This window comes from Phocoena phocoena, chromosome 19 (assembly GCF_963924675.1).
Source record: "Phocoena phocoena chromosome 19, mPhoPho1.1, whole genome shotgun sequence".
Lineage (NCBI taxonomy): Eukaryota > Metazoa > Chordata > Mammalia > Artiodactyla > Phocoenidae > Phocoena > Phocoena phocoena.
The window spans coordinates 53157051-53223834 of NC_089237.1; the positions used below are offsets into that span (position 1 = coordinate 53157051).

A 66784-nucleotide genomic window follows, 5' to 3' on the forward strand; every position below is an offset into this window, starting at 1 on the left:
ACAACGGGGGGGGGGGGGGAAGGGCTCATTCTTCCATCTTCTGGGGGAGAAAAAGAATTGTACACAGGAAATGTGTCAAACCAAAGGTGAGGCTGGGCACTGTCTTCAAGTGGGGGCAGCTGGAGATGCTGGAGCCTCAGGAAAATATTCAGGCCTGGCTTTATCTCCGTTTGCGCGTTGCAAAAACAAACCAGTCGAGCTCCCGGAGTTGGGGTGACTTCCCCCCAAAGCAGGGGCTTCTTGGGCAGCGCCTCTTGCAACAGGGAGGGGCGGGGATGATGGGGTGGTCTGGCCCTGGTCCCGCACTGCTCCTGTGAGCCTGGAACCACAGGGTCCAGGCTAAAGCAGTGACTTTTGTGGCTGCACGACCAGCAGCGGGGAAGGTGCACTGACAGGCTCCCTCCAAACTCTGCTGGGTGCTGCCTGGTCCTGGGTCCTAGGACGGCTGGGGAGGAAGTCTGCTCTCACCTGGGCCCCCACGTCGCGGCTCTTGGCCCGCAGCTTGTTGACCTGGGACTCGGCGATGTCCGCCCGTTCCTCGGCCTCCTCCAGCCCGCGCTGGACCCTCCGGCACCTGGACAGCTGCGTGTTAACCTGCTCCTCCTGAATGGAAGGTGGAGGCGGCAGGAGGCTGAGGAAGCCCCTCGCTCTGGCGCTGAGGCCCCCAGTCCCTGATGGCCTCTGGGGAACTGCGGAACCAGGAGAGCTTGGGCCCCCAATTCCCTGGCGGCAGAGGAGGGAAAGCTGAGCTCTGCAGCGGTGAAGACGATGCCCCTGGCTCCTGTGTGCACTGCCTGGTTACCTTGCGGGTCTGCTGCCCCCAGGATGCCTGCATGTTCCCCTGTACCCCGCCTCTCTGCCATCCCCCCAACCCCGGAGCTCTTGGGAGGAAATCCAAGTGTCCCAAGGCATGTGGAGCTGTCAGAGACCAAAGGTCCAGCCCCCGCCCCCGCCAACCCCGCCCGGGCCTGCTCCCCGTACTGTCTGCCTGTAGCCCGGGCATTGTATGGGTGTGAGAGCCATCCAAGCGTTTCTGATGAAGGTGGCCTCCCGGGGCCCCTCCAGCCTGGCCAGTCCTGCTGCGACTGTACTGATCCTCCCCCAACTTAACCAGTTCCGATCTGCTTCCCAGAGGTCAGGACAGAAGCACCAGGCCCTTGGGCGGGGAGTAAAAAGGACAGGGGAGAAGCCACACCCTCAGTCATTTATCTAGGCCAGACTCCCCCAGGTTTTGTTCCTCAGGACACTAGTCCTGTGGGAGGCTCTGCCTCCAATACAAAGATGCCAAGGTCCATTAAAGGGTGGGAAATGCTACAGTCTAGAACGCCTTTTCCACTATGGAGTCCATCCCGTATTACCTGCAAAATCTGAGAAATCCTTGAAGTAAAGCCACCCGTCGTCCAACTTTGTGTAACCCAGAGTTTCCCGAACGATTTCTTTTCTGTAAAATACCTCCCCCTCCCCCCCACCTGCTGCCCCAACTTCCTGCTATTAACATCCTCCAGACCTAGTGGCCCCAGAAGATATTTGGGAAATGTTGGTTTCAGCCCAAACTATTTCCTCACTGTTGGTTTCACCTGTTTGCTCAAGGGCAGATCAAAAAGGATGAACTGGAGGGTGGGAGCTAGGGAGGCCAGGGAGGGATGGAGGTGGTAGAAGCCAGGGCCAGGGCTGAGATGGGATGATGTGAATTAAGGCCAGGTGTTCAAGGTTAGCTCACAGGGCAGGGAATTCTGAGTAAGTTGGGGGTGGGTGGAGTCAGCCAGTGTGGGTGGGATTAAAGCCAGGTGGGCTGAGGCAGAGGGAAGGGATGCAGGGGCGGGGCCAGGACTAGTGAGGCAGGAGGCCCCGGGGAGGGGGAGGTGGGGCAGGCTTGCATAATGCAGACCCGAGAGGGAAAGGGCAGGCGTCCTGAGCTTGTGTCTATAGCCTGCATATGAAAACTCAGGCCTCAGCTGCCGCGGGCGCTGTGAAACAGGGACGGACTCCTGCCAGGGCGCCTCCCCCACCAACTCCCCGGGACCCCCTACTCATGGCCTCCTCCGCCTGCTTCCTGGAGGCCTTCACTTTGGCCTGCAGCTTGTCCACCAGGTCCTGGAGCCTGAGTATGTTCTTGCGGTCCTCCTCGGCCTGCCAACACAGCGTCGGTGCCAGGGCCCCAGACCCCCTCCCCCGCTGCTTCTGCCGGGTCTGATCCAGGGGATGCAGGAGAGCCGTTGCCTACCTGGTAAGTCATTTCCTTGACCTTCCGTTCGTATCTGCGCGCCCTTCAGCGCCTGGGCTTCCCTCTTCTGCTCAGCCTCTAGCCCGCTATGTGACTCCTGCTCCCAGAAGAGAGCACAGAGGTCAGGTCACGCCTCCCAGGCTTTTCTCACCCACTCACGTGCCGGTTGTTTTAGGGTAAACTCAAGATGCTCTAGTTATATTTTGCGCAGATGACTCCTCCTAGGGCTCAGGAACACATGTGGTTCCCAAGGCCGCCACTAGTCCGTGCCGTGGCTTTGTGCAAGTGACCACGAGACGCCGTCTTTGGGGCAGGAGCACCCCGGGTGCACGCGCCTCGCCTAGTGGACCAGGCTTTGCAAAAAAGTGACGCCTCCCCTGGGGCCATGCAGCTCGGTGAGGGCTTCCTGATCAAGGAAGGTGGCAGGGGTCATGGAGAGAACCTGGGCCAGGTAGAGTCCAAGGTGTGTTTCAGCCCCCCGTCCAGCTGATCCATCCAAAGTAAGCCCGTTGTCATCACTGAGTATGAGTTTCCGTGTATTTAGAATGGTGATGATAATTCCGGCCCAAACTGCCTTGAATGTGGGGATCAGATGAGACAAAGTCTGTGGAAGTATTTGTTGAGAATAAAGCACTACACAGGTGTTGTTGATTTCATAGCTGTGTCTGCCTTTCCTGAAGTCGTGAGGGGGGCAGCCCGATTCCTCAATCCAGGGAGAGCCCAGTGGTGGAGGTGGCAGCCAGTCCCTGGGCATCCCAGTAGCCACTGGATCAACCTTGAAATCTACCAGTGGAACAGGCAGCTCTGGGCACTGTTCCAGAGAAGACCCCACCCACCGGCCCCGGGAAGCTGTCTTCCATCAGCTTCCCTGGGAATTCTCTCTAGGCCTCTGTAAGGTTCATGAAACTAAGATAACTGGGCAGCTGGGGACTGGAGGACAGTCAAGGTGCCTCACCACGACAGAGGGGAGGTTGGCGGAGGGTTCCCTGCCAACCCAGGAATCAGAGTATCAAAGAGGGTGGCATGGGATCTAATTCCTCCGTCCAGGGAGGGGTCCGTGTGAAGGACAAGCCCAAGTTTGTTTCAATAGAAGAGGACTGGGAATCATTAAAAATAAGCATTTAAAGAATTCTGGGGGGAGCTCTGACTTCCCTGGTGTTTACTTTTGTTACTCATGTGTCTACAGCCTTGTAGTTTTTAGCCAGAAAATTGTTTCACATTTAAAGTGTATGAGTGCTGGTGACCACATCCTTGGGAGGCTGGCATGAAGAATGTGTTTGGGTCTTTCCTGCTGGGAGAAGTTGTTTCCCTCTCTTCTCCTCCCCTTCATCCTCTTTCCCTCTTTCGTGCCCGTTCTCTGGGGGGCAGCAGAGACAGTGTAACATCCTCTTCCTCCGAGCCCTTCTCCAAACTGCAAATGGGTAATGCAGCCTGTTTAGAAAAACAAATAAAACAAGCCATCCAGGGTCTAACGGGAAAAGCAAGGGGTATAGGAAACAAAGGGAACCACCAGCAAAGAAACTAAAAACTACAAAATACACTCCCAGTTAAAGAAAAATCAGGACTGTCCTGCATGTGGATCGCACTTTGCTGGCGAGTTAGCCTGGGGGAAACGCCAGTCACCCTGCATTTAGGATGGAGCTGAGGAAGGCAGCAGAACTGCAAGTTGTGTTTCGACGTTAGGAAATCTGGGAAGGGAATGAGCTCCCGGAATGGGAGGGCGAGGGAGACTGCATATCTTATGTAGGATGGGCCATTGTTTATCAAAGTGGAGCCTGGTCCAAAATGTAAATTGCACCAAAATGTGTAAACTTATGATTGTAAGGTATGTTTCCCCTTCCATTCATGTAGATCTGAATCTGTATAAAAACAGAATGTGAACATTTGAAATGTCATTACATTGTAGGTATCGAGGGATACGCATTCGAAAGTGGGTTTGTGTGTGTCTTGGGGCGTAGGGACCGGAGAGGGAGAAGTAGTGGGGACATTTGGCTCACAGGGAGTTTCACAAGTGGTCCTCAAACTGAACCTACAGTCGACTCAGTGCCCACTTCCCCGCCACCTAAGTTTCTGGACTGTGGTTCTGCCAGAGGCGGCTGAACTGGTGTCACTCCGGGAGTGAGAGTCCTCTCCGGCCACCCTACCCGCGCCTCCAGCTTCTGGATCTGCTTCTTCCCGCCCTTCAGGGCCAGCTGCTCAGCCTCGTCCAGGCGGTGCTGCAGGTCCTTCACCGTCTGCTCCAGGTTCTTCTTCATGCGCTCCAGGTGGGCGCTGGTGTCCTGCCCCTTCTTCAGCTCCTCGGCCATCATGGCCGCCTGGTTAAGTTCACAGGAGGCATCAGTGGGCCACCCACCCCTCCTATGCGGGCACACGGAGGATGCTGTGAGGCTGGTGCTAGGCATGCTGATGCTTTCCTCCTTCCCGCAGCCACCGCTGATTCTGCATGGCTCCCCTCCCACTTGGCCTCTACTGAGACTCCATCTCCTTCCGTCTCTCCAGGAAGCCACCACTGACTGAATGCAGGGGTGAGGAGAGGAAACCTACTTGCAGGTCCTGGCTTAGAAGCCCCTTTCTCATCTCCAGACAGCATCTCTGATAAGAAAGAATGGAGCTCACATCCGTGATGGCCTTCCTGGCCTTCTCCTCTGCCTGTTTGGACTCCTGGATAGAGTTCTCCACCTCTGCCTGGCATCGGGCTATGTCAGCTTCCAGTTTTTTCTTGCTATTTATAAGGCACGTGTTCTACAAGAAAAATCAGATAAGAGGTTCGGGCTACATTTGGACACTTACAACGATTGGAAGGGAGAGAGTTGGGTGGGGAAAGAAGTCAATCTGGAGAACGTTCCATTTCTTATTTTTCACACAGGTGAAAAAAATTAAAAAGACGCTTTCATTTTTGATAGGACAGATATCCCAAAACAGGCCCGAGAATTGTACAGAAAAGAGCTGAGTGAATGATAAATGTGGACATTCAAATATTTGAGGAAGGATAGATTATTTAGTTAAAGGTGCTGGAACAAGGAAATGGTTGACATAACTGTGAAATGAAAAATAATTCTCATGATCGAAACATTGCACGTAGAGTCGTTAGGGTGATGACAAACGAGAAAACATTTGCAGTGTGCATGACTGAAAAAATATTGCCTTCCTTAATATGTAAAAAAGACAAATCATTAAGAAAAAAGGGCAAAAGTACAAATAGCTAAGACACACCAGAAGAAATACAGATAGCCAACAAATAGGACAGAATGTTCCGCCTCATTAGTAATCGAAGAAACAAGAACTTTTAAAATGAGGCATTTCAAAATAGGTGAAGATGAAAAAAAATCATAGCCAAGCACTCTCACATATTTTCCCCATGGGAATAAAAATCGGGACAACTTTGTTTAAAGACCAGTTTACAACATATCATAAATGTCTTTGCTGTTTCGACCATGAATATATACTTCCAGGAACATTAAGGAAATAGTAATCATGGATATATGTGAAAATTTAGTTATGAAGAAGTTTGTCATACAATCTTCTAATCATAAAAATTTTTATTGGGAACAGTCTAAAAATATACAACCATAGAAGACTGATTAAATAAAAGTGCCGTAATACACAACTAAAATGGACTGCTTTTCTGCCGTTAAAAAACTGTATCGTAGAAAACTATTTTAAAATATAGAAATATGGGCTTCCCTGGTGGCGCGGTGGTTGAGAGTCTGCCTGCCGATGCAGGGGACGCGGGTTCGTGTCCCGGTCCGGGAAGATCCCACATGCTGTGGAGCGGCTGGGCCCGTGAGCCATGGCCGCTGAGCCTGCGCGTCCGGAGCCTGTGCTCCGCAACGGGAGAGGCCACAGCAGTGAGAGGCCCGCGTACTGCAAAACAAAAAACAAAAACAAACCCAAAAAACCCCCTAAAATATAGAAATATGTTCACAACACGTCGTTAAATGAAAAAAAGTTGCAAAAGGATTGATCACGTTTACAAAAAATATCATATTTATGTATAGAAACAAGAGCCTAGAATAAGAGATCCCAAAATGCTAACAATATGGTTGGTATTTTTCTGTTTTTTTGGCTAATTCAAAAAACAGTTATTAAAGCAAGGAATTTTGGGGGCATTCCCTGGCGGTCCAGTGATTAGGGCTTTGTGTTTCCACCGCGCAGGGCGCGGGTTTGATCCCTGGTTGGGAAACTAAGATCCCGTATGCCATGTGGCATGGTCCAAAAAAGTAAAAAATGAAACAAGGAATTCTTTAACTTTCCTAAAAGTAATTATTTCAAAAGACAATCCTAATTTTCTAAGCTTGCAGCTTATGTTACTGCCCCCGTGAAGCCTTTGCCAGCCCTTTTATGCAATAATTCGTCATTCCTTGCTCCGATTTCCCCATGATCTTTTTTCTTCAGATAAAAGAAAGCTTAGCAATCTGTCCATCTAGAGACAAAGTTATTCCAAGAACTAGGCCTAATGAAAGTTTGTCTTGACCACTAGCCTGGAAGGAGTGGTGGGAACTCCTTTCCATCAAGCCTGGGTCCTGCCTGCCTCCAGGGTGGACCCTGGGTGGAGTAAGGATGGACACACCTGGGAGTGAAGGAGCTGCACGCGGTCGCTGGCATCCAGCAGCCCCTGCTCCGACAGCTTACGGGTCCGCTCCATCTGCTCCAGGGCCACCTTGCTCTCCTCCGGCTCCTCCAGCAAGAGGCCATTCCTGCGCTCCACGATGGCCGGCTGCCCCTTGAGGTCCTCATTGCTCCTCAGGGCATCATGCAGATGCAGTTGGGTGTCCTTCATGAGAAACCAGGGGTGAGACCGGAGCCCAGGGCAGGCTGAGGTCCCGCCAGGTCCTCCGGGGGCCGTGCACTCACCTTGAGCTGGCTCCGGACTGAGCACAGGTGTTTCTGGGTCTCTGCCACCTGGCGGTTGGAGTGGCGCAGCTGAATCTCCATCTCACTGAGGTCCCCCTCCATCTTCTTCAGCCTCAGAGCATCATTCCGGCTCCGGATCTCAGCATCCAGCGCGCTCTGCATGGCCTCTGCTGCCTGCTGGCTGTTTCTTTTCAGCTGCTCGATTTCTCCGTCCTTCTCAGTGACCTCAAGCTCGGCTTTCACCTGGTTCAACTCTAGCTGGACACGCAAAATCTTGCTCTCTTCATGCTCCAAGGAACCCTGATAAAAGTCAAGGAGTGCTTGGGATTGCCGGGGGCAGCCACCTTCTTGAATGAGGTTTTGCATCCCCATTATGATAAAATGGGTATTATTAGACTCATGTTACAAATAAATAGAACAGTACTCAAAAAGGTCAAACAGTTTGCTCCCAAGCTGTTACTAGTAATGAAACTAGAACTGAAGCTTTGTTGTTAACAATCTTATGTCTTGAGGAGGACAGAGCATCGTTTTCAATTAGTAAACATTTTGATTACTGTGTCTTTTTAAATAGTGACCATAAGTCAGGAGCCAACCTCTTCTCAAAAAAGACAGAGGAAGGCAGAGGAATTGCTCTCCTGTTATCCTGCATAGTGCAGATTTCCCTAGAACGTCTTAAGATCTCAAAGTAAGTACTTTGATCTCAAAGTAAGTTGAATTAACTTTAACGAAAAATAAAATTCATTTTGGAGGGACTGTCACAAAAGTAAAGAGACAGCGCAAAGCCCCAAACCCCTCACTGGCCACAACTGATGATTGCATCAGGATACTGCACTCTTTGGACCACACAGAATTCCCAACAGCCAAAGATGACTGTGTATAACTCTCTGTTTAAACTAAGGCATTCTGAGCTGGCTCTCAGGATGTTTGGTGATTGAGTTCTTGCTTTCTGAGAGGAAGACGTTGAGGACATAATGAACAAGTTTATTTATTCAGTAGGAGAAATACGATGGACTAGAGGACACCCAGGAGACAAAGCAGCAGAGAGCAGCTGGTCCCCCCACCCCAGGGCAGGGGTGGGGCTGGATTCTTCCCATTGGAGCCCCAGTGCCTCCCACAGGAAGGGCCCCTGGGGGTGGTCTAGTCCCCTTCCTCAGTGCCCCGCCCTCCTTCACATCCCAGACACTTGCCTCCACCTCTTCTAGGGCAGCCTGGAGGTCTGACTTTTCTTTCCACTTGCTTCTTGGTCTTCTCCACTTCCTGATGATTCGTGCTCATTTCCGCAATCTGCATGGTTAAGTCATCTCTTCTGCAAAGGACAGGCTTGATTTAGGTTGTTTTCACAGGCTCTGTCTGATAGCACAGGCATTTGCCAGGGAATTTGGGGATTGGTGATTCATTCATGACATTCATATAGGAGAGAACAAGTACAGTGAAACCTTTCGGGGAAGGTGTGGACAAGACACAGGTGTGTGGCCTCACCTGAAGATGCATGGGGAGAAGCAACAGAACACCTGTATGACCCTGAACCTTCATACAGTACACAGAATGGGCACAGAGAGGACCGGGGGAGAAAACTGTGGAGAAAACACATAGAATCATGGTCTCGGAAGTAGAAGGGGCTTTAGGGGGCACTGGATCTGGTCTGGTTTTATAGGTCAGCAGTCTGAGATCCTAAGGGATCTAGTGACAGGATCAAGGACACAAAGCCATGTAGAGACAGAATCCATGGGAGATATGTTCTGTAGAAGAGCAGGGAGCTTAGCAGCCCAGTGAGCCCTCTGTTCTCAAGAACAAGGCTTGGCTGTGACGATGCCTTACATTGGGGGAGTTTGGGTCTCAGGGTAAACTGAGTAGATGTGAGGGTTTTGTGGGGCAGCAGGAAGGAGGATGCTGTGGCCAAATGGGGGAGGGGTGGCCAGAAGAGAAGGGGGACTCTCACACACCTGTTGGGGGGAGAGAGCTGGGGGCTGTCACCTGTTGGGGGGAGAGAGCTGGGGGCTGTCACACACCTGTTGGGGGGAGAGAGCTGGGGACTGTCACACCCCTGTCATGGGGAGAGAGCTGGGGACTGTCACACACCTGTGATGGGGAGAGAGCTGGGGACTCACACACTTGTGATGGGGAGAGAGCTGGGGGCTGTCACACACCTGTTGGGGGGAGAGAGCTGGGGGCTGTCACACCCCTGTGATGGGGAGAGAGCTGGGGACTGTCACACACCTGTTGGGGGGAGAGAGCTGGGGGCTGTCACCTGTGATGGGGAGAGAGCTGGGGACTGTCACACCCCTGTGATGGGGAGAGCTCACCTTGCAGAATTTTGTTCTCCGGTCTCAGTGTCTCTAACTGACCCACCACCTGCTTGTAGGCATTGCGCATCTTGAAGATTTCAGTACTAAGTGACCTGGACTCTTTCTGAGCAGCTTCCAACTCAGCTTGACTCTCATCCAATTTTTGTTTCCACTCTGCGAGGACGTAGGAGGTGACAGAGGGACACGTGAGAAGCCGAAAGGGCCAGGGACTTGGATGAGTCATGTCTACTGTCAACAAGGGCCATCAGCAATGACAAGGTGGACCCTTCTATCCTTAGGGACCAAAGAAACAGGGTGAGCCCCAAACTCAGGGGTTCCAAACTCTGATACCACTACAAAGATCTGCTGTATTCTTGAAAGATATGTTGATCTCAAAGTAAGTTGAATTAACTTTAACGAAAAATAAAATTCATTTTGGAGGGACTGTCACAAAAGTAAAGAGACAGCGCAAAGCCCCAAACCCTCCACACTGGGAGTTGATGCTCGAGGGCCTCCCCGAAGGTGTGCATCTCACACATCTCTTGCATTGTGGCTGCCGTCAAGCGGTGAGGAAGGACCTCATCGAAGTTCCTCCGCTTCTTGTCCAGGCAGGCGCAGGCGGTGTTGGCCTGCTCCAAATCCAGCATCATGTCGTCCACGTCTCCCTGGAGCCTCTGCTTGGTTTTCTCCAAGGAAGCACACTTGGAGCTCACAGCCTCTGTGTTTTCCTCTGCTTCCTGGAGCCTCTGGGCCAGTTTTTTCCTAAGAGAACCAGGTTTGTTGTTGTTGACAAAGGTGGACCATTTCAGAAGTTATTATCAGATCGGAAGGGAATTGAGCCATCTATAAAGGACTGGAATTTGAGAAGACCTAGAGTTTGATGATTGGACAGTACGTATCACCTGAAGAGTCCCCAAATGGGCAAAGCAGTCACCTAGGAGGCGCCGAGGGGACCAGGCGGAATGGACAGTACCCTGGGAGAGGGGCAGGGAGACCAGGTCTGCGTGTTTAAGAAAACTCAAAGGCCTGGGGAGGAAGAGAAGGTCTGTCCTCTGTCCCTTCCCTTGTGTCTTAGGGTCGACTCTCCTACCGTAACCTGGGAGCCCCTACTTGGCCTCCTCCAGCTCCTCCGTGCGCTGGATGGCGTCCGTCTCGTATTTGGTCCTCCACTGGGCCACCTCGCTGTTGGCCTTGGACAGCGCCCTCTGCATCTCGGCCTTGGCTTCCTGCTCCTCCTCATACTGTTCCCGCAGCAGGTCACAGTCGTGGCGGGAGGACTACAGGGCGTGGGCCAGGGCGCTCTTGGCCTGCGGAATCACAGTGGTGACAAATTGCAAAAACGTGTGGCCATTTTCCAAGTTAAGGTATTTTTGTTTCAGCCAGTGTTTCCCAACTTGAATCACTCCCTTGCTGCCTTCACAAACTTTGCTGTAGCAGTATATCTCCTGTTTTATTTACTTCATTTTTTTAAAAGTTGACTCCTTTATTATATTTAAATATATTTATTTAAATGGAAAACCATTAACTCTTGCCATAAGCAGAAGATAACTATAATAAATGCAGTGGAGGTCAGGCGGTGTTACCACCTTCTAGTGAAGTACTTCGCTGCTGTGCCTCTGTGTCTGAGGCCTACTCTCTGCGTCTTAGTGAGGAAGATACACCAGTGTTAGAGAGATGGTATCCAAAGTGAGACCTTTTCCTTCTTTAATCAGAAGAATTGAAGTAGAGTTGGAAAGGGAATACGTTTTCTCACTACTTAATGCAGTGTTATGGAGTACTGTGCCCATGAAAACCCCAAAAGCATCTTTTGGTGTCACCAGTGGGCTGTGTCCCCACCCGGGAACTCTGACATGAGCTATGCCGTTTCCACAGCTCTGCCACCTCTTCCCAAGCAGGAGGGGGACATGCCCAGAGGCCTCCATCACTCACTCCTACCTGGTCGGGAAGACAATGTAGCTCTCATTATAATGGTCACAAAATACTTTCTGGTCAACCCAGTGCAATATCTCATACATTTTTATCCTTTTAAAGACACAAACAACAAAACTTAGACCAGGAAGGAAAGCTTAGCTGTATCCTGGCCAGAGGACAGCCTTGCTCCTGTAATGGACCTTCTCAGGTTCTGGTTCCCTCCACTCCCCCTGCCTCCACCCAGTCCACCAAATACCCCTACCCTATAACAGGAAGATGGGAGACAAATATAGCACTTCTTTTTTGGAAGGGGCAGATGGAACTCGGTGGAATTCCAAGAGACTGCCCTGTAAGTTTTAGCTGGCACGTGGTAACCTCAGAATTACACTCATGCAGGTTTGCGGACTTCTGGGTTCCTATTCTAGTGCTCGAACACCCATCGACAGCATTTACTAAGCACCTACTGTGTGCACTGTTCTGTGTGCTGTACTTACTGTTTACCGTTACGGCGGGGAAAAATAATTCTTGCCCTTTAGGAGTTTACAGATTAGTGGGGAGACATGAATTATAAACATAAATAGCTTGATATTGACGTCAAGAAGGTGATAATGGTGTTCATGTTTATGCAGGTGTCCCAAGGGTGCTCCAAATGTGGTCTCTTGGAGGAGGGGGGCTTAAATGTGGGTGTTGTAGCTGGTGATACACAAAGAGTGATGAAGGAGAAAGAGGAGGGCCTTTCAAGGGGCTGGGATGAATTGCAGGGCAGAGTGAAAGAATGCACAGAGGCAGAGATGCCCAGGCTAGTACAGTGACGGGGAGGGGATACCCCTGGATGGGGAGGGGCATTTATCAGCCCCTCCAGTGGGGCACAGAGGAGCTCTGAGGATGGAGCACCCTGGTAGAGTTTTCTATCTCTGAAGAAGAAGGTCCTGCCAAGGTCCTGTAACCTCCGAGAACGGGTTCCTTCTACTGCAAGGAAGAGGGGCATCACACTTCATGATACAGCAGTGCCCCCAACCGGCCTGGTGGCTTCTCAGGTTCCACCTGACTCTGCCTTCCTAAACAGAGGCAACCATCCTTACCTTGGTTTCTTCTTCTAGCTGCCTCTTAAGCTCCTCCAGCTGCTGGGTGAGGGCCTGCTTGCTTTCGGTTAGCTGTGAAATCAGAGCCTTCTTCTCTTCCACTTGGTGGCTCAGCTCCCCTGGCAAACAAATGTGGCCCCACGTCAGAGTTTGGACCACCCTCTCCCACGGCCCAGTGGTCCCACCACCGGGCCCTGCCCATCCTCACCATTTTGGGTCTGCAGCCTCGCCTTCTGCATGTTCAGATCATGGATTAACTGTGTCTGTTGGTCATTCTTGGCTTTGACGTCATGAAATTGGTCTTCCACAGTCCGGCACATTCTTTCCACGTTACTCTTTAAAAAGAAAAGAAAAGAAAAAGCCAACGTGAAGGGGAAACATGGGTCCCTGGTGCCCAGTATTGAACCGTTTGACAGTTTAGCTTCTCATTAGGTAAAATAAGAATAAAAATACAGAACACATAAAGGTCAGTTTAAAAAATTGGTCATTTCAGGTTTTCTTAATCACCAATATCTTAGACCATCAGCTTTTAATAGATAAGTATTTACTGGTTTGTAAACAAACCTTTGAGAAGATGACGCTCAAAGGAACCATGGGATCTTCTTACAGTATAGTAATTTTTTTTGCGGTACGCGAGCCTCTCACTGTTGTGGCCTCTCCCGTTGCGGGGCACAGGCTCCGGACGCGCAGGCTCAGCGGGCCATGGCTCACGGGCCCAGCCGCTCCGCGGCATGTGGGATCTTCCCGGACCGGGGCACGAACCCGCGTCCCCTGCATCGGCAGGCGGACCCTCAACCACTGCGCCACCAGGGAAGCCCTGGAACTCACTTTTCACAAAGTTAGAACAGGATTGGAGCTTTCGGGACCCAAAGACCTACATGCAAGTGGATGCTAGTGATGATAATCACACTAGCAGCTAACATTTTACCGAACACCCTCTACGTGCTGAGCTTTCCACGCATACCCTCCGAGGTAGAGCTTTCCATGCAAACCCTCCGAGGTAGAGCTAATTGTATCTCCATTTCACAAGGTGGGGACTGAGGCTTCATGAGTTCCGTGGCTCACTCGGCATTCCAGACTCATTTGGAATGGGCTGAGATCTGAACTCAGGGATTCTGGCCCTAGAGTCGGAACCCTCAACCCCTGCGTCCTGTGTAGACCCCATCCTGCCTGCGCTTCCACAAGTAATCAATGTTAGCGCGTAGTAATAAAATATCCTCACGTCGTCTGCTTGCTGCTCCAGCCTGACTTTTATTTTGGTGAGACCACTGGCTTTGTCATCTTCAACCTGAAGATCCTCCAATGTCTGCTGATGGGCTTCCTGCAGAGATTTCTTCTCTTTGGTCAGTTTGGAAATGTTTTCTTCAAGTGCTGTCATTTCTTCTGAAAGATTCTTTACATAAGAGAGTATCAACACCAATTGAAAGTTCATACAATTAAACCAGAAGCTTCTGGCAAAGGCTGTTAATTCTTTTCTTTCCTTTTCTTTGACTTTTTTGGTTTTTGGCTACTGCTTCTTTGCCTCCGCAGCAGGTGCTCACAGTGTTGGCTGCATCATCCTGAAATTGGCAGCCTCTGGGTTTTTTCAGTCCTCACTGGCCTATCACAGAGCCTCAAACCCTCCCCTTAAAGCTGATTCCTTTAAAGAGGGTGTTATATGGTACAAGGAAGGACACTGATAAATGCAAATATGCCGCCTCTGGAAGGAACACAACAGTCTATATTCATCGCAATACATCCATGGGGATTTGTTTATCAGCTGATCCAGGGTTTAAAATGAGGCAGGAAGGGGAAGAAGGACAGGCATGAGGTGCTATGCAGGAAAATCCAGAACAGGAGTCCTGTGTGTCAGGAAGCAGGACAACGGAACCAACCGCAGAGATTTTAAGGCGTTAAATTGAACTTTTTTCCATGTATGATGCTCTGCCAGATCAGAGGTTGGTAATTCCTGACCTATGGGCCGAATCTGGCCACATAATCGTTTACAACTTTTGAATAAAAGTTGAAAAAACATGAGATTTCACATAAAATCTGGGATGTCTGGTTTCTCAAGGAAAATTGGAAGCTCTGGCAGTGCTGGACTCACAAGGCCACCGGGCACCAGCTGGCTGGTGCGGGGCCCTGGCTGCCACCTGGGGGCGGGGCAAGTGCTCTCCAGTTCGCCACAGTCCCCACCCCTCCCTATCACCTCCCTATCAACGCCCGGTTGTCTGTCCCACACTGACGCGGGTCATCTCACACCTGGCCAACCTCATCCTTGCCTCCGTCTCACTGGCAACCATTATGACGTGAATCATGGATTGTGTTTTTCATTTATTTTTGTAAAGTGTATGTGATTTTGTGTGCGTGTGATTTTAGTCTACATAAATGGTACCATGCTGTATATTTCTCTTTCTTCCTTTGTCCTCTTTTACATCCATCTTGTTGCCCTGATGGCTGTGTAGTATACCCGGCTGTGCATCTTCTGCCCCACACCTCTCCATCCCTCCAAGGTGGACCCCGATCTTGCCTCCAGCACCCCCCACCACAAGCCACACTGCCATGAACATCCTCATACATATCCCCTCATGGACCTGGCAGAAGAATTCCGTGGTCTGTATACCCAGGAGCAGAATCACTGGGTTGAAGGATTCTTTTCATTATTATTATTATTAAATTTATTTATTTATTTATTTATGGCTGCATCGGCTCTTCGTTGCTGTGCACGGGCTTTCTCTAGTTGCGGCGAGCAGGGGCTACTCTTTGTCGTGGTGCGCGGGCTTCTCATTGCGGTGGCTTCTCGTTGTTGCAGAGCACGGACTCTAGGCGCAGGGGCACAATACTTGTGGCACGCGGGCTTCAGTAGTTGTGGCTCGCGGGCTGTAGAGCGCAGGCTCAGTAGTTGTGGTGCACGGGCTTAGTTGCTGTGCGGCCTGTGGGATCTTCCCAGACCAGGGCTCGAACCCGTGTCCCCTTCATCGGCAGGTGGATTCGTAACCACTGTGCCACCAGGGAAGTCCGGATGTGTGCATTCTTCATTCGACTAAGAATTTCCAGATGGCGTTCCTGAAGGCTGCATCAGTCTACACTCTACCAGTAACGCACGAGGGTCCCTGTGCCTCTGACCTCGTGCATGCACGAGGGTCCCTGGGCCTCTGACCTCCCTGCCAGTCCCTGGTGTGGTCCAGCTTTCTGCCTTCTTCACCACCTGCTTCCTTCATCATCTGCCTGGCCCTGTAGGCACATTTGTCGGCTCCCCCTGTGCTACATGCTTCTCCTGAAGCATCTCTTGGCTTGTGGAGGAAGGGTTAGGGCTAGAAGTCTGTGGTGCAACCAGGCAGGCAGCCGGACGGGGGGAAGAGCCCATGGAGTCTAGAACAGGGCAGAGGCAGACTCGCTGGGATGTAACTGCCCGTCCACTGGCTCCCCTCTCACTTCTGGACAATGTAGGGTGAACGGGCTCCTTCCCCGCCTGTCTCCTCCTGGCGGGGGCTGGGCGTGCTCACCTTGTTCTCCAGGGCGTGCTTCTCCTTCTTCACCTCGGTCAGGGTCAGCTCCAGGTCGTCAGTGTCTGTTTTGAGGGAGGAGCATTTATCTTCCAGGTTCCTCTTCTTGGCAACCAGTTCAGAATTCATCCCCCACTCCTCTTCCAGCCTCTCGTTTACCTCCTTCACTTTGGCCTCCAGCTGAATCTTCCTTTTGATGAGCCCCTCGCACCGTTCCTCGGCATCCATCAGGCTTTCTGTCTCCTGAAAGAACCAGATCGTGATGTCTTTTAAAAAATTGAATTTATTGAAGTGTAGGTGATTTACAGTGTCACGTTAGTGTCTGCTCTACGGCAAAGTGATTCAGTTACACATGTATATTCTTTTTCATATTCTTTTCCATTATGGTTTATTACTGGATATTGAATATAGTTCCCTGTGCTCTACAGTAGGGTCTTGTTGTTTACAGATTGTTATTTTTTGATCAGCCTCTTGACCAACCCCAGAAGGGAAGGGCTTTGCCCTCCAAAAGGCCATTATCTGGACCCAAGTCGAGGAGTGAGTCATGGCCACACACACACTTGCACATATGTATCATCCAAGTCCTTTTTTTATTAACCACTAAGGATGTCATCTACTTAATAGAAAATCACCTAAGCTAATCTCAAGCGAAGGTGTTCATGGCATTCATAAAGCCTCTGCAAATTTGCCACGTTTGGACCCCCAGCCATTTTACTCTTCCTTCTACCAGGAGTTGAAAAACAACTCATCTCCTCTGTGCTTTCACAAGCTGACTAATAGTTCCCAACCATGACTACCTTTTCAGACTCTCAACAGAAAAGTGCACCCTGTGTCTCCTCAGCCCTGCCTCCTCAAGCCACGGAACTGAAAACTCCAAATAGACAAAAATAAGTGATTTTGTCATCACTTAATACATACATGTCCCAGAAGACTCTGTAATGAGTCTCTTGGAGTGGCCAGGATTAGCTAATTATGCTCTTAAACGTAATGGGACTGTGTCTTCTCCTACCAGAGTATTGTAAGAACTGGACACACATTTCGAGGTAAAGGATGAAAAGAGTCTAGCGGGAATAGCCTCTGTGTTTGTTGAACGTGTGCTGTGTGCTGGCATTGTACAAGCACGAACTCACCTGATCTTCCCAACAACCCGCGAGGTGGCTACTCTTGCTGTGCCCATTTTACAGAAAACTGAGGTACAAAAAGGATGTCACCTGCCGTAGTTCACACAGCTCCCAAGTGGGGGATCTGGGATGTAAACCAAGATCTGATCCCAAAACTTGTTCTGCCCGCTGTGCTTCGGAAAGGGTTCCTAACAGCTGCACGTACTGACTGGGAAAGTGAAAACGGGAGCAGTAAGATGTTGGGGGTTTATTAAAAAGGGCGAACGATAAATGTCTTAACTCTACGAAAAGAGACCCTTATGCTGCCAGAGTGTTACCTACTGGTTGTATGGTTTCATTTTCCCTATTTCTCTGATAAAAAATGCATATCTTTAAAGCATTTCTATTTTATTTTATATTTGTTGTAAAGGAAATGAACAGTAATTTATGAATTACGGATATATGAAGCATTTTTAGAGTATAATTATTTTCTTGAAAATCACATATAGAGAGTTACTCTTTCTACATTGAATTGAATGATTTAATTTTAAACATTTATTTATTTATTGCCGCGCTGTGCGGCTTGCAGGATCTCAGTTCCCCGACCAGCGATTGAACCCAGGCCACGGCAGTGAAAGCCCGGAATCCTAACCACTAGGCCACCAGGGAACTTCCAGGGATGTCTTTTTATTTACAGTTTTTAAAAAGACCTGGTGCATTCTTGACAGCTTTTTATTCTGATGACAGACACATCCCCCTCACGCCCACAGCAAAATACATCTTGCTCCGCTATGGAAGACAGGGAGAAATCAGAGTGAGCAGAAATTCACTTTGCAGATGTATTTTCCAGGGTGATCTGAGGGCTGGCCTCCTTCCCTGGCAGGGTAGTCATGCAATACTCTGTAGGCCCACTGAGTGGCACTACTGTCCCTTGAATAGACACTGGTGGGGCCTCCTGGTCTCAGACTGGACGTGCAGCTGGAGGTCATTATTTTCCTGCCGCAGGGACACCATTTTCTCCTCCAGTTCCTTCCGATGAGCCTCAGATGTGGCCAGTTCTTCGTTGGCTCTCTCAAATTCTTCCTTCATGGTGGCCATCTCCTTCTAGGCCTCTGCACTCTTCAGCAGGGGCTTGATCTTGAAGAACAGGTTCATCCAGGGCCAGTGCTTGATGTTCATAAAAGATCGGATGTTGTGCTGGATGCAGAAGATGGAGTCCCTGTGCATCGTTAGGACTGGGGTTAATGGGCCATAGCAAGGCCCAGTCTCCACTCACCTGCCCCCCAGGCCCCATGACCTTCACCTTTCCCGTCCAGGTGGGAAGGAGGTACAGCCAAGCTGTGCAGATCCTATGGACTCCAGAGTCCCTTCTGCAAATGAAAAGCAGAGGAAATAACACATGCAAATTTGGGAGGTGAGCGAGGGTCCAGGGCCACTGAGGGTCTCCCATCCACCTGGCTTCCACCCCCACTGCCCTACTGAAACTGCTCAGCCTGAGGTGGTCAGTGGCCTCTAATTACAATGTGATGAGCTTCTTTCATTCCCGTTTTATTGGGTCTTTCTCCCACATTTGAGTTGTTAACTCTCACCTTTTTTTTGGTATGAATTTTTATTGGAGTATAGTTGCTTTACAATGTTGTGTTAGTTTCTGCTGTACAGCAAAGTGAATCAGTCATGCATATACACATATCCACTCTTTTTTAGATTCTTTTCCCATATAGGTCATTACAGAGCACCGAGTAGAGCTCCCCATGCTATACAGTAGGTTCTTACTAGTTATCTATTTTAGAATATATAGTAGTGTGTATATGTCAATCCCAATCCTTTTGCCCTTGATTCCCTGATAAGACAGTTTTCCTGTTTCAGTGTGTTTTGCCATATGGGCTCCTGCTTCCTGTTGAAGTGTTGGTGTCCACCCAGGACCTGTCTCCAGCCCACTGGTCACCTCCCAGACTCTTGCCTTTCTAGGACTGATCTTTTCTCCGAACTTAGACTGTAGCCTACGTCCCAGTGACACCGACACTGTTTCCTAATCTTCATCCTCCACAGCTTTGTATCCAACTCACGTGAACCTGAAAACTTGGTTTTCTTTCCATTAAACTGGTCCCTTCTCTGAGATTTTTTTTCGTTTCCATGCTGGCTTCCTTTCCCTTCACCGGGACAGATGCCCGGGAGGTATTCTTGACTAATATGTAATGGTGGCGCGTTATGGCAATGACAACGGTAGAGCTGTATGGGATGTCGGGGAATCGGGAGAAGGTGCTTCCATCAAATTCCCCTCTCCCTGACATTCCCACACAGGACCAGCCATCAGAGCTGCTGTTCCTCCTGTTGAATTACTGAAGGCCTAAGGCCCTTTAAGCTTTCTTCAGTGCCTCCCCTCCTCTCCCCCATGATCTGTTTCCTAATTCAGGTCCTTGTCATCTTTTATTTGGACTTCTGTTACAGCCTGGTCTTGGCCCCTCTTGTGCTTTCAGGCCTGCTCTTCTTGTAGCTGCCAGAGCAACCTCTCAGTGTGTGTGTGTGTGTGTGTGTGTGTGTGTGTGCGCGTGTTTGGCCGTGCCATGCAGCACACGGGATCTTAGTTCCCCGACCAGGAATCGAACCCATGGTCCCTGCAGTGGAAGTGCGGAGTCTTAACCACTGGACCACCAGGGAAGTCCCCCAGAGTGACTGCTCTGAGCTATAAACCTGATCCTCTCACTCGTCTCCTCCATGGCTCCTCATCAACTAGAAGATTTAACCTGGGCTCTTTAATGTGGCATGTGGGGACCTCCACGCCTCGTCCCAGGCATGTGACCTGCTTGTCGGTCTCCTTCCCCCCAGGCCACCTTTTCTCAGGCCATGCAAAGCCTCCTTCAGAAAGTTCTTTCTTGCTGACCCCTTCACGCCAACCCCAACGAGTCCCCCCCGCCCCGAATATAACTGACATTGCGCTTGTCATAGGCGTTAAAACTAGCCACGCACGTGTCTGCTTTCTGCTCCTCTAGGGTTCCTGGAGGCCAGGGCTCATTTCTGCATCCCCAGTGCCTAGCAGAGGCCCCAGCACAGAACTGCAGCTCGGTAAATGTGGGTTAAAGGGGCGACCGAGTAAATTAATATCCCCAGACAAGAGCAGGAAGCCATAGTCAGCTCCAAGGAAGAGGGCGGGGAGGTGAGGGTCTGCGTCACCTCCTCTCCATAATCTTTTTTTTTTTTTTTGCGGTATGCGGGCCTCTCACTGTTGTGGACTCTGTGGAGCACAGGCTCCGGACGCGCAGGCTCAGCGGCCATGGCTCACGGGCCCAGCTGCTCCACGGCATGTGGGATCCTCCCGGGGCACGAACGCGCATCCCCTGCATCGGCAGGCGGACTCTTCCCTGCGTCACCAGGGAAGCCCCCACACTTGTATATTTTGGTCTACCTCATTAATCATGAACTGACAGAGTTTATTTAAATTCACCTACAACTGTTGTTGTAGTGCTATCTACCAGCATTTAAAAAACATTGAGGTGTAATTGGCATGTAACATTTTACTAGTTTCAGGTGTACAACGTATTGATTCGATATTTGTATATATTGTGAGATGATCACCAAAATAAGTCTGGTTAACCTCTGTCTGTCTACATACATAGTTACAATTTTTTTGTTCCTGTGATGGGACCTGTTTCAAATGCTTTACGTGTACTGGCTTATTTAATTCTCACAACAGCCCTCTAAGGCGGGTTAAATGAGTTAATATTTACAAAATGAGTCAACACTTTATAAGCGCTCACTCAATAAATAAATGAATGAATAACTAAGCGAATGCATAAAGAAAATGCCATTTTAATCCTCCTTTTATAGACCAGAAAGCTGAAGGACTCAGCTGCGGTCCCTTGGGCAGTAGTAGGTGGAGCTGGGGTCTTTTCCTTGATCATCTAATTCCTCTGCTCTCCTGTAACATTGCTGAAGCAGGACCTTGATGCCAGAAGCCCAGCCTTTGGGATTCAACAGCTTGGCTGGTGAGAGAGCTGCCTCGTAGCGATGGTTTGTTCTTTCCTTTGTGACAAATGGCCCTGTGACAAATGGTTTGTTCTTTCCTTTATGACAAATGGCCCTGAAACTCAGCCATATTTGTGCATCCAGGATTGTTGATGGTTAAAGGTCTGCTGTACCACATGGTGTTCTATGTCTATATATCTGGTCTCTGACTCTCAGTTTTCTCATTTATAAAATGGAGATGATTATGCTTATCTTGCAGTGAACTGCTGTAAACAGTAGAGATAACATAATAATGGGACTGCGTTAGGCTCAGAAAACAGTTGTTACTGATGCTGTTTTTATTATGGAACACCTAAGCTGATTATTTACCAAATATAGTGACTCTTCACGTTGGGGGGAAAGGTTTTTAAGAATCTTATGAAAGGTATGGATTTAATGTACCTATATATGTACATAACATTTTGGATATAATTTCATAGTAGGGCTGCCAGATAAAATATGCCCAGGATGCCCAGTTGAATTTGAATTTCAGAGAAACAGTAGATACTTTTTTTTTTTTTTAGTATAAGTATATCCCAAATATTGCATGGGTCATATTTATACTAAGGACATTTTTATTGTCTCATCTGAAATTCGTATTTAATGAGACGTCTCGTGGTTTTAATTTGCTAAATCTGGCAGCCCTATTTCATAGACAGAGAAGTGATAAAGGCTATCATGATCCTGTCCCCAGGGAAACACACATGCACACAGACACATGTACATACTCACGTGTGCACCCATACCCACACCCACAGAATTCTGCATACATTTCAGGGAGTCCTGCTCTGATGGATTCTCACTCACCAGGAGTCTTGGTCTCATTGGGAATCAGACATCGCACAAAGTGAGGATGGGTGCTTCTTAAATTGGCCATCAATTTGTTTAAAATTTCCTGGGACACAAACCAGAAGAAGCACATTTACCTTAGCAAACGCCGTTGCACTGGGCAGAAATACAACCGAATGTGGAAGTTGCCAAAAAACAAACCCTGAACACAGCGGACACGGTCTGGAAAGAGGAGCCCTTCTTCTTACCGCCCTTCTCGCTCACCCCAGCGTAGCCTGGAGACAGACACAGAGGGTGTGTCCGGTGAGTCCTGAGGACACAGTGGTGGCCTTTCCTACCCACCTGCCCCACCAGTTTTATTGAGATGTAACTGACATATAACACCGTATATGTTTAAGGTGTACAACGTAATGATTTGATATATGTATATATTGCAGAATGATCACAGCATTAAGTCCACTTAACATCTATCCCTTCACTTAGTTACAGTTTCTTTTTCTTATGAGAGCTTTTAAGCTCTACTCTCTTAGCAACTTTCAAATATACAACACAGTGTAATTAACTACAGTTGCCATGCTGTACTTTACAACCACAGAACTTATTTATGTCATAACTGGAAGCTTGTACCTTTTTTTTTTTAAAGAAGATGTTGGGGGTAGGAGTTTATTAATTAATTTATTTTTGCTGTGTTGGATCTTTGTTTCTGTGCAAGGGCTTTCTCTAGTCATGGCAAGCAGGGGCCACTCTTCATCACGGTGCGCGGGCCTCTCACTATCGCGGCCTCTCTTTTTGCAGAGCACAGGCTCCAGACGCGCAGGCTCAGTAGTTGTGGCTCACGGGCCTAGCTTCTCTGTGGCATGTGGGATCTTCCCGGACCAGGGCACGAACCCATGTCCCCTGTATTAGCAGACAGATTCTCAACCACTGTGCCACCAGGGAAGCCCGGAAGTTTGTACCTTTTAACCCCTTTCACCCAGTTCTCCCACCCCTCACCCACCACCTCTGGCAACCACAGATCTGATTTCTGTTTCTGTGAGTTTGGTTTTTTAAGATTCCACATATATGTGAGATTATACAGGATCTGTCTTTCTGTGTCTGATTTATTTCGCATAGCATAATGCCTTCAAGGTCCATTGTTGCCAATGGCAAGATTTCATTCTTTTCTATGGCTGAATAATATTCCATTATATATGACCTTTTCTTTATCCATTTATCCATCAGTGGACACTTAGATCATTTCCATGTCTTGGCTATTCTAAGTAATGCTACAATGCACATGGGGGTATCTCTTTGGGATAGTAATTTCATTTCCTTTGGGTATATACCCAGAAGTGGAGTTGCTGGATCATATGGTAGTTCTATTTTTAATTTTTAAGGGAATCTCCATACTGTTTTCTGTAGTGGCTTCACAAATTTACATCTCCACTAATAGTGCACAGTTTTGTCAGTGGTGGCCTTTCTAAACCACTTCCTCCAAACCCTGAAGTGAGAGTGTAGTTTTCTTTTGACATAGCAGAGCTGAGGGTTTTTTGGTTTGTCCATTTCTGTATTCTGATTCTTCAAATTCCTCCAAACTACTCAGATTTGGGAACACTGATTTTTATCACTGTGGGAACGGAGTGGGGTGGGATATGGGTGGCATTTAACTGGGAGTATAATTTAGACTCTCTGTATCCAAGGAGAATCTTTTCCTTTAGACATCAGACGTGAAATCCAACTGAATAGTTGGCAAGATTGAGATGTTCCTCTTGGCAAGTGTGGTTTCTTTCATGAGTGTCTCTTTTAAACATTCTCGAGTCCCTGTTTATCTCTTCAAAGTAATACAACTGAAGTTTCTCAGAATATTCTGCAAGTCCATTTTTTTCTTGTCTAGAAGGAACAGCCCAACTTAATGAGGCATCAGTGATATTGGGTCTGCTTTTTCTGAATGGCTCAATTTCAGATTTATCTTCTGATATGTAATCAAGATTCAGCCCTTGGGGAAATTTCATGTCTCATTTCCCCCACCCTCCTCTCACTCCACCCTTTTGTCCCCAGGGTCTAGCATGACCATATGTTTGGGTGGGGAGGAGAGGCAGGAAAGCCACTTCCCCAGGTTCATGCCTACACAGGAACTTACGTTTAGAGTCCTGGCATCACTGCTATGTGAGGTTATGCAGTACAGTTACAGAGATGCCCTAATTAGATTTGAAGACGATGGTGTTCCATCATTCAAGTTGAAAGTTATGCCCATTTTTATATTATACTGCCCAATACACTAGACATTAATTGTAAAAAATTATCTAATGAATGATTATATTGCATGAATTAAAAGCATTAAGTTGTTAAATTAATGCATTTAAAATAGTCCATAATTTTAAAACCTTATTCTGGAAATTACTTAAAAAATGTATAGGTGATCTTAACAAGCGATACTGGCTTGTGCAGCCATTTGGGAAAATGGTCTGGAAGTTCCTCCAAAAGTTAAGCATAGAGTTACCATATGATTCAGTAGTTCCATCCCTAGGTATGTACCCAAAAGCATTAACAATGTCCACATAGAAACTTCTATAAAATGTTCATAGCAGCATTATTCGCAGTACCCAAAAGTAGAGAAAACATAAAGGTCCATCAGCTGATGAGTGGATAGACAAAACTGTGTTAAGATCCACACAGTGGAATATTAATCACCTATAAAAAGAAATGAGTTGCTGACACTTGCCACAACGTGGACACCTGAAGACGTTAAGCTAAGTGAAAGAAGCCAGACACAGAAGACCATATAGTGTATGATTCCACTTACATGAAACATCCAGAATGGGCAAATTCATAGAGACAGAAAGTAGTTTGGCAACCGCCACAAGCTGGGAAGGAGGCAGGTGGAAAGTGACTGCTAAAGGGTTACTGGTGTGATGAAAATGTTCTGCAATTACGTACTGGTAATGGTTTCACAACCCATAAATATACCAAAAACCGCTGAATTTTTTTTTTGATAAATGTATTTATTTATTTTATTTTTGGCTGTGTTGGGTCTTTGTTGCTGTGCACGGGCTTTCACTAGCTGTGGTGAGCGGGGGCTCCTCTTCATGGTGGTGCGTGGGCTTCTCATTGCGGTGGCTTCTCTCCTTCGGAGCACGGGCTCTAGAGCGCAGGCTCAGTAGCTGTGGCGCAGGGGCTTAGTTGCTCCGCGGCATGTGGGATCTTCCCGGACCAGGGCTCAAACCCGTGTCCCCTGCATTGGCAGGCGGATTCTTAACCACTGCGCCACCAGGGAAGTCCCACCACTGAATTTTTTAAAGGGTGAATTTTATGCTATATGAATTATATCTCAGTAAAAAAAAAAAACTATTAAAGAATGTGGTATTGGCTATTGTGTCCACTGGGAGGCCCTGTTCACCTCCGTAGAACCTAATCTCTTTAAAAAAATTTTTTTTTCGACTTAAAAACATTAATTTATTTTTTATTGAATGAAAATTTCTTTAAATTCTACAGTGCTTTACAATTTTCACAAGTTTCACAACATGATTTCATATAATCGCATAATAACCCTTTTTCCCTCCCACCCTTGTATTGCCCCTCCCTCTTCCCTCTCCCCACTGGTAACCACTAGTTTGTTCTCTATATCTGTGAGTCTGCTTCTTATTTGTTTTATTCACCAGTTGGTTGTATTTTTTAGATTCCACATATAAGTGATATCATACAGTATTTATCTTTCTCTGTCTGACTTATCTCACTTGGCATAATGCCCTCCAAGTCCATCCATGTTGCTGCAAAATTTCATTCTTTTCTTTTCTATGGCTGAGTAATATTCCATTATATGTGTGTATATATATATATATATATATATATATATATATATATATCACATCTTCTTTATCCATTTATCTGGTGATGGACACTTAGTTTGCTTCCATACCTTGGCAATTGTAAATAATGCTGCTATGAACATTGGAGTGCATGTATCTTTTCCAATTAGTGTTTTTGGGTTTTTTTGGATATATACCCAGGAGTGGAATTGCTGGGTCATATGGTTAGAGCTTGATCTCTTAAGGAAGAGGAAGAATAGAAGTAGGAGAAAGAAAAACAGAGATTAGAGACAGACAAATAAATCAAGCTCAACGTGAAGCTCATGTCCAGCTACTGGTTCTTCATGAGTTATGAGTAATTACACAGAGTTTCCACAGGGGGAATTAAAAAAAAAAATTTCACCTGCTTCTGCACCAGCATAGTTGGAAAAAAGGAAGGACAGCAGCTTCAGCGAAGACTTCTGGTACAGGCCAAGCACGGTCTCGTTCAGGGGTTCTTTGTTCTGGTCCAGCCAGCCGGCAATGTTGTAGTCCACGGTGCCCGCGTAGTGGATCAGGGAGAAGTGGGCCTCAGCCTTGCCTTTGGCAGGCTTGGGCTTCTGGAAGTTGTTGGACTTGCCCAAGTGCTGGTCATACTTGGGCAAGGAGGTGTCTTGAAGGAGGTGTCTGTGGCCTTGGGGAACATGCACTCCTCTTCCAGGATGGAGAAGATGCCCATCGGCTGGAAGGAGGATAACAGACTATCCTCAGTATTTACTAGTACATCCCAATGACTCCATCATCTGTAGGAGTCAAGGTCAACTTCTTTGGTGCTGTCGCTCTGTTACTAGGAACACTGGGATGTAAGTACTGTGAGAACAAGGCTGTTGGTCTGTTTGGTGCGATGACAGAACAGTGCTCAACATATGGTAGGTGCTAATTTGGTATTTGTTGAACAAAAGAGCATGGAATGAAATTGCATGTATATAAATGTAGCTCATTGTGAGGTAATAGAAAAGATATATATTGGTCTCTGTCCCTGTTTCCAGGCACAGAGCTTCTAAAGCCTTTGTAATTTTCCTTAGTGATAAGGGTACTAGGAGCATCTGTTGTTCTGTTGAGGTGACTCTGGGTGTGCTCCTGGATGGGGGCTGGTCACCAGAAAGACCAAGCCACGATTAGAAGCTTGGGATTTTCAGTCCTCTCCCCGCATCCTCCAGAGAGGGGAGAGGGGCTGGAAATGGAGTTAATGATTGATCGTGCCTACGTGAGGAAGCCTCCATAAAATCCCAATTGTAGGTGGTTCTGAGAGCTTCCGGGTTGGAGAACACATCCACATACTGATAGGGTGACACACGCCAGCCCGATGGGAACGGAAGCTCCTGCACTTGGGACCCTCCCTTGCCCCCTGTATCTCTTCATCTGGCTGTTCATCTGTATCCTTTATCATATCCTTTAATAAACTGGTAAACATGAGTGTTTTCCTGAATTCTGTGAAGCCCCTTTAGCAAATTAATTAAACCTGAGGACGGGGTTGTGGGAACCTTCGATTTGTAGCCCAGTAGGTCAGAGGTTGTAGGGCACCAGGGGCCTACTGCTTGCACTTGGCATCTCTGGGTAGATAGTGTCCGAATTGACTTAAATTGTAGGACACCCAGCTGGTGTTGCAGAGAATTGCTTGTCGTTGTGAGGAAAAACCTCCACACGTTTGGTGACCAGAAGTATCAAAAACAAAGTGTTCTATGTGAGTGGTAAAGGAAATTCACAGGAAAGAAACACGCAGTAGGAAAGAACTGGGTTTTTCCCTACATAGGAAGGAAAAAAGCTGAGTTTTCCCCAACTTACTCACTTTTAGCAATAGATTTACCAAAAATGTAAAGTTGGATACATAGACATAAAATCACATGAGTAATAGTTTAAGCAACAAAATCTGGGTTTCTCAGTAGCCACCTTAGGAAGATAGGCTTCCAACATGACCAGTGCTCAAAATGTGATGGGAATTCCTTTTTCAAAATGTATGTCATCTGCTTTTTTTTTTTGGCTGCGTTGGGTCTTCATTGATGCACATGGGCTTTCTCTAGTCGCGGCGAGCGGGGGCTGTTCTTTGTGGCCGTGCGTGGGCTTCTCCTGTTGTGCAGCACGGGGTCTAGGCACGGGGCTTCAGTAGTTGCAGCATGCAGGCTCAGTAGTTGTGGCTTGCGGGCTCTAGAGCGCAGGCTCAGTAGTGGCGCACGGGCTTAGTTGCTCCGCGGCATGTGGGATCTTCCAGGACCAGGGCTCGAACCCGTGTCCCCTGCATTGGCAAGTGGATTCTTAACCACTGTGCCACCAGGGAAGCCCTTGCTTTTTTCATAGTAACATTCCTCCAGGAAGCCCACTGCTCCCTGGTCCCCCTCCTGGGGTCTTTGGACAAGTCAGGTATGTATGAAATGCCCAGTCACCCCTGGGCTCCATGCACATTCTCAGGGGTAACTGAGCCCTGGGATCTTAATCACCCACACACCTCTTTAAGTGTCTGAACAGATTCTGTGTGCTTTCCAAACATTTACCCTTTCTGCACAGGGAATTCAGCTATCTGAAGGCTCAGAGCCTGGGGGAGTGGGTTTAGGGGAGCCAATCCATTAGCAGAAAAGAGTTAGAGCAAAGAGGTGGTCGTCCAACCAAGGCGGAGCTGTCCCTGGAGAGCAGCGTTTCTTTACCTTCTCGAGGCGCTCCATGCAGGCGGCCAGGTCCATCCCGAAGTCGATGAACTCCCACTCGATGCCCTCCTTCTTGTACTCCTCCTGCTCCAGCACGAACATGTGGTGGTTGAAGAACTGCTGCAGCTTCTCGTTGGTGACGTTGATGCACAGCTGCTCCAGGCTGTTGAACTGGGTATTTCGAATACCAAAGAGTCTGAGTGAGTTTGGAAAATCCAGTGGAGACTCAGCAGACACAAAGCGGAAGGGTGCTTTGAGGCTTGTCATTGATGCAAACAACTCACGTCAAAGATGTCAAAGCCAGCGATGTCCAAGACCCCGATGAAGTACTGCCTGGGCTGCTTGGTGTCCAGCTGCTGGTTGATGCGGGTGACCATCCACAGGAACATCTTCTCGTAGACGGCTTTGGCCAGAGCGCCCACCGAATTGGTCACCTTGGAGAAAAGAACATCCACTCAACCCTCAAATTAATGTTTTTATGATTGTATTAAGTTGAAACATACAAAGTTCATGTCTTGAAAGTCAAAAGCAGCTGGAGATTGGCAATTTCATATATTTCAGTCTAATATTACATCTATCTTGAGACATCTGCTCCGTTCCATGAGGTCTATCCCATTTACAAAGATCGTTTTCTACCAACCTTGGTTATAACACGTGACTCTAGCCCCGGCCACACCTAATTGAACCAGAGGTGGACGTTTGGTCCAAGTTGGGCTAAACAGAGTGTCTCTCCTGAGAATTTGGAATTGGGATCAAAAGATGCTGGTCTCAGTCTCAGGGTGAGGCTGGAACCACGGAGATGTAAACTTGGGAGTTCTGGGGTGGCCACGGGCAGGAGAGGTGGAGAAAGCTTATCCACCTAGTGAGAACACAACAGGGCAGGAGAGAGAAGACAGCCTGGAGCTGTCTTGCCAGAGAGGCTGCCTGGCTCTGGAGGGCTCTTCATTTCCTGGCTCCAGACCCTCATGGCACCCAAGGCACTCCTTGAGTTACCCCTGCGGCCTAAGAATGAATTCTCCCTTCATGGTGAGGCCATTTTCATATGTGTTTCTGATTCCTGCGACCGAAAGAACCTTAGGATGGTGGTTAAAATAGCAAAATACGTGAGTCATTTGGATTCAGAGCATCTCCGTTACCTGCCGGACATTTTGCCCTTTAGTGACATATTCGTTCCCAACCTTCACCCTTGGACAGCACAGGCCTTTCAGCATTTCTGCGGAATTCAGACCCATCAGGTACCCAGCTTTGTCAGCCACTGAAGGAGGAGGAGAAATGGTGTCACACAGACAGCAGCTGCTAAAACAGCCAATTAGGCCCTGGGTCCTCCTAGAAGTATTTTCTATAATCCTTTTGGATGTTTTTATGTTTTCCTACACGCCCCAGGCCTGGACTTGACTAATGGAGTTTCAACCCCATAAGCCAGGGTCCTGGGTTTTCGAGAACTTTCGCTTTGCCTTCTAGATACAATCTTTAGAAATAGGTTGATCTTGACTTACTGATATTTAAATTTCATTAAAAAACATATTGTTACCTAGTATTGTTGGAGTCTGATAATACAGCAACATGGTATATGAGTAAAGGAAGTACCGTTTGGACAGTTAATATAAGTTCAGTACCTTCCTAATTTCTGCAAAGTGCCCTGCTAATAGCTGAGAGAGAAGTACGAAACCTTCACCCCACCCGCAAGTATTTGGAGATGGCCAAGCTCAGTTGAATGTGGGCAATTTCATATAGTTCACTAGGGGTTCAGTTGACTTTGGGATGGACCGGGCTGCCTGCCTTGAGGTCATAGAAAAGGTAAAGAAATGCTGCTTCCCAAGGACAGCTCCTCCTTGGTTGGGACCATCACCTCATTGCTGTTTCGGGAGCCAAGTTAATAAAAATCCAGGGCAGTGTTTGTTAAGGACTTAGTAAGAGACCAGTTGTGTGTTTTACTCTTTGCTCAAACCATCCCTTCTTCCTACTTTGCCCATTTACCATTATTCTTCTGGTTACTTAAACTTGAAAGCTTGGGGTGGCACATCCTTCTTTTTCACCCCTGACATGCAGTGTTGAGAGAGGCATCTAAGTCCTGCTCATTTCACCTTAAAAATAGCTTGCATCTCTATGGTTTCTAAGACTGTAGAATAGTAAAGTGGCAAAGAGCCTGGGTTCAAACTTAGGCTTTGCTCCTTTATGCCTCAGTCTTGCCATTTGTCAACTGGGGGACAGTGACAGTACTTATGTTACTGGGTGGCTGTGAAGCAGTCCTGGTATACAGTAAGCACTCAGGAAGCACTGACTTGGGTTGGTCACATCATCAGAGGAGCTCAGGCCCCGGTTACAGCCACCGTTTTCCCCTTTGCCAGGCTCTTTCTGCTTCTAAACGCTGAACACGTGGCTGCCAGGGCTGGAAGAGGGTGTGGGACCTTGCCGTGATACATATCCATATGGTCCGCCTGTGCCGAGGAGCCTGATGCATTTTTTCCCTACATTCCACACTCTGGGTGAGCATGACTACAGATGGATTAATTCCAGGCTGTCACACATACTCTGCTGCTGCTTGGAGCGTCAGCGGCTTCTGGTGTCTATCACATACATTCTAAACCATTTATCCTGGCACTCAAGGCCTTTCCAAACTGACGCCAAAATAATCGCTTTTTAATTCCCATCTCTTACAAATCCACTACACATATCGTCTTCTATAGCCAAAGTGGACCACTCTCTGCTTCTCTGTCCCCATCACATCCCTTCCTTAGCCCCCTTGCTCATCATTTCTTCTGCTTAGACTGCCTGCCCCCCCCACCTTTTAGGATCCTACCCATCTTTCAAAGTCCAAGTCAATGTCCCCACCTCCCCCAGGAAGCCTTCCCTGATTACCCCAATCAGAAGGGCTCCCTGCTCTGAACACGTTGAATTTTTCTCCTGTTACTTCCCGTGCACCATTGGGAGGACAATGCACCCGTGGGTGTACATTTCCTGTGTAATCCCCTTCACTTGAGTGTGGGTGGAACCTGTGAATGTAATGAGATATCACTCCCATGATGAGGTTATTAATCAGTTGACTTTGAGTTAATAACAAGGGAGACCATCCTGGACAAACCTAAGCTGATCAGGAGAGCCTTTATGGACAGTGATAAAGTCATGTATATTTTCCTGGCCTTTAATTCATGGCTGTTGTTCCTTTTTATCATCTGGGGTGCCAGACGCACTGCTTCATGCAGTGTGGGGATGTTATCAAAAGGTAGAATTATTAGGGATGAACCAGCCTTTGACTCTGGGAGCTTGTAAGATGAAGTACTAGAGGCATGAGGCATGCAGGGTATATGGCGATGGGTCTGGCCGTCGGTCAGCCCCTACACTGCCCTCTACTCTGCTTCCAGGCCTCTTTGGGATGAAGCAGAGGCAGGTGGTGAGATCATCCTGGTGAGAGTCATGGGAAGGAAGATTTGTTCACCAGTCCTTGGTTCAGGGTCAGTTCAGCCAGATGTAGGAGGCGGAAGAGAAAGTGATAGGAGGGAGAAATTTATCTGCCACCTAAATTGGCAGCTAATTAATTCATTAATTTAGGTTAATTAATTTATTAACCTGAATTAATAGCTGCCTAACCAAGGTTCTTATTTTAGGCTCAGTGAGTAGGACAATATTCTGGATATTAATAATGATATGTAAGCACAGAAAGAAAGTGAAATTCACTCAACTATCATAAATGTCCACCCTAAAGTAACAGGTAAACTGACGGTGAGAGATACTGGACAGAGATTATTCACTTATGAGTTGATGCTCTTGTTTTCTAAGGAATCTCCACTAAATGATTCCTTGACCAAGTGAATGGACTTCCCCAGCGCATGTTCAAAAAGCTTTGGACAACCCAAATTCAGTTTGTATGGTTTTCCAAGAGCAGCTCTTGAGATGAACACAAGGTTTATCTCCTGTGTCCCAGTCCACACGTGAACGCAGGGGGAGAGGCAAACCTCTGTCCCCTTCCCAGATGTGGTACCTTCGGCGCCGTCTGGCTCTGCCTGCGCTTCTCGCTGTTTCTGCCTGAATTTCATGTTCCCGTAGTGCATCACGGCGCCTGTGAGCTTGTAGATCCCAACTTCCTCCTCTGAGCTGAGGCCCAGGATGTCAGTGTCATTCTGGGAGTTAGAAAAAAAGGACAGCCGTCACAGCAGGCCTCAGGGACCCAAATGCTGCTTTTCCCCGGCATTTTGTATAGCACGTGAGACAGCATTTACCCCAGTAAGTGGATGACAGGTGGGGTATGACAAGTTAGGGCTTAAAAACCGTGTCTTAATTGAACATGTTTGTGTGGGTGGGTGAAGATTATGGGAAGAAAACGTGAATAATCTGATTTTAATCCTTTCCCACTGTGCATAGATGTGGGCACTGTTTTCTGGATGAGAACACTGGGAAACATTGTGTGATGCTGGGAGGATGTACTTTCACGGGCCCCATACCGGAGCTTGCGAACTTTGCATTGCAACCCAGGAATTACAGTGTAGTTCAGCATGGAGATAATATAGCGCCGTAGACTATTAGAACTGGAAGGGAAGATATTTTTCAAATGAGAAAGGAGCTAGGTAGGGGGCTAGGCCCTGAGAAATGGAATATTTCCTGCCATATCAGTAAACAAAGGATGTCACAGTCATCAGCGATTGCAGCCCTCCAACGATTGTGCCATCTAGCAGCCATCAGACGGCAGCCGCTCCCCGGGTGAGCCCTGAGGAAACTCAAGAAGGAGCGAATGCGTGCCATCTAGCAGCCATCAGACGGCAGCCACTCTCCGGGTGAGCCCTGAGGAAACTCAGGATGTGAAAACACGGGATACTGGCTCCAGATGGCTGAGGTGCATATCAAAGGAATGATTTCGGTGAGCTCAGACTCTTGCATCTTCCCATACATTGAGAAGAGCTAAATTCCTTACCTTGAGATGTCTGGTTTTCTTTCATTAACAGTAATCTTTTGATGTTCAGACTACCTGCCCTTTGTGGCAAAACTTCTGTATAACCTGGCTCCCCCCTCACCTCCTCGGGGCACTTCTCTCAGGGTTACTTGAGATGCTGCCTCCTGAGCTTGGAAGTCCTAAAAATTCCCACCAAATAAAACATAAGTCTCAACTTTTAGGTTGTGGATATTTTTTAAGTCGACAGCACCATCCCTATGTTATCTCATTAAGTCCCTATGAGAACCTTATAGGTGGTGCAGATTTTTTCCAAATTTCTGGGTGAAGAGCTGAGGTTCTGAGGGACCTCCCTGCAGGGAGGATGTGATAAAAAGGGGACCGGAGCAGCGCTGGGTCACTTCAAAGCCTATAGCAGATGCTGATTTGATTTTATAACCTCTTGTTCTGCCACAATGGTTTTAAACTGGAAAATCCTTCTCTGGGGTATACATATGATTGTGTAGCAGGGTTTGCAGCCCAAGCCTAAGCAATGCCCAGGGGTGGAGTTGAAACATGTCTGGATGTGTCAGGTAAGCTGGCGGGACAGACCATGGTATTGAAGCGTGAGGCACTCTTGGGGTGGCGCCCCCTTGTGGGGGAGGGAGAGTCCACGCCAGGAGCTGACAGAGGGGAGGAGAGTTTCTGAGGCCCTGAATCGTATCCCATCCCAGCTGATGCATATCTGTGTCCTAGGAACGGGCGGCTGCGGGAAACTAGAGAAAGAACTTTCTTTCGCTAAGTGCTGAAAGGAAGCAGGTGAGAGCGCGACTGCGTGGGAGCCTTCTGGAGAACGCAGTCACTCGGAGGCAACAATCCCCCTCCATCTGGCCATAAACCATCACCCTGGAGAAGCTCCGTGGGAGGAAGGAGCAACAGAAGCCCTGATGGCAGGAATCCCTGGTGAGGACCTGAGATACTTTGGGGACTTTGAGAATTCCTTAGGAGGGCCGTTCGGGGGGTGGGGGAGGGTGGCTGGAGGCCTTGTATCAGTCACTAACCCTCCTCCCCAGCTGGTAAAGACTGGGGAAAGCTGGTTAAGAATATATAATAGCCAGACTAATGTAAAATGAAGTTTGTTTGACCATGAACATTTTCTCCTTGACTTAAAACAATTAGCATCACCTGGAAATGTCACAGAATGAAGGCCAGGGAGCTGAGCCCTGGGCAGGAGCCCCTGGGGTGTTGGGCGAGAGTGCTTTCCAAAAGCTTTTAGAGCTTCCGTGAGGGCAGAGCCAGCAGGGGTAGAGATTAATTGCACTGAGATGGTGTATTTTAGTTAAAAATGCAAGTCCTGGGGTTGGGCAGATCTGGGTTCCGACTGTCGTTTACAAACTGTCTTCGAGCAAATTGTGTGTTTTTTTCCTAAGACTCAGCTTCTACCTTTATGAAACGGGGGTAACAGTGGTGCTGATGCCAGAGATCTTGTTGAGGCAAAGCTCTTTTCTCAGTTCCTGGCACGCGTAAGTGCTCAGTGCACTTAGTTAATATAGTTATCGATCCTGGAGATACTCCCCAAAGCTAAAGGCCAGAGGCCTGACAGGTGTGTGAGCCCGAGGTGGCAGGTAGCCGGAGGAACGGAACGGCTGCTGCAGAGCGGGACTCTTTTTCTCCTGCGTTAGACTTTCCTGTATTTTCTAGATTTTCTTAAAGAACCATGTAGATGGTTTTGTACCCTGAAACCTTCCAACAAAACCTTTAAAGACCTTATCCGTGCAAACATTTACTCTAAGAAGCTGGCGAGTGGAACTGAAGGCCTATTTTGGAGAACTTCCTGTATTCCCATTTCTGGAATCTTCTGAAATGGAACCAAGTGGGGGAGGGGTGTGATCTGTACTAATTCTCTGAGCTCTTGGGTCTAATCGCTGAGCATCCCTGCATCCCAGCTGCCTCCTGAGATCATGGGTACCTCTCGGTTCATAAATTCAACAATTCCTTACTTAAGTAAATAAACACACAAAATACATCAGTGGCAAACAGTTCCTCACTGTCGTCAATAGTGGCCACGGTGACCTCTCTTTGGCTCACAAAGGGGACGTCAAAGGGGTAGGTTGAAATGAGAAGCAGGTCTGTGAAGCAGAAGGATCCCTTTAGCCTCTTATGCACAACTGACTCTGAGTTTTTTTCCAATGTGATCGATTTGGAAGATGAGAATGAAAACCAAGGAACTTACCGATAAGTTCCGGCTTCTTGTTTGACATGATTTGGTAAAAAATATGATAGCTTCTCTCACGGGATAACTGAAATGTCACCCTGGATTTTTCTAAGAGAGCTGAGGTAACAAAAAACGATGTGATTTTAGGGTCCCCAGGAGATGCCTCTGTGGCCAAGTCCAAGGTGCCAGATAGAGTGTTTGGACTCACAGGTTTCAATGGCCACTGATGCCAGCTTTCCTGTGGCCCCAAAGTGAATGCGAATGAGCTTCCCCCGTCCAAAAGACAGATTGAAAAACACAGTTATCTTCTTTATATGGTACTGTAGCCAGCTTCCGTTAGGTACTCTTGAGGATGGGTGGGATGTGTCGGGTCGCGGAGGAGGTGATGCCAGAAGCATGAGGACTTTCCTCCTCTCTGTTTGCTTGGCATCTGGTTCCCACGCCGGCTCAGCTAAGACTCAGGTAGCTCTGCCCAAAGCACCTGGCCCTGTTCCTACAGCTCTGAGGATGCCTGCAGGCTCCCTCTCAAGTCTCTGTTCGGGACTACCTCACACCTGACTGTCTCCTTGGTCTTTATCCCGCTCAAACTCTTTATAACACCTTTGAACTGATAACCTGGTTGGACTATCTGACTTTTTTTTTTTTGCCTCTGAATGTTACTTCTGAGATTTCTTGCCTCAGTTTTCCTTACTACTTACTACATGCAGACCTAGCTCCCAGGCCAGGCCTCCTGGCTCCCAAAAGACCCACTCAGCCCTTGGGTTCCCCCAATCTTGGGGAGTGAGAGGTGAAATTATATATAGTATATATGTGTGTGTGTATACTCCCTTCTTACATCACCTGCTTAATTGGTCGCTACCACCCTGTGACCCAATTTGAGGGCAAAAATACCGCCTTGCTTGTTCACCCACAGACCCTGGAATGTAATACGTACTCAGTAGTATTCTCAGTATTTTCTGAATGAAGCCTAAGAAGAATTAATGAAGGACCAGTGGAGGTTTATGTGAATTATGTGTTCGCTCTTCAGGAGTTCTAGCTGCTGAATGGAAATGCCTCTGGGTACCTGCTCTACTGGCCGGTGAAATTAGATAGGAGGCTGGATACTTGTTTATTTGCCAGTGTCGGAAGTAAATGCCTCTTTGGTTGAGCTAAACCTAAGTGAAACGTTGAAGGATGGGACGTATCCTTCAATATCTTCAGTATCAACCTCTTCCCAATTTTTTTTTTTTTTTTGCGGTACGCGGGCCTCTCACTGTTGTGGCCTCTCCTGTTGTAGAGCACAGGCTCCGGGTGCACAGGCTCAGCAGCCATGGCTCACGGGACCAGCCGCTCCGCGGCATGTGGGATCTTCCCGGACTGGGGCACGAACCCGCGTCCCCTGCATCGGCAGGCGGACTCTCGACCACTGCGCCACCAGGGAAGCCCAAATTCTTCCCAATTTTTGAGCTCTGCTGCCTCCACCAGGTTTTCCCTCCTCCCAGCACCTCCTGACCTGGAGAAGGTCAGATCTGCTAACTAACTTCGCATTATGGTTTTCATGGCTAATAAGTCAGTGGATACTGTTCAACAGACTTACATATTTTAAAATGCTTCCACCTGAAGAGACCAATTTTAGCACAGAGAAGTCATTTTGTACTTGTGGAATTTGAATCTGGAATCATTGTACCTTCAGGATGCCCTGAGGCGATGCTGTTTAGTTAGGGAAAGACAGCTAAATCTTCCTTCGGCTGGGAATAAGACAAAATGTTCTTTGAGGGGTTATCAGAATATCCCAGTATAGTCTACTTGGGGGTAGGCTAAGGCCAGATATATCCTAGTTTATGTGGCCATTTTTCATATTCAGCATTGGAGGAGAGGGTTTTCTTTCTGGGGGTCATTGACAATTGGACCGAGTCTTACGAATCTCGAGGAGTTGTCACTCCTCACGGTCTTGGCCTTCCTAAAGGCCTCCAGGAGGGGGTTGGCCTGGATGATCTGGTCTTCCAGGGTTCCCTAATAATAAGTGAGAAGAGGAAAAGAGAGGACTTTGGACGTCTTCTGAATTAACTTCCCAGTGACTCAAAAGTGTGGATGCTCTGGGAAAGCCCCAGGGAGCGATGTCGCCCGGCTCAGGCTGGTGGCAGGTACAGTTATGCTGAGTACCCACAGGCCCATCCCCACCCCACCCAAGGAGGCTTCAAGGTCCCATCGTAGAAGGGGTCTTAGCACAGCATCAAAGTGGCTTCTGGCCACACCAGATTCCAGGTTGGAGCACTACCTGCTACATCTCAATCTCCCAGACGGCCTTTCTTACTCTGATAACATTTTATTATAAATCATGGATTTGTAAAATATAGACCTCTGTTCCTGCGTGCACCAGGACCCATTTACATAGATGTTCGGGTTCAGAAGTAGAAATAGACTGTGAGCAATGAAAGTGACCCACGTGATAGAAACAGTTGTTCTCAAAAAAATTTTTAAGTTGCATAAAATATTTTGTGAGAATTATTACGTAGAAATCCACTTATAGAAAGCAGAGTTTTCACCTTCCCCCCCGTTCCCCACATGAGTGCTTGCCTTTCTGACGTCAGAGCTGTTTGGAAACTACTGTCCAGCCCGGTGGTTCTCGAAGTGTGATCCCTGGACCGGCAGCATGAACAATGGGAACACGACAGAAATGCAACATGCCAGGATTTTGAATGTGAGATAGGAATTTCAGTCAGAAATTCTGGGCCTGGGGACCAGCCATCGGTTGTTAACGAGCCCTCCTGGTGATTCTGATGTGCTCTCCCGTTTGAGAACCACTGGCCTAAACCATTCCTTCTCCAAAGGAGGATGTGGAGTTGCTCAAGGTCACTCGGCTGTTGTTGATGGAGCTGGTGCTAGAGCCCGAGTCCACAAGGTGGAGCCATTTCCTGCCTTGCCCCGTAAACACCCCCTGGGGCAGGACCTCGTGCCGTGCGTCTCTGCTGGGCACAAAGCCCTGCAAACACTTGGTGCTCACGTGGGAATTAAGGTATACTTAGTCCAGCAAGCCTTCCAGGTGCAGGAAGCTGCTCACCTGCATCTTGCCCGGCCGCTGCTCCTTCCTCTTCTCCCCAGTGACCGCAATTGTTGCAGAGTACTGGACGAAACGCTTCGTGTTCACTGTCTTCCCAGCCCCGGATTCTCCGCTGTTGATTTAAAAGTAAGTGAGAGGGACTTCCCTGGTGGTCCAGCAGTAAAGAATCCGCCTTGCAATGCAAGGGACGCGGGTTCGATCCCTGGTCAGGGAACTAAGATCCCACATGCCGTGGGACAACCAGGCCCGCACGCCATAACTACTGAGCTTGTGCGCCTCAATTAGAGCCCACGTGCCAGAACTACAGAGCCCACGCACTCTGGAGCCTGCGTGCCACAACTAGAGAAGAGGAAACCCGCACGCCACAATGAGAGAGAAGCCTGTGCGCCACAATGAAGAGCCCACGTGCCCCAACAAAAGACCCCAAGTGCTGCAACTAAGACCCGACGCACCCAAAAATAAATAAAATAAAGTAAAATAAAATAAAATAAAGTGAGATACACAAACGTAGGGAACAGACTTGTAATTGCCAAGGGGACCAAGGAAAGGGGGAATGGAGGACAAATGGATTGAGAGTTTGGGATTAGTAGATGCAAACTATTATATATAGAATGCATAACCACCAAGGTCCTGCTGCATTGCTCAGGGAACTATATTCAATACCTTGCGATAAAACATAATGGAAAAGAATATGAAAATTCTTTCATATACATGTATAACTGCATCACTTTGCTGTACAGCAGAAACTAATACAGCATTGTAAACCAACTATACTTCAATAAAATAATTTTTTTTTAAAAAGTAAGTGAGGTAAAGGAGAGCAGAAGGAATGGACAGCCCCTTCCAAGTCATCATGGCGTAAACACAGGTTACTCACGTGATGAGGATGGACTCATTGTCTCGATCTAGAAATGCAGAAGGAAGCAGGATGGAGTAAATAAACAACATATAGGCAGGATATACAAATCAGGCAACATTGGGGGTAGACAGAGCCCATGAGTTCTAGTTCTGGCTTTGCCATTAACTAGTGGTGTGATGATCTGGTCATGTCTAGTCTTCTCTGAGACAATTTGGGCAGATTTCCCAAATGCTGGAGGTGTAACGTGGGCAGCATGGGAAGTGAGCGGTGAGTCCCACAGTGTGAAAGTTATTCATGTTCACAGATCTTTACCTCCTCTCTAGCACTTTCTTATCTCCCTTTTCAACAAAGAAAGCAAGTCTCAGACTTAGAACTTGTAAGAAGCCACAGCTACTAATTAGAATTTCTGGACACTGGTTTGTTGTCATTGCATTTTTCTTTCACCTTTACTTTCTACTTGTGGATAGTGACCGTGGTTTTCCATTGACAAGAGTGTTATAGGTTGAATTGTGTTCCCCCCCAACAAATTAATATGTTGAGGCCCTAACTAACCCCCAGTACCTCAGAATGTGACCTTATTTGGAAATAGGGTCATTGCAGATGTAATTAGTTAAGATGAGGTCATACTGGAGTAGGTGGGCCCCTAATCCAATATGACTGGTGTCCTTATAAAAAGACAAATTTGGAGGCAGATGAGAACACAATGTGAAGATGAAAGTGCAGATCAAGGTGATGATTCTAGAAGCCAAGGGATGCCAAAGCTGGCCAGCAAACCGTTGGAAGCTGGGAGCGTGGCCTGGAACACATTCTCCCTCTCGGCCCTCAGAAGGAACCAACCCTGCTGACACCTTGATCTCAGACTCCCAGGCTCCAGAGCTGTGTCACAATGCACTTCTGTTGCTTAGGCCACCCAGTGTGTGGTACTTGGTTACGGCAGTCCTAAGAAACTAATACTAATATTATTCTTCCTTTTTTTAAAAAAATCGTTTTCCTCCAGATCAAAGGGCAGATGTGTTCGGTTCCTATTTTATTTTTATTTTTGGCCATGCCGCGTGGCATGTGGGATCTTAGTTCCCTGACCAGGTATCGAATCCGTGTCCCCTGCAGTGGAAGCACAGAGTCTTAACCATTGGACCACCAGGGAAGTCCCTATTCTTCCTTTTTGAAATGGACGGAACTTCAGTCACTATAAGGAAAGATTTTAAATATGCAGAAATGACCAGGATTGCGAATGTGAAATTGGCATGGCTGAAGTTTGGGCAACATTGTCCTGGATGACTTTAAAGCATCGTCAGATCTCAGATGCTTGCTTCTACTTCTTCTCTCTGCACCAAGTCAAATCAGGTGCAAGTTGAACAGACTGAAGTGATGTTAGGCATGACAGGGTGACGGTATTACCACATCTCTGCTATTTCATCTGCTATTCTGGGAATTTAAGGAGGAGAAAGAGGGAGCCTGAGAAAACAGGTGAAGGGAAGTTGCTGTGCCCGTTTCTCCAACTTTGCATTCCTAAGTGGCTACTAATATAGTCTCTCTTCCAAGTGTGTTCATGTTGGGGGTCTCTTTGGAGGTGGGGGCAGCGCATGTCTTTGTGCTCCACGTCCACACCCCGGAGAAGCATGTACTTAGCGTGGCTTCAAGAACCGTGACTGGTAATGGAAGATGCTGCGCCCCTGGCTTTCCATCCTGACATCCTCTGAATCTCCTGAGGTCACTTTGGTCATTGCACCATTTGGATGACCAAAGCCTGTGAAGGGCTCGAATAATTAACTAAGAACCAGTACAGTTAAAGGACTTGAATACTTCACTAAAACTATTTTTTTTAATATGCATTAAAGAAATTACTCACCAGTCAGCATGAACTGAAAGTCGTTGTCAGAGATGGAGAAGATGTGGGGCAGGGCCTCCTGGCGCTTCTTGCCTCTGTAGGCCGTCACCACCTCGGGGTTGTACACCGGCAGCCGCTTGTAGGGGTTGACGGTGACACAGAAGAGGCCCGAGTAGGTCTGAGAAAATCAGAGAATTCAACCTATGGATCTTGATTTTACTCAGAGAAGGGAAAGGAATAAAGAGAGGTTGAAGGGCACTCACGTAGATCATCCAGGCTGCGTAACGCTCTTTGAGGTTGGCACTGCTGGCTCGTGCAGGTGGGTCATCATGGCCATGTCCTGGATCTTGTCAAATTTGGGAGGGTTCATGGGGAACACCTGTTCACTGTTCAGAGTGAGTGTCTGGATATTGAGAGGAAAATCACGTGATGAGTGGGAGAGCCGATGTGGTGAGCTACCAGTGTGGTGAAAATGGTGAGATATTGTGCTGAGATTACCCCATTACTGTGGTTAACTTTATGGATCATTTCTGTGCCCAGAGATGATCCGTAAATAACTGTTCCTGATAAATCTAAGTCTGGTCAAAGTGTATAACCAATTCTGGTCTGATGCCCCCAAGTCAGCATGCCATTCTGTGTGCCAGAAGTGGGTTACAGGTGTGCAAAGTTAGAGAGCCCTTCAGCCTCAGGGTGGCCAGGTGGAACTTAGGATGGTCAAGGCCACAGCAGCTTGCCTCTGTTTACCCCATTTGCTATGAGTGCTGTAATGAGATCAAGCTTGGAATATTGGAAAAAACTCTTCTAGTGTATTCTGTGCATCTCCACCTCAATACCTCTGCTCATGTGGGTCCCTTTGTCTGGAATATATCTACATTGAAATTACATCTAGCAACCTTCAAAGCTCTTCTTAAGTGCCACTTCTTCCATGACCTGTTTCTGCTCTCCCCTGTCTTTTCAAGGCTTCCAGAAATTCTTGTACCGCTGCTCTAATAGTTAAAACATTTGGACTTGAAGCATGGTCCATGGCTGAACAGTATTTTGAGACTATTACCTAATTTTCCCCTCTCTGCTTTCCCTTCCCTTTAAGCATACAACTGGCACTCCATTACTCAGGAAAGGTAGAAAATAAGGCATAAAAGTAAGAGAGCCTGTAAGCCTTTCTAGCGTTTGTTTTCCAAAAGCCCAAATCCTTAGAAGAGCTTTGAGGGTTTTACCGAAAAGATAAAAGGGAGGAGATTTGTTGATATGGACCAAATCTCTTGAGGAAAGGAAGCCCTTCTGCCCCACTGCCCTAAACTAGAGAGAGAGACACACCCAAAATAGCATAAGGGAGGTGGAAAAATCTGTGTGTCCTGGAGATTCAGAAACTGGGGCTTGTTTCTTAGCACATCCTTCAGGGGGGCAGTGACACCCCATGTGGTATTACTGAAAACGTGGCATGGCTCTGCGGAGGGGACTCCAATAGTAACTCCAGAAAATTTATTTCCGGCCCTGTGAAAAGAGGCTGACACCAGAGGTTAAGTTTAATAATAACCATCATCATCATCATCTGTCTCGTATGCTTGAATTTGTGAACTGTGATTCATACCTACCATGTACTCTTTTTTAAAAAAATTATTTTATTTATTTATTTTTGGCTGCGTTGGGTCTTCCTTGCTGCGCACGGGCTTTTCTCTAGTTGTGGTGAGCGAGGGCTACTCTTCGTTGCGGTGCGCGGTCTTCTCATTGTCATGGCTTCTCTTGTTGCAGAGCACAGGCTCTAGAGCGCAGGCTCAGTAGTTGTGGCGCGCAGGCTCAGTAGTTGTGGCGCACGGGCTTAGTCGCTTCGCGGCATGGGGGATCTTTTGGGCCCAGGGATTGACCCCATGTCCCCTGCATCGGCAGGCAGATTCTTAACCTCTGTGCCACCAGGGAAGTCCCCATACCCACCGTGTACTCTTGATTCCTACACTAGATGATAAACTTTGGGGAAGCAGGACTGAGATTTGCTCACATTTGCAAAGTGATAGACACGGTGACCTAGACATGATGAGTGTCCAGTAAGTGTTGAATTGAATGGTGCTCTGTAATTCTCTGCATTAAATTAGGCATTGCCTCCGGAGCTCCCTCTGTAAGTCACTCTGCAGCCTAGAGAGTTCTATTCGGTATATTCGCCCATCCAGCAGCAATCTGTATCGGTCTCTCCCTTAAGCAGTCCAAACGCTTCCACCACCACCTTCCCCTTTCTCCAAAGCAAACATCATAAAAACTCTCAAAGCGCAAGTCCTCGAAGGAAAGAGCCAGAGCAGAGGTACGTGCCATGGCAGTTTTTACCTGCGACTTCACTCAGAGGAGATCAATGTGAGGCTTGTTGTATCTTCAGATTCCTGTGGACCAGCATGCAATTTCTACTATTCTACTCCAAAGGAAAAGGAGGATGCCCGTGTTAGCAAGGACATCTGAGATCAACACTTACCCGGTCGTCGAGGGTCTTGACTGTGACTTTGTCATTTTCCTTGCTCTGGATCATACCTTTCACATAAAATTCCTTACCATCCACTGCAAAGCAAGCTTTCTTAGAATCAAATGGGAGAGTTTGAGCCTCGATTCTCTCCTTCTCTGATTTCCGCGGGTAGGGAGCTGCTTCTCCAAAAATGGCCATCTCCGCATCAGAGCTCATGACTGCAGGGGCTGGGAAGACCAGGGCTGCTGAGTCTGGAGCTTTGGGGAGCTCTATCCTATTATTTCCATTCAGACAGGGGGCCGGATTCAAAAGTTCCTGGGGTTAACCTACGTTCTGAGGAATCCAGGACCTGGTATAGGGGCCTAGAGTGGGCAAGTGGGGGTGAACTAAAGGGGATATTCTACTCCAAGAAAAAAGTTTGAGGGGACATCTCTTAGTCCAGCTCCAGGTGTGGAAGTCTACACCAATTAGAGGAAGCCAAGCTGAGCCTAATAAAGGAGGCCTCAGAAAATACTTCCTTATCACACATCACATTTGAGCATTATGATCTCGGTGTCATTCCCAAATCTTAAGGGTGTCTGAAAAGAATTATTGGAATGTTGATAATTCCTAGCAGATAGCCCAGTGAAAAGTAATGACTTGAACATAAAGTACTGCCGCACTCGCTCAGCCAGTTACAGGCAACAAGGTGATAGGAGACATTATGGCCTAGTGCAATGGTTCCAAACTTTAATATGCACCAGAATTACCTGGAGAGCTTGTTTAAACACAGATTTCTGGGCCTCACCCCCAGAGCTTCTGACTCAGTAGGTATGGGATGTTGCCTGAGAATATGCATTTCTAGCAAGTTCCTGGGCAATGGAACTTGTGTGTGGTCCTTGTGATCCTTGAACATCAGCATCACCGAGGAGTTGTTAGACTTTCAGAATCTCAGAACCACCCCGCATTACAAAGCCAGAATCTGCACTTCAACAAGATCTCCAGGTGATTTCTAGGCATCGGAGAGTTGAGAAGTCCTGGGCTTAAGGCAGAGGTCTCCAAACTTTAGTTATGTGTAGCAGTGTCGGGGTGTGACAAACAGTGTTTAATTAAATACCTGCTTTAGAACTCACTGCTTAGCGTGTGTGTGTGAGTGTGTGTGTGTATGTGTGTGTGTGTATGGTGTGTTTATATATATTTCTGCCTCTCTCTCTCTGTCCACCCTCCCGCTCATCCCTCCTGTCACTTCTTTCCAAACCATCCCCTTTCACAGACCTTCTCTTTATGTGTTTTCCTTGCTTAGAAGCTAGAAATTTTGGCTTAAAGTCCCGGCACTGAACTTGGTCAAACCACTTAACTTCTTTGGGCCACTAATTTCACTTAAAATGAAGAAGCAAGCCTAGCTCATTTCTAAGGCCCCTGCAGGTTGTGTGACTTTTCTGGTTCCTTTTCCTCATCTGCATTTGCTTTTCCTCTTCCCTCTGGGCCTCTTCCCGCATCCTTCCTGACCCTCTACTTCTTTTCCCCACAACTCTCCCCCTTCTCCCTTTCTTTCTCTGCTTTTCCTTTTCCATACATTCTTCTGTAAGTGACCATAAAATGGAGTTCAATTACACACATGTATCCCCATATCTCTCTTAAGAAATAGTTCATATGTTTTGAATAAGGCCTTTTATGTTTCCTATTAAAAGTGGGAAAATTGAACATTTTATAGTTTTCTCTTGGAACTTCCCCCGCCCCCAATCTTACACTTTATGAAATTACTCTTCATTGGTAACTGACTGTTGTTTCAATATCCCTCCTTGAGATTCTGGGGGGATCTAGTCCTACAGAAAGAGGAGCAACTGCTTCCCTCTGGGTCTTATTCAGGATAAGTTGCATTTCGATTTTACTTTGTCCAGCAGCTCTGCTGAACCATCTGTGTGCTCGTGGTTAAGTTTTCATAGTTAAGAGATTGGAGCTCAATATAGCACCACAAAGAGGACCTCTGGCTTGCAGTCTTTATGCGGTTTAAATTTTCTGTTACTTCCTGGTGGAGAGGAAGAATTCATCCATATTGTTTCCTCATCTGTGAAGACAGTCCCTTCTTTTGTGGCTGAAGTGAGTTTTACGACAGCAGCAATTCTCAAACTTTGTTCTCTCAGAACCCCTTCACACTCTTAAAAATCATTGAGAACCCAGTGAGTTTGGTTTATGCAGGTCATATCTACCAATATTTATGATAGTAGAAGTCAAAATTGAGAAAATCTAATTCATTTAAAATTCCTATCAACTTCATTGCATGTTAACATTATGACATAGTTTTATGAAAATGACTATATTTTCCAAAACAAAAAAATTAGTGGCAAGAGTACCATTGTTTTTCATTTTTGCAACTCACTTTAATGTCTGCTGAGTAGAAGATGGATGGATTTTCATGCCTGCTTCTGTATTCGGTCTGTTGCTGTATGTTTTTTTTGTTTCTTTTGTTTTTTGGTTAAAGTAGATATAGAAAATCTTTCACAGACGTATAATTTGGAAAAGGAAAGAGTATTTTAATTGCCCTTTCAAATAATTATGGATATTCTTTTTAGATACTATACCAAAACTTGACACGTGGTAGTTTCTGTAGTAGTTCCTTAAAGGCTAGTTGCAATGTGGAATCTGAAACCATATCAGCAAACATTATGATCTGTTGGTCTGTGTTGAACTTTGAATGAAACTTTTACCCATGTGTAAACATCATACATTGATCATTTGGAAAATATTGTTCACTGAATTATACGGAACTTCCAAATATTGGCACGTTTCACTATACAGTATAAAAAAATCACAATCATTAATATCAGTACTGATCTCATTAGAAAATTCAAAAGCTAACGATAGTAGATACAAGTCTTCCAAAATTTTAATTTTTGCTTGAAAACTCAACTATATCATTAGTAAAAGATACTGTCAGTAGTTTTCCTTGAAAGGATAAACGCACTTCACTGCTTTTTGAGAAGCTGTCTGGCAGATATCCAAGTCTGAAAAACAATAGTTTGTCTGCTCGTCGTTCTTTCAAGTAAAAATGGTGCTTCATGAATCAAGTGGCTGGTTCATCTTGCAACTCAGACAACTGCACGTGTTTTTCCTTGAGACAAATGTCAAAGTCCAGTGTGCAGAAGGAGTGCTTTTCATGGACTTCCTGTTTGATCATGTAGAATATTATAAAGATATGGATAAAATTGAGATGTAATAAAATTAATACTTTCCACTGCTGCAAATTTTAGGTCATTTTTCAATGAAGATGGCTTTTTAAAAAAATTATTTATTTATTTATATTTATTTTTGGCTGCATTGGGTCTTCGTTGTTGTGTGCGGGCTTTCTCTAGTTGCGGCGAGCGCTACTCTTCGTTGCGGTGCGCGGGCTTCTAATTGCGGTGGCTTCTCTTGTCGTGGAGCATGGGCTTTAGGCGTGCGGGCTTCAGTAGTTGTGGCACGTGGGCTCAGTGGTTGTGGCTCACAGGCTCTAGAGCGCAGGCTCAGTAGTTGTGGCACACGGGCTTAGCTGCTCTGCGGCATGTGGGATCTTCCCGGACCAGGGCTTGAACCCATGTCCCCTGCATTGGCAGGTGGATTCTTAGCCACTGTGCCACCAGGGAAGTCCCGAAGCTGGCTTTTTAAATTAAAAAAAAATTTTTTTTCACTGTCAGTGTATGGCTGTGAAGAATACTATGACTACTAGTACAGTTTGGTGCCATGTCTTGATTTGTAAGAAAGTGAACTTTATTACAGAACTTCTATCCATCCTTGCTTTTGCATCATTAAGTCAACACAGTGAAGAAAGCACATGGCATCTGGGTATTATTGTGAAAATTGTTTTGACCTCATGTACCTCTTGAAAAGTTCTTAAGAATCTCCAAGGATCCATGGGCCACAGTTTGAGAATGGTTGCACTATAGTGTGAGGGAATCTCATCAGGCTGCAAGTTTACGATCTGATGTCATTTAACTTGACTTAGTGTTCAGCCTGCTACCCAAAGTGTTGAAAGTTGACCCACATCAAAATCATCTGCAACAGAATCTCTGTGGTTGGGACTGAGGAAACTGAATTGTTCTCAAAGGCCTCAAACACAGTGATGTTTGGGAGCATTAATTTGCTTTCATAAAGCCACTTTTTCCAAAACCGTGGCGTGGTCCCAATTGTCAAATACAAAATGATTTTAGGCAACTATTTCTTAATTTTAGTAGTTATAGTAAAGTCTATTACCTTATTTTAGCAAAATGTCAGATGCCATCAATTGTAAGATAAACTATTTTGTGTCCCACTAATAAAGGAAAACACCCTGCTAATTACAATACTCCTTTCATTGATTATAAGATGCATCCCAAGTTTAGAGATAATATTTTGTGAAAATGTGAAGAAAGTTAGAATAAAATAGAATAATATGTGCTAACCACTTAGAGGCAGTGAAATATCTGTTTATAGTAGCGATATAAAGCAGTGTTTCTCAAACTTTGGTGGGCATAGGAATCCAGCTGGGAATCTTGTTGAAATAGATATTCTGATTCAGCAGATCTGGAGTAGAGTTTGAGATTTTGAATATCTAAATGTCTCCGCTGGTGCTGAGATAGACGGTCCAGACTTTCATAGCAAGCATATAGGGTAACTTTGAAAAACACATCTAAGAAGAAAAAGGAATCAAGGTAAATCAAAATATTAAGTGAATTAGCAGTACTGGTCTTAAATGGGTATTGCAAAATTTGTGATAGTAGTATAAGAACGAAGTCTGAAGTTGGGGAAAGCCTACAGTGACTCATGGTCAAACTATACCTTTAGGTCTCTTAGAAAAACAAGACTTTCCGTCTGGGATTCAAGTCACTGCGTGTGTTGAGGTGGAGATTTTTCTTCTTCCACCCAGAGCTCTAACCATGACTCAGAATCCAGTATCTCCTAGTTTTACTGCCTAGATGATGCCTGAGTTGTCTCAGCGATATTCTTGCAAAAGTGTTGTCCAGCCTACTCAGATGCCTTCAAGATGACTTTTTTCCCTTTCGGAAATTTTGGAAAATCATTTGGGGTAGTTTCTGGAGGCCAAAGATACTTCTTGCTTGAAACTGAAATCTGGCTCTCTGTGATTCAAGATGTTTGATTCTCCTTTCAGCTCTTGGTAACAACAGAAAGAGTTCAAACCTTCTCCCCACAAGACAACTCTTCACCCATTTGATGGCTCCTCTGGGTTCTCCTTAGCTGTTTTTGTTTTGTTTTTTTTTCTTTTTTGCGGTACGCGGGCCTCTCACCGTTGTGGCCTCTCCCGTTGCGGAGCACAGGCTCCAGACACGCAGGCTCAGCGGCCATGGCTCACGGGCCCAGCCGCTCCGCGGCATGTGGGAACTTCCCGGACTGGGGCATGAACCCGTGTCCCCTGCATCGGCAGGCGGACTCTCAACCACTGCACCACCAGGGAAGCCCAATGTGGACCATGTTTAAAGTCTTTATTGAATTTGTTACAGTATTGCTTCTGTTTTATGTGTTGGTTTTTTGGCTGCAAGGCATGTAGGATCTTAGCTCCCTGACCAGGGATTGAGCCTGGAAGGCGACGTCTTAACCACTGGACCTCCAGGGAAGTCCCTCCTTAGCTTTTTCTTTTCCAGCTAAGTAGCCCGAGTGCTGTCTTCTATTTCTTCCGTGATATGCTTCTGCATCTCCTTTACCATCACAGTGAGCTCACTCCTCTTAATCTCTTAAGTGTGACATCCAGGCCACATGTTGTCCTCCATCAGCATGTGCCCTCACCTCTCCTGACCTAGGTGTCATGCCCGAGGTGGTGACTGCCCTCTGGCAGCCTCATCACACCGATGACTCACCATTCACTGTCAAGCAAAGCCCCTCAACGCACGCTGCGTGTGTGCGGTTGCTAAGTCAGATCTTGTCCCCATATTTATACAACTGGACTCTGGGACCCAGGGCTAAAACCATTTATTCTTGGCTGAAAAAACTTTCCCTTGTTAGGTCTCATCCAACTCTCTTGGCATGACTCATGGTGTCCCTGGAAACTCTACCCCCAGAAAGTCCCCTAAGTATCTTCTTCTTGGTTTTGAGAGCTTGACCTCCTTCCAACCCTACACAGCTGTGTCCCTCCGACCATCCCCTCTGTTCCTGTCTTTAGGGGTCTTCCAATGGGGATGGCCATCCCAGTCTACCTAACTTCCCGCACCACCTTCTGATTGCTCCCCAACCCCTCTTTCTGCTGTCAGTGCTCTATGACACTGCTCTCAACTTTCATCCCTCTCCTGGGAATTTCTCAGCGACTGCGTCTTGTCAGCAATGGTGTGGTCATGACTTAATTATACTTTGGTTTCCTTGGTCCTAATTCATCTAGAATTACTTCCAATAAACACAAATTTTGAGGTGGGGGAGTAATTTTTTTTTATTACTACAGTGGACATAGGTTTGAATCCATTTCTCCTTATTCTCTCAGCATTATTTGTGAGTGAAGACACAGCTGAGTGGATTCAGGGGTGCGGACTCTGCTCAAAAAACAGCAAAGTTAGACTTGTGTGAAGACTAAATCTTGAGCCTACAAACATCATGTTTGGGGCCAACCTAAGTATATTGACCTGGAGCTTGCGTGTCACAGTTCTGCAGTGTGTTTTATTCCTGTTAGTGTGATGAGCAAATTTGGGAAGCCCTTCTTCCTTAGCTGCATATTTTGTAATCTGTCTTTAGAAATACTTAAGTAATGGATTTTAATTTCATCAATTTCAGATTCCTATGAGTGTGGCAAGAATGAAAATGTGTAAAACACTGTTTGCTAATTTCAATGATTGTATTCCCAATCAAGATGAAAGTGACTCTTACCTTCTTGGTTTCCAAAGCAATGGTTAGTGTCTTTCAGGAATGAAGTGGCTTCTGAGAGAGTGATTCCAGAAATCAAAACCAAACCAAACAAAGAACAAATGAACTACGAAGAGTTTAAGTAAATCTAGAAATTGTACTTTTCTAAGTTTAGCTACATTTAAATAGTACACAGTGGATGGTGTGGGCTGGAAATAAATTTTCCATTTTTCCCTTCGGTTAAATCATCATTCTTTAAATAATTGGGTAATTACAGCATTGATTGACAGTTTTTTTGGGTATCTTCTGTGTGTGCGAAGTACCATGTCAGCTCCTTAAGGGGGTATAAAAAAGGATAAAGACAGTCTCTACCCTAAAGGAAGGCAAAATTTAGGAACAGTTAAGAGAAATGCTCAAATAAATCTTTGAACAAGGAAGAATAATACAAATTCTGTAAAAGCATCTAAATCAAGTGTTATGAGGACTTAGAGAGATCATGCTTCCGGCTGAGGGTAGGGGGCTGTGAGGGGTCAAAAAACAAAGGAAGGACAGGGGGGAATGATCCGGATTGTAACTTGGATGCTTTTAGACCAGAAGTTGAATTCTTTGGCAATGAGGGAAAAGTTGTGAATTATGGGCAAGACTTCTTTAAGAGGTCTAGGAAGGGCACTCTCTTAAATATCCTATATTCTCTTGGAGAAGATGAAGGTAGGGTAGCTGATAACTTATTTGGGACTAAGGAATCTCAGTCCAGAAGTTTATAACCTACATGAAGATCTCAGGATACCATAAGAGTCTGAATAATTTTCAATATCAAATTTAACTTAAACTTCCCATTTGCCACACAGTACTTTTATGGAACCTGGGGAACATGTCGTGAAATACCATTTAGGCAGGAAGAGACATTTCAACACTTGCTTTCCTACTTTGGTTGCCTACTCTTGGTCTCTTCCTTTTATGAGTCTCTAATAATCTCCAGCTATATCCTGAAATTCTCACAACTTTCTCAGGAAAAGATTAAATGATTAAGTATCATATTCTGAATCCTTGGTTCAAACGAAATCACACTTGGAGGCAGAACCTCCGTTTTCTAATGCCAGCTCTGTAAAGTAGCTGTTGTAATTTCTTTGAGCTTTGGTTTCCTTCTGTAAAATGAGGCAGATGGACCAGAAAATCCCCAAGATTTCTCTTAGCCCTGTGAATGTATGACAGAAGGTATTCTGGTGAAGATGATGGCCAGAAGCCAAAGCATCGCAAGTCTCCTAAAGCTATAGAATCCCTCTGAGGGATGCTCCTGCAGTGTCAGACATGACCCAGCCCAAAGTCCACGGGGCATGCCATGCATGAGCAGTCTGGAAACTGGTCATTAATAAGCAAACTAGGATGCATTCTGAGATGGATAAAATGCATGAGAGAATTTCTTCCTGCAATCATCTCCCAGAGATCCTAAGAAAAAAATTTACATAACCACAAAAATTTCAAATAATACTTCAAGGCAATCACAGAAGAGAGATCACAAATTAGCATGTTTATTTGCTAACTGCAGTTATAATACTGACCTAAACAATTAGAGGGGTAATACGCCTTATACGCAGCTTTATATCCTGCAGGTTAGTCATGGGTTTTTTGGTGTCATAATTGCTTAGATTCTTGTCTTTTTACTCTTTGTAGAAGCTTCTTGAAAGGCCTCGCCATCTTGTCTCCCATATTGCCCTTAACACTGTTCCTTACGCTTAGTAGACCCTCAGCAAAGGCTGCTGTGTTGCATTCTCTCCTCTCCAGGTAACCTGATCAGGTATAATCACAGCGACATGGAGCAAAAAAGCGGGCACTTGTGAGCACTTACCTTGCGATGCTGCGGTCGAAGCAGTTTCGAAAGTGTGGTCCCCCCCAGCTCCCTTTATACTCCCCAATGTGCAAGCCCAGCACTCTCACTTGGCTGTATTTGGGGGATCACCATTTACTCCTTAGATGTAAAGGCATCGTAGCCCTGATCTCTCACTCTTGTTAAGTTACTTGGATAAATGACCAGTGGAGGCTGTATAACGCCAAGTCAGCTGCGAAGGGATTTTGACATTGGACACAGATCTTTGAGACTTAGAGAGTCCTAGAGGCCGAGCAGAACTGGGGCAGAGTGTGCTAAGAAGGTCAGTGAAGGGCAGAGCCACAGGGTGAATTGTCAAGCAATGGCTGATCAATGGCATGGATGCTAACTACATCTCCTTTACCCAGCATCGTAAACATGAGGTGGTGTGCGCCTCTTCTCAGAAATCTCCGGAAAACATAAGATTGGCCATTTATCACATCCATTCTTTTTTTTTTAAACGTTATTTTTTAATTGAAGTATATTTGATTCACAATGTTGTGTTAGTTTCAGGTGTACAGCAAAGAGATTCATATATATATATATATATATATACACACACACACACACACGTATATATCTATATATTCTTTTTCAGATTCATTTCCCTTGTAGGTTATTACAAAATATTGAGTGTAGTTCCCTGTGCTATACAGTAGGTCCTTGTTGTTTTTCTATTTTATATATAGTAGTGTGTATATGTTAATCCCAAACTCCTAATTTATCCCCCCCCTTTCCCCGTAGATAACCATAAATTTGTTTTCTATGTCTGTAGGTCTATTTCTGTTTTGTAAATAAGTTCATTTGTATCATTTTTTATTTTTTTAGATTCCACATATGAGCGATATCATATGTTTGTCTTTGTCTGGCTTTGTCTGTGATAATCTCTAGGTCCATCTAATACATCTATTCTTATCCATTAATTAATTTTGTTAAAAAAATCCATTGTAGATGGAAAACTTTCTAAAATGGATTATATATTATCTTGATTTATTTAATCTAGTATCTTGAATAGACTTTAACTTTTCCTTGATCACTCAGGGGCCTGGGAGGTGATGTAATAAAGTTGTCAGGGATATTATAGTTTCTTCGTGGATTTTACCCTGCACTAATTGTTCCTAGGTTGCAATGAATTTTTGTCACCTTTCTAGTTTTTATATCTACACCTTCACGGCAAGATACTCAGCTGTATTCTGTCTGTGGTTAGTGTGTTTGCCTCTGTGAGCCCAGTCTTCCTTTTCCTAATCTGCTGTAGAATGGGAAACAGATGAGCAGGCTAAAAGAAAAAAAAAGAAAAAAGGAGTCATAAGTTCCATGGGAAGTTCTAGAAGTTCAATGAAAAGACATGGTCTTTGTGACAACTCTTTTTTTTTTTTTTTTTTTTTTTGTGACAACTCTTATGGTTGCTTGGGGTTGTTTTTTGGCTGAAACATAAGTAATGTTTGACTAGGTAGGAATTACCATACATTTTAGAAGTTAGAGCCATTTACAGCAATACAGTTTGACTTGTTTATGTTGTATATGATCAATGTGTACTGAATTATACTCAATATTTTGTAATAACCTATGATGGAATATAATCTGAAAACAATATAACTGAGTCACTTTTCCATATACCTGAAACTAACACAATATTGTAAATCAGCTATACTTCAGTTAGAAAGAAAAAAAGATACTCTTGTTTCCCAGTGGGTAGTCTCATATAGGTGAGGCATTTCCAAGGACAGTTTGCATTAGTCAAAATGAAATTGTGGACAAAGGAGAAACAGATGGGGATAGGACTTCCACGTAGCATTTTCCAAAGTAGATTTGACAGAATGCTGACTCTGAGAGAAACTGTGAAATAAAAGTTCCCGTGGCTAGATGAGTTCAGGAAATGTGGCCAACTCTATTCCCTGTTGTTGGAGATTCGCCATAAATACTAGCATGTTAAGGGGCCTGAGAAGCCTTGCAGTAAAAAAATACGAAGAACTTTTTTGTACCTGGTGATTTGATGTTGGAACACCATCTTACTCCCTGCTTGAGAAAACAAGAGGAGAAGGCTGAAGGCTGCAATCCACAGAGAACTTGTCTCATTCTTAGTACCATTTGGCCCAGAAGAAAGCAACAGAGAGTGATCAGGCATAAACACAGCTGCTTTTATTCAAGGGACAGTCTTTTGTATGTAACAGATGCTCAGTCGATTTTGATCCTGTGTATAAATGAATAAGGACGATTCATGGGGAATCTGTGTTGAAAGATGGCTGAAGTGATAAGGCAGAAAAGAATGGAATCAGACTCAGTCTCACTTAATAGTAATAGTTTATATTTATTAAGAACTCACTACGTGCCAGGCTTTATCCAGATTGGCTCACTTAAGCATCGTAATAGTTTTGTGGGGTAGGTGCTAACATCATTCCCATTTTTTTTTTTTTTTTTGCACACTGCTCCACAGTCTCATTTATTTATTTATTTATTTTCAACATCTTTATTGGGGTATAATTGCTTTACAATGGTGTGTTAGTTTCTGCTTTATAACAAAGTGAATCAGTTATACATATACATATGTTCCCATATCTCTTCCCTCTTGCATCTCCCTCCCTCCCACCCTCCCTATGCCACCCCTCCCATTTTATGGCTGAAGAAATTGGGTCGCTGAGAGTTTAAATAAACTGCCTAAGGCCACACAACTAGTAAGTGACAGAAACGGGATTCAAATCCTCTCTGGCTCTAGAGCCAATGCCTATGACCTTTCACTTTTGCAAGCCCATCACTTTTGAGTGCTGGCAATGGGGAAAGGAGATATGAAATAGGGACATTGCTCCGAAGGAGGTGATAATGGACATGGGAAGAGAGTACATAGACACGAAAAGATAAATTACTTTTCCAAGGTTAAGTGCCAAGACGAGTGAGATGCACAGTGGACTAGATGTATGGACAAGGTATTTAAAACCCGTAAGGTATGTTGTGTATGTAATATATTCTCAGAATTGTTATTAATGATAATGATACTGCTTTGGAGGAGAGAAGAGATCTGAAGGGGATGGTGACTGTGGAGATAATAATAATAATAATGCTTTTCGTAATTCTTTCCAGTTTACATAGTATTTTTGTATATTTTATTATGTTTATTTTTCTCTGCAAGCCTTAGGGGGTTACACTGTTTATATTCTTATTATTCCCATTGTCCATATGGGGAACTGAGGCCTAAGGGAGTTAAGTGATTGACCAAAAGGCCCCACAGCTAGTAGGCAATGGAGCCAGAATTGGCATCCCAGGTTGCTGATTCCAAAGCCTCACCTTTTCCTCTATCCTCTACTCTCTCTTAAAGGAGGCAGATTTTAAGAGTACAGGGAGGAGGTTCCAGGCTTAGGGAACTTCGGGATTGTGGTTAGAAACAAGACTTCCCAGGGTGTGTTTCAGGAAGGTGGACTGGGCAAGCCTGGGTGGAAGGGTTGGGGGTAACATGGAGGTGAGGCTGGAGAAGTGGGCTGGGCTTGTCCGTGATGGACTCCCAATGCCCATGGAAGGAGTCAGGACATTATTCTGAGATCATTGGGGAACCTTTCAAGGTTTTAAGCAGAAAAGTGAACGTGTGTGTGTGTGTGTGTAGACACACACATACATCTGAAGATTAGTATAGAACTGATGATAGAATATAATGGAGAGGGAGAACCTGAGGTCCTAGAACCACTTAGCAACTATTTAGAAAATCTTGGTGTACAACTTGCCAAGATGATTATACAGGCTCTTATGATTTATGGGAGTAGGTGGGCAGTTAGAATTAACCCCCTGGATGACCCTATAAATTCAGATCTGTGTTAAAACTCTTCATAGCACCAGAGGGCTGGCTTTCACAGTGATTGTGCCCTGGTATCTCCTGGTCCATCCTGTAGATTCAAGAAGAGTATTGTGTGGGCTTGAAGTTGTCTGCCTCACTGTCCCGTTTAGGCCTGGCAAAAAGAGAACCCCAGGAGGTGAAAGGAATATGTTTAGCTCATTTAAGACCTCTCTGAGCTCTAGACTTATTATTTTTAATATTTATTTAGGCTGCTCCAGGTCTTAGTTGTGGCATGCGGGATCTTTAGTTGTGGCATGCACTTGGGATCTAGTTCCCCGACCAGGGATCGAACCCGGGCCCCCTGCGTTGGGTACGTGGAGTCTTACCCACTGGACCACTGGGAAGTCCTCTAGACTTATTTTTTGAGGCCCTATCCCACATTAATATATTAAAATCCTCTCAACATATATTAAACATGCAAGTAATATCTATTTGCATTGAAAATAAAAATAATCGTGGTGTAAAATTAAGAGGGCCTTGATTAAGCAGTACAGAAATGAGATGTAAAAGGAAAGAGAAAACCCAAGGGATACCCTGAAGGCAGGATCCACAAGACTTTGATGATGCTGGGTTTGAGGAGGAAGTAGGAATCAGAGGATCCTACGTTTCGTCCAGCCCTCATTGCAGCCTAGAAATCTAGGGGCATGATAGCAGCCCAGGAGAAATACTGAAGGGGGAGAAATATGAATTTAGATTTTGGACAGATTGAGATTGAGATGGTGGTGATATCCAGCTAAGTAGGTAGAGATAAGGGTTCAAAGTTTACAGGAGACATTAAGACTGAAGATGTAGGTCTGTGAGTGTGAGGGTGTCACCTCTATGCCGTTGGTTGAACTTATTAAGGAAGTTGGGTTCTCAGAGAAAGGCTGCATGTTGAGGAGGTGAGAAGCGGAAATGAAGACAAAGAGAGTGGGAAAAAAAAAGGTTATTCTTCAGGTAAACAAATACCTGAGTGAGATCTTGTTGGAGTCAAAAGAGCCACGTGGATCCATATTTCACTTCTGTCATTTACTGCCATAAATGGCAAGTCCCATCACCTCCCTTGGCAGCTGTGATGTTTTCCCCTTCCGCTGCAAAATCAGAAACATAATTCTGTTTCTGCCCAAGTCATGAGGAGAGTGTGGGGATCAAATGAGATACTGTCAAGATGTGGCTGTCTCCGCAGGCAGTCTGCCTCCAGCCGGTGCCAAACAGTATGCTTCAATCTGTAACAACCTTGACACAGACCTTGGCAAATAATCCACTAGCACAAAAAACGTAAGTGAGCAATGCAGACTTTACTGGCGATTTTGTAGAGCAGACTAGAAGAGGATTATATTACATCCCCTAAAGTATTCAGTTTCCAGCAGCAATGACTTCCCTGAAGTCTGTTTTCCTTCACTCTGATGCAGGTGGTTGATTTCCTTTCTTCCCCTGAGGTGTCTGCCTGACCCCTATGGGTACTCAGTTGTTCCTCTGTTACAGGGGGCCATTTAGCTCTGCCACTGACCTGCATTCCTACTCATCTGGTTACTCAACAAAATAAAAGTCCTCAAGTAAAGAGCACCACTTTTATCCTTAGAAAGTTTGGTGATCACCTATTTTTATTCACATATTCCCTTTGGAAGCTTCATCTTTATCCCACCACTATGCCCTGTAGTCCACAGCTCACACCCCACACCATCATTCCATCTCTCCCAGCCCTGAGAGGAGTTCTGTCAATGAGCATTTTCTCCAGTCTTGTTATAAAATCATTTTGTCAACTCTAAAGTGATGGGAACTTTATTATTAGCGTCAGAAGAAGTCAAGGGAAGTGGTATTTTCGAGAGGGTGGTATTTTCAAGAGAGAGGATATAGTAAAAAGCTCTACAGAGAAGATGGAGAAAAGGAGGACCATGAAAAGGGCATTGGGTCACTCAGAGAGATGATCCTGACATTAATGTCAGCAGGATGGTGGGGGTGGAAGCTTTGAAGGCAAGGATTAAGGAGTGAGCAGGTGTTACGGAGGAGGAAAAAGTTTTCCTGATTTCCCTGGGAGCAAATCTCTCCACCAATCGCTATATAAGGCGCATTCAGAGGAAATGCAGATTTGGATGGAGAAAGCAGCAGCAGGGCCAAATAGAGAGGCCCAGGAAACAAGTGTGATCAATCAAGTTCATTCCGCAGAGAAGAAAGGGCAGTTAATTGTGCTGATAGGAGGATCATCCCTTACCCGTTACAACTATCTAAGAGCTTATGTAACAGATGAAATTTCCAAAAGCAGCAAGAAGTTCCCCAGCCAGAAACAGACATTTCTGGGCAAAAGTCACAGGACAGGTACATTAGTGAATGATAACAAATTTATATTTAATCGCCTAATTAAAAATATTGAGTGAGAATATTAGATTCCAGAACTAGAGGGGAACCTTGAATATTACCTAATCTAACCCTGATGGTACAGAATCAGAAACTGAGGCTCTGGACAGGTTACCTAATTAATGCTAATTAATTAGACAGACCCCCCCCCCCTTCCCATTCTACTCTCAGATCCAAGAGCGGTAGTTCAGAACGCTTTCAAGTGCAATACATAACCTTCCATACTGCTGGCATTTATACACTACAATTTTGCAAAGCAAAAAGTTGATGGGGGATTATCCAGAGAATTATTTAAACTGATTTTCCTTCAATCAGTGAGGACATAGATTTATCAGTTTTACAGGTTGGAAAACTGAGGCTTGGAAAGATCGACTAGTCATACGGCTAGTAAGCGGCAGAATGGGAGCTAGAACACGTCTGGTTTGACTCCAAGTCCAGTTTGTGTTTTCACTACAAGACAGCTGTTTCTGGCTTTGCAAGATCCTGTTAAGACACTAACGCTCTCAGTATTATACATGCTTCTCAGCATTACACACAAACGAGGCATCCTTCTCTGAAAACATCATGGAGAGAGTGTGTGCATGGCGTGGGAACACTGTTCAGAGAAGAAATTCTACCAGTTAGGTCTGGCCAGTAAACTGGAGACTTTCTTATCTGGCCTCATAATCTTGACTGATGCCTGTGAGAGTTAGGGTCTAGACATTTGCCCTTTTTCTGTCTAGTAGTTGTATTTTGGTTTCTTCAGTGCTTAAAGCCTCATTAGCACTAAGAAAAGCGTGATCAATTACTTTTAATTTCAACTGTTGGGGTATGAAACAACATAGCCTAAAAGAAAAAAAAGATTTATGCCCTTGGCTAGGCATAGCCCAAATGTATATTTACATTGTTAAGAGACGCATGATAATGCAGTGACTAAGAGTGGAATTTTTTTTTTTTTTTTTTTTTGTGGTATGCCGGCCTCTCACTGTTGTGGCCTCTCCCACTAAGGAGCACAGGCTCCAGATGCGTAGGCTCAGCGGCCATGGCTCACGGGCCCAGCCGCTCCGCGGCATGTGGGATCTTCCCGGACCGGGGCACGAACCCATGTCCCCTGCATCGGCAGGCGGACTCTCAACCACTGTGCCACCAGGGAAGCCCTAAGAGTGGACTTTGAGAGTCAGAATACTGAGGTTCGAATCCTGACTTCACTATTTAAACTATTTGAATTTGCGCAACTTATTCTACTTTTCTGAGCCTCAGTTTCTTCATATGTAAAACGGGGATAATAACAATACCTAACTCATGGGGTTCTTGTGACAACTGAGTTAATAAATGCATGATAGGCTACTTTTTGAAAGTGACGTGTAGTGGGTGAGGCCATGTCAATAGCAGAGCCTGAGACTTAGAAGCCAGGAACTTTCTCTAGAGAATGTACCAACCATTGCCTGTGCCAGAGGGCTCTGGAAGCCAGGACAGCATCTTCTGCATTGTTCTTTTATCTCGTTTTTGTTGCTGTTTGGTAAGGCCTATCAGCTGACCACAGCCTGACTACTGTCCATCCAGTCCTCCCATTCTACCCACTACATATAGCCAATTTCCTCTCCAGATGGCCCAGAACACTCTTAAGTGACCGCCACCCCCCACCCCCTCATTCCACACACTCACAACCATAAAACAAGACGAGGAAGATGGAGCCTAGATACCTCAGAGCAGGGTTGACCAACCTTCCTAATTTGCTTGGAATTGAAGAGATTCCTGAGACTTCAGTTTTAAAATCAGGACAATCCTGGGCAAACCCAGATAAATTTATCACCCTACCCAAAAGGTGGTTGGGGGTATGATGGCAAAATCCTCAAACTTGACCAAGATGGGGCTAGATGGAACCAGCTTGAGATCTCTCACAAAACCAGGATTGTGATGAAATTCACATATGGAATTGCTAATTTTGAAGCTGTAATGCACAGAGCCGGTAACAGGGAGCATGCACTTATTCAATTGTTTATTCATCAGACATTCATTGAGGGCTTACTACATGCTGGGAAGATTTTAAGCACTAGGGAACAGAACAGGCAAAGTCTCTGCCCTCATGGAAATTTTATTCTAGTGTGTGCCTATGCGGGGACAGACAACAAACAAAGATATCAAATGTCAATTAGGGATAAATTCTCTGAATGTTATTATAAAGGTAACGCTATTCTTCCATATTCTCTGCTGAGGGTTGGCTCCGTTATCTGATGTTTTTCTACTCAGCTTTGCTTCGTTCTGTCAAACAAAAAGTTTAGCATCTGCTCTTCATTTAACAAATGGCTTATAAAGACACTGTTCCAGGCATTGTGGATTAGAAATTGGTTCCCTCAAACAGCTTACCATCTAGTTAGGGGAGGGTGGGTGGAGCACATTATTGAAAACACGTGAAAAGAATCAGCAGCCGTGGGCTTCCAAGGAAACACCTGATAACTACCAAGAAGAAACCAGGTTTCAATTTCCCAGAGAGGTGAGGAGTTGCTTCCGGTGCGCCCCAGGGCATCATGGGAGGAGTGCGCCACCCGGGAAGGAAAGGCTGGACGTGATTCCGCCATGGTTGGGACCAGCCGGGAGACGGTGAGGGGCCGTAGCCGGTGAGTGTACGTTTGGAGTTTGTGAGAGAGGCAGGCTTTCCTCGTCAGCTCCGCGATTCCAGAGCGTAACTGTGTGTGTGTGGTGGGAGGGTGTGAAACGAAGTGGTGAGGGAATTCGAACCCCCGGCTCTTGACGTGACCGGGCCGCGAGGAAATTTCTGAAAATTCTCAAGTCGCCAAATTCCATTTGAAGTTTTTCAGTACGTTTATAGGCATTTGATTACATCGCATATACATATACTTAGGGCTAAATCCATTTTTGGGTACTAAAAACTGTGGGTATCAATAGAATTATTTTTCAGAATATACCGGAAAAAAATATGATTCTTTTGCTCCAAAGATACCACCTTTCCCATCCATCCTTTTAACAACATTTTTCATAATTTGAGGGCTCCTTCTGTGTTGTACCTCAGTTTCCCTGAGAGACAGCCATAAGCCATTGTTTCTGTGAGGAGCTGAGAAAATAGCCCGTCCTCTTGGGAAGGTCAGGCTACTATAATATAAAAGCCCTGATTTGGGTGTGTTCCCCAAGGGGAATGTTTTTCTCCTTCATCAGCGAAGAGGCTTTTTCTCTCGTGGGCTCCGGAAAAAGCATCTTGGTGGCGCTTGGAGCCAGGAGGGAGGAATCAGGCTGGTAAATTCCATACTTAAGTAAGGTTCTTTCCATCTGCCCACAGCTGATTCTTCAGCTTCCCACTTAGGAAAATGTGACCGGCTAAGTCTGCAGTGAGGGTGCCTGGGGACGCTGGTGTCAGTGTAACATGTGCCCAAACCTCTGTCACAGCCAGGAGGCAGAATTTAAGTTCGCTCACTGACAGCTGCTGTGTTAGCCGCGGAATGTTAAATGCTTACCGAAAACTTGGATGAAAGGCAACAGCTTTTAGTAGTTGTGCTAATGGTCTCATCCATCAAATGACCCTCTCCTCTTCACCTTTCTATTGTCAGTTATACCCAAGTCTTTGATGAGAATTGGATATGAAGTCCTCTTAAGAAATACTTTCCTTTTAGTTATTGTATTTAAAAAATATGAGCCTTTAAAAAAATTCCCAAAGTGAGGAACACATTGTAGAAAGATTGAAAAACATAATCAAACATACTGAAGGAAAAATTTAAATCACTCCTAAGATTTTAGCATAGAAGTAATCTCTACCTAAATTTGGATTAAGTCCTTTTACACCCTTTTTTTAATGTTTGTAAACACATACACACTTTTGTTTTTTTTAAATGTGCTTTAAACAAATACACAATTAGGGTATCAGCCTGTAAACATGGTTTTCTCTTCTGCCTTTACAACTTAACAGATTATGGGAAATTTTATCATGTTATTAACTCTTCTTCTACATCATGATTTTTAATAGTTACATATCGTTCCATCCTATGTACTCAGTTTTCTATTTTGGGGCATTTAGGGTGCGCTAATTTTTTTTCCTTTGATTATTCCTGTAAACATGTGTGTATATGTTTATGCATATCTTTATGATATTTATAGAATAGACTTTCTGGGCAAAGGCTAGGACTGTTTTAAGGTTTGCAGCAGTATAATGCTTGTTATTAGAGTCTCCACTGTAGTGACGTGGCATAAGAAAACAGTAAGTATTCTCTAATGATTGTTGCGGAACCCACGCTCATATTGCTTGCCACACGACAGGTCAACACATCGAGAGACGAGTTGTTGGGGCAGGGAATAGTGACTTTATTCGGAAAGCCAGCAGACAGAGAAGATGGTGGACTAGGGTCCTCAGGTAGGATGGTCCAGAACCATCTTCCCCCAGGTAGAATTCAGGCTTTTTTTATACTAAAAGGGAGGGAGTGTTGTTAGCTGTTGCAAACTTGGTGTTGGAATCCTTTGTTCTTGCAGCTGTCCAAGTAGGTCAGGTCCTGGTGTTTCTGTAAACCTCCAACAAGACAAATGTTATTCTCTGTTCTGCAACTTTTTATCTCTATATGGATGGAAAAGTGTTACACCTGTAAAGGCCAGAGCCTTGAGAATTGGCTATCTTGTATATTTCAGGCTATAGACAACATTAAGTTGTAGCAAAAACAATAGAGTACAAAGGTTAAAGTAAAAGAAACAGATCTAATATGGAGTCAGTTTTGTTATTCCCTAGTACGTGAGCTTGCTGATTTTCAGCTGTGGTAAATGTGCAATAGTCAGTGCAACATGACTGCCAAGTAAAATGACAAATACTGCCAAATTTTCAGAATTTAATGAAGTTGATGAAAGTGGTATTAGAAAACGGCTTGAATTTTGCAAAGCCACTGGCCAGGGTGATGCAGCAGCCCTGAACTAGTTAATAATTAAAGTTCTGAACATTGACAATGATGATGGTCCAGTAAGGGCTTCAGGAGAGTGAGTTTAGGATCAAAGGGTTAGGAAGACCCTTAAAATATCGATGAAGACATCATACGGTTTTTGCAAAAAAGGACATTCTTTATGATTGCATTGCAAAAGTTAAACATACAGGGTGCCGCATCATACAAGATTGTGAGAACGATGTCCCTTTCCTCTCAACTCCAACACTGATTCATTCTTTGTTCTAAGAATTAACAGAGACTCGCAGTTATAACGTAAATCTTGTGACCTATAAGAAAATAAATTTATTTCAATACTTCTGGCTTGATTTTTATGATAAAATCCCAATCAGACTTTCCCCCCACAATTTACTGTGTAATTTTGGACTTCATGTTAATTAATTTAGATTCACCTTAAGTGGTTGTTTTCTGAGGTACATGATTGTTGATGTAGAAAATCACAAAGAATTTCCCCCCCACAAACTCAGAGCTATGAAGTGAGTTCAGTAGGGTTTCAGGGTATAACATAAACATTACAAAAATCAGTTGTATTTCTTTATGCTGTATGCTAGCACTGAACATGTGGACACCAAAATTAGAAATACAGGGACTTCCCTGGTGGCGCAGTGGTTAAAAATCTGCCTGCCAATGCAGGGGGTACAGGTTTGATCCCTGGTCTGGGAAGATCCCACATGCCATGGAGCAACTCGGCTCGTGCACCACAGCAACTGAGCCTGTGCTCTAGAGCCTAAGAGCCACAACTGCTGAAGCCCGCGCCTAGAGCCGGTGCTCCACAAGATAAGCCACCACAATGAGAAGCCTGTGCACCACAACAAAGAGGGGCCCCCGCTCCCTGCAACCAGAGAAAAGCCCATGCGCAGCAACAGAGGCCCAATGAACTGGTAAATAGATTTAACGTAATTCCTATCAAAAATTATAACTCTGGCTTTAAAGTTTGACGTACAGTATCCTAATTATTATTTTCCCAAAGCACTATAATTGTAGTATTTCCCCCAATGAAAAATTTTAACAGCTTTAAGGGGATATAATTGATGTATAACGAACTGTACATAGTTAAAGAGTCTCGACATATGTATACACTGTGACACCATCATCTGAATTGAGATAATGAACATGTCCATCACCCCCAAAGTTTCCTCCTGGTCCTTTGTAATACATCCTACTGTCCTTCTGTGCCTCCCATAAATCCTGCCTCTCTGTCCCTAGGCAACCACTGGTCAGTTTTCAGTCACTATAGATTCATTTTTTTTTCTAGAATTTTATATAAATGGAATAATAGAGTCTATACTTTTTTGGTCTGACTACTTTTAATCAGCATTATTATTTTGAGATCCATCCATGCTTTTGTATGTGTTAATAGTTAATTTTTATCATTTAAAAAATTATTTATTGTTTCTGGCTGTGTTGGGTCTTCATTGCTGCGGGCGGGCTTTTCTCTGGTTGCGGCAAGCGGGGGCTACTCTTCGTTGCGGTGCGCGGGCTTCTCATTGTGGTGGCTTCTCTTGTTGCGGAGCACGGGCTCTAGGTGCACGGGGCTTCAGTAGTTGTGGCTCCGGGCTCTAGAGCGCAGGCTCAGTAGTTGTGGTGCATGGACTTAGTTGCTCCGCGGCCTGTGGGATCTTCCTGGACCAGGGCTCGAACCCGTGTCTTAACCACTGCGCCACCAGGGAAGCCCAATAGTTTATTTTGATCATTTTGTAGTATTACATGATATGGATTCACCACAATGTATTTATCCATTCACCTGTTAATGGACATCTGGGTGGTTTTCAGTTTGGGGCTATTACAGATAAATATGCTGTGAATATCTGTGTTCAAAGTTTTTGTGTGGACATACGTTTTCATCTCTCTTGAGTAAATACCTAGAAGTGGAACGACTGGAACCAATGGGTAGTTTCTTAACTTTTTAAGAGGCTGCCAAACTATTTTCCAAAATGGTTATGCTGTTTTACATGCCCGCTAGCAGGTGTGAGAGGTCCAGTTCCTCCACCTCTTGGCCAACACTTGGACTTTTAGTCATTGTAATAGGTGTGTTGTGATATCTCATTATGTTTTAATTATTATTCTCCTAACGATTCATGATGAGCATTTTTCACGTGCTCTGTGTATATCTTCTTTGGTGAAATGTTTGTTTAAATCTTTCGGCTCTTTAAAAATTGGGTGATTTGTTTTCTTTTTAGTGAAGATACAGATTTCTCTATGTACTCTGGACACAAGTCCTTTATCAGGGGTATAATTTGCAAATACTTTTTCTCAGTCGGTGGCTTGTCCTTTCATTTTCTTTAACAGTGTTTTTCAAAGTGCAGAAACTGAATTTTGGTGAAATCCAGTTTATCAATTTTTTCTCTCATGGCTTGTGCTTTTGGTGTTGGCATCTAAGAAATCTTTGTGTAAACCAAGGTCACAAAGATTTACTCTTATGTTTACTTCTAGAAGTTTCTGTGATTCTACTTTTGGTTTCCTCTTTGATCCAAAATTTAATTTAGGAGAGTATTTTGAATTCTTTTGTTTTAAACTGTTATTAATTTTAGACATTTTTGCGATTGAGGCCTGTGCAGTTTATACTGTAAAGGAATGAGGCTGATAGGGGTTGGGAGGCAGGGGAGTGTGGATGGTAGAAGGTGGAAGAGGGACAGGAGTGCATAAAGTACAGTTTTTGTCTAGATTGCATTTTTGTTCTACTGCTTCCTGTCTTTCTAGATACCAAACTCCTCATGTTTATACTGCACTAAATCTTTCTTGTCTTATTCTTCCTCTTTTCGTAAGTCCTTTCTCTCTCTTTCTCTCTCTCACCCACTCATCCATTCAGTCTGTCAGAAAACCCTATGTGCACTACCTTCACAGTACATCTAGAATCCATCTGCTTCTCGTCATCTCCCAGTGCCTATCTCTCTGGTCTAAGCCACTGTCATTTTTTATCTTTTATTTCACAGTAGGCTCCTAACTGGTCTCACAGTTTCTACCTCTGCCCCCTTCAGTGTATTCTCAATGCAGCAGAGTGATTCTTTTTTTTTCCTTTTTAAAGATTTATTTATTCATTTTGGCTGTGTTGGGTCTTCGTTGCTGCACACGGGCTTTCTCTAGTTGCGGTGAGAGGGGGCTACTCTTGCTTGCGGTGCAGAGGCTTCTCATTGCGGTGGCTTCTCTTGTTGCGGAGCACGGGCTCTAGTTGTGTGGGCTTCAGTAGTTGCGGCACGCGGACTCAGTGGCTCGTGGGCTCTAGAGCGCAGGCTCAGTAGTTGCGGTGCATGGACTTAGTTGCTCCACAGCATGTGGGATCTTCCAGGACCAGGGCTCGAACCCGTGTCCCCTGCATTGGCAGGCAGATTCTTAACCACTGTGCCACCAGGGAAGTCCCCAGAGTGATTCTTTTAAAATGTGTGTTAATATCACTCCTCTGTTCAAAACGCTCCAAAGATTTCCCATCTCACTCTGAGTGAAGAAAAAAGTCCTCAGGTGGCCCTGAAGCCCTACATGATCCCTGGGGTCCCAGGTTCCTCTCTTATGCCGTAACTATCTTGCTTATTCTCCTCTCGCCCTGCTGGCCTCCTTCCTGTCCCTGGGACATGCCAAACTGCTCCTGCCTCAGGGCCTTTGCATTTTCGTTTGTTCCCTCTGCCTGGAATACTCTTGCTTCC

At 45.6% G+C, this 66784-nt stretch overlaps 1 protein-coding gene across 1 annotated transcript; it reads right to left on the minus strand.

Moving 5' to 3' along the window:
- Positions 1-339: 339 nt before the first annotated feature.
- On the minus strand, positions 340-43657 carry LOC136139177 (myosin-13-like). Its single transcript, XM_065898064.1, is given in 37 exon segments — positions 340-603; positions 2014-2130; positions 2225-2261; positions 2263-2324; positions 4369-4539; positions 4841-4966; positions 6795-6998; positions 7079-7378; positions 8266-8305; positions 8307-8384; positions 9378-9547; positions 9942-10125; positions 10474-10670; positions 12357-12475; positions 12565-12691; positions 13579-13755; positions 15842-16073; positions 17894-18160; positions 20113-20173; positions 21751-21838; positions 21934-22007; positions 25921-26158; positions 26161-26238; positions 28196-28366; positions 28480-28629; positions 29332-29450; positions 32175-32313; positions 35082-35185; positions 35290-35388; positions 35480-35543; positions 37171-37263; positions 38312-38423; positions 39189-39216; positions 41020-41176; positions 41262-41299; positions 41302-41401; positions 43454-43657. Coding segments are annotated over 37 exon segments (4989 nt in total).
- Positions 43658-66784: the final 23127 nt, after the last annotated feature.